Raw genomic sequence first — 72,089 nt, 5'->3', positions numbered from 1 at the left:
TAATGTTGTTCCAGAGGTCTCTAAGACTGTCCTCAATTGTTTTCAATCTTTTTTCTTTATTCTGCTCTGAAGTAGTTTTTTCCACTATTTTATCTTCCAGGTCACTTATCCTGGAAGTGCCTCTGTTATTCTCAGTCACTGCCTCAGTTTTCTGCCTTTGATTCCTTCTGGAGAATTTTAAATTTCATTTATTGTGTTTTTCATCATTGTTTGCATTTTAGATTTTCTAGGTCCTTGTTAAACGTTTCTTGTATTTTCTCCATTCTATTTCCACGATTTTGAATCATCTTTACTATCATTACACTGAATTCTTTTTCAGGTATACTGCCTATTTCCTCTTCATTTGTTTGGTCTGGTGGATTTTTACCTTGCTTCTTCATCTGCTATGTGTTTCTCTGTCTTCTCATTTTGCTTAGCTTATTGTGTTTGGGGTCTCCTTTTTGCAGGCTATAGGTTCGTAGTTCCCATTGTTTTTGGTGTCTGCCCTCAATGGCTAAGGTTGATTCAGTGGGTTGTGTAGGCTTCCTGGTGGAGGAGACTAGTGCCTGTGTTCTGGTGGATGAGGCTGGATCTTGGCTTTCTGGTGGGCAGGTCCACGTCCGGTGGTGTGTTTTGGGGTGTCTGTGACCTTATTATGATTTTAGGCAGCCTTCCTGCTAGTGGGTGGGATTGTGTTCCTGTCTTGCTATTTGTTTGGCATGGGGCATCCAGCACTGGAGCTTGCTTGCCATTGGGTGGAGCTGGTTCTTAGCATTGAGACGGAGATCTCTAGGATAGTTCTCGCCAACTGATATTATGTGGGGCCTGGAGGTCTCTGGTGGTCCAGTGTCCTGAACTCGGCTCTCCCACGTCAGAGGCTCAGACCTTACACCAGGTCGGAGCACCAAGACCCTTGTCAGCCACACAGCTCAGAAGAAAATGGAGAAAAAAGAAAGGATAAAGGAATAAAAAATGAAATAGTTAAAATTAAAAACTTTTTGAAATTATTAAAATAAAAAAATTAAAAAGTAATAAATATAACAGAAGAGAGCAGCCAAACCAATAAACAAATCCATCAGTGATAATAAGCACTAAAAACTATACTAAGATAAATATAAAAATCGGAAACAAGTTAGTCGCAGACAGCACACCCCAAGTCTACAGTAGTTCCCAAAGTCCACCACCTCAGTTTTGGGTTGATTCATTGTCTATTCAGGTATTCCACAGATGCAGGGTACCTCAAGTTGATTGTGGGGATTTAATCCACTGCTCCTGAGGCTTTTTGGAGAAAGTTCCCTTTCTCTTGTTTGTTTGCACAGCCCTTGGGTTTCTGCTGTGGTTTTGGCCCCACCTCTGCATGTAGGTCACCCTCAGGCATCTGTTCCCCACCCAGACAAGAGGGGGTTAAAGCAGCGGTTGATTAAAGGGCTCTTGCTCATTCAGGCGTGGGGGAGAGAGGGGTACGGTAATTATAATTGAAATGCGATGTGAGCCTGTGGCGGCAGAGGCCAGCGTGACTTAGCAACTGCTTGAGGCACGCCATGTGTTCTCCTGGGGAAGTTGTACCTGGATCACAGGACCCCGACAGTGGTGGGCTGCACAGGCTCCCGGGAGGGGAGGTGTGGAGAGTGACTTGTGCTTGCACACAGGATTTTTGGTGGCTGCAGCAGCAGTCTTAGCGTCTCATGCCTGTCTCTGCTGTCTGTGCTGATAGCCGTGGCTCACGCCGTCTTTGGAGCTCGTTTAAGGGGTGCTCTGAATCCCCTCTCCTTGCGCTCCCCGAAATAATGGTCTTTGCCTCTTAGGCAGGTCCAGACTTTTTCCCAGACTTCCCCACAGCTAGCTGTGGCATACTAGCCCCCTTCAGGCTGTGTTCATGCAGCCAACCCCAGTCCTCTCCCTGGGATCTGACCTCTGAAGCCGGAGCCTTAGCTCCCAGCCCCCACCTGCCCCGGCGGGTGAGCAGACAAGCCTCTCGGGCTGGTGAGTGCTGGTCGGCACTGATCCTCTGTGCGGGAATCTCTCTACTTTGCCTCTGCACCCCTGTTGCTGCGCTCTCCTCTGTGTCTCTGAAGCTTCCCCCCTGTCCACCCCCTGTCTCTGCCAGTGAAGGGGCTTCCTAGTGTGTGGAAACTTTTCCCCCTTCACAACTCCCTCCCAGAGGTGCAGGTCCTGTCCCTATTCTTTTTTCTCTGTTTTTTCTTTTTTCTTTTGCCCTACCCAGGTATGTGGGGAGTTTCTTGCCTTTTGGGAAGTCTGAGGTCTTCTGCCAGCATTCAGTAGGTGTTCTGTAGGAGTTGTTCCACATGTAGATGTATTTTTGATATATTCGTGGGGAGGAAGGTGATCTCCACATCTTAATCCTCCGTCATCTTCTGGACTCTCCAGGATTCTTATTTCTGCTTTTAGAAAGCCATAACAATGAAAAGTCATCCTGTGTGTGTGTAATACATCAAATAGTAAGACTGAGGTCTAAAATCCCACAGTCCAGGGTTGTTGATTCTGGCTGTACCTGGGTCGCTTCATCAGGTAGCTTGTTAAACACACACATACCTGGGACTTATGTCTAGGAAATTCTGATATGCATCTGGGGTTGAGCCACACTGTCGAGGTTAGGTGAGGAAGCCTGTCCGAAAGCCACCCAAGAGTATATTGATTTTTTTTTTTTGAAATAAAAGAGGAGCCTTGATATTCTACACATCTCTAATTGGTGGTAATTCACTTACAATGGAAAAATGCTTTGAATATATTTCAGCCTGTGTGTATGTGAGAGAAGAGAGGAATAGCTTGGTATGGTGAAAGTATAATAGGATTTGAACTAGAAGTCCTGAGTTTAAGACTCTGATCTCCTTCTACCTAGCTAAGGAACTTTGGGCCACTCTGAGCTCAGTTTTTTCTTTTGTAAAGTGAAAATATTAGCACCTCAGTTACAGAGTTTGACGATCAGATGGGATGGTGGTCATACGTGGAACTGCATTGACACCTGAAAAGAACTCTGCTAATGCACAGAGAAGAAGACCATGTGGAGACAGAGGCAGAGACTGCATTGATGCTGCCACAAGCCAAGGAATACTAGGAACCACCAACAGCTAGAAGAGGCAAGGGGTGGATTCTCCCATAGAGCTTTCTTCTTTAGAGTGTGGCTCTGGAAAGCCTTGATTTGAAGCTTCTGGCATCCAGAACTGTGAGAGAATAAATTTCTGTTAAAGCTACCTGGTTTATGGTCATTTGTTATAGTGGCCCTAGGAAATGAACACAGTTTACTAAGAGAGGCTTTGGGAGGGATAGTGTCATTGGAGGCTGACCATCCCTGAAGGGCAGGCTGCTTTGGGGTCTGACTACTTACTTCTTCCAGTTTCTTCTTTTCTTCTCCATGGGAGCAGGAGCTGGAGCTCTTGTGTTGCTGGTGTTGGCAGTGAGTGCATTATGACAGAAGGGGGCATAGGCACAATGTGTGGGGTTCATTTGTGAGTCAGAAATCACTTGAAATGTAGAGGAATTTAAAGAAACACAGGCATAACAACTAGCCAGTTGTGGTGATGGTTATTCCCTGCTTAATTGTAAAAGTAAATAAGGCCTGTTTGCCAATGGGAGTATCATTTGCACACAAAGAATGAATGAATGTCTTAAAAAGTGTCTTATAATCATGTTTGCACTATTGATTTGCTTAGTAAATTATTTTGTAGAGATGGTACAAACGTTAGTCCCAACCTGCCTAATTTATGAGTCTAGTTTAGTTCATTCTAAATTATCGACACTGTATTGTACACAAATGCAAATCACATATTTGCTTTTATGTTTGCACTCAACTTTATTGTAGCTCATATAAATAGAATAAATTAAGAGACAATATCTTGGGACAAATAATGATATGCTTAGATACACTGATGTGTGCCTAGCCTAAAGAGTCATTTTTGCTAACCTGAAGTATTTTAATCCTTCTCTATCTTTATGGGAAATGTATACCTCTAGTTACTAATTAGAATGCTCATTTTAAGAAATGTTGAATTATTCTATTTTAGATGTGTTCCATATGATCAGTGATTACATTCTTTTAAAAAGCAGACATAATCCTAATAAATAAAAGTGATCAGAGCATCCCTGGAACACTGCAGACTTCTTTCTGTCTCACTGTGGCGTTCTGTGAACAGCTATAAACAGTTAGGGGCTATCCCTAAAGTAAACATGGTGCCTTGGTTTCATATGGGGCAGTAGCTCCTTTCAGCTGTAGAAGAGGGAATTCTGAAGCTCTTTCCTCTGTTTATACAGAACTTTTAATACCTCTTTGCGAGGCGAAAAGTCCAAATGAGTTTCTAATGGCTTTATTATTATTATTACCTTTAAAATATATTATGGCAATTCTTTGCTCTCTATAGTAAGGTAATTTTTGTCATCTTTCTTCTTGCTTTTATTCTTTTATTTTATTGTCCTTGGTATTCCATTTGTTTTTTTGACACATGACAGTATTTTTAGTTTGGTCCTGCTTTTACCACTGCTGAATTTAAAACTGAATTCTATGAATTAAGATTATTGTTCGTGAAGTAGGTAATAAATAGATGATAGATAGATAGGGTTGGAGAGATGAGAGATAGATAAAGATACATGGGGTAGAGTCTCTTTTTTGATAGTTTAAGGCCTTTTTTTCACTTAATTAGGTAATATAGTCTCTATGATAAAGGTTGCTTATTAGCTACTCTGTTCACTTTATTGATTAAATTTATTTACTTGGTAAGACAAAGATGATAAAATGCGGTACTACCTCATTGAATGTGCCTTATAAACCATGAGCTGTGCTGTAGCATGTTGGTCAAGATCCATTAATCAATCTGGAAAATATTGATTAAGCCTCTGACTTCTCACTTTTAAAAATCAACAATACAAAATAAGGCTTAGATATGCAGAGAAGGTCTGGTGTTGGTGAGAGATTGTGAGACAGGTGTCTTGTGTCATTTGAAGTCAGAATCATCAGAGAACCAGGGAGTGACATAGTAGACTAAAGACTGGCACTAGCTGGGGGAGAATTAGAAAATTTGATTTCTACAGATCTTTGGAAACAAGATTTTAAATAGTTGTGAAAGAAAGTTGTGCTCACTTTTATAGCTGCATTATAAATGTAAGAATTCTTGAAAGGTCTTATAAAGCAATGAGACACTTGAGTACCTTAAAGAAAACTTCTTTTTGCAGAGAGATCTGTAGATTCAGTTGACCTTAATAAGCAACTCTGTAGAAACAAGTTGTAGGAATATTGGAGGTAAGGGAGTGACTCCTGTTGGATATTTGCTTAAGGCTTCTACCTTAGGTGGATGGGCAGATGTCTCTCATTCTTCCAGATGCTGAGGCTGTGCTTGGTGGCAGGTGGATCAAAGCAAGGAGAATGCTCCAGGTTGCACTGAGGTAGATCGCCTTCAGAGGAGAAAGTCAGAGTAGCTTAATAACTATATTTATATTCCGGACAGGCCAGACTCCTTATGTTGATTCCATTATCTGTGGTATTGCTCATTCTCCTTTCCTAATCTTCAGAGATCCATACTAGTGGTTCCCAAAGCATGGTTGCTAGGTCTGCAGCACGAGCTTAATTTGGGAATTGTTAAACATGCAGCTTCTTGGACCTCACCTCTTATCTACTGAATTCAAAACTCTGGGTGGACCCAGCGGTCTGTGTTTTAACAAGCCCTCTAGGTGATTTTGATCCACGCTAGAGTTTGAGAACCATGGATCTCTCCTATTCTCTTTGCCTGATTAATTTTTTTCCTTTTCTTGGAAGCGTCCCACATATATTATATAGCACCTAAGAAAATACCTAATGCATAAGAAGTACTTGATAAATAGTTGCCCTATGAATGTTCAAAACTCTCGTAGAGATTTTGAAGGAAAGGAGAATGTCTTAATCTTACTTTCTAGCACCTTTCCAGCCATGGTACTTCTGATTGCCTCTGCCCATCAGTAGAAGTACTGTTGTGTTTTATGTCATACAAGATTACAGGTGTTCCACAAGTAGTAGTAAAACATAGAACCTGCCCTCAGGGAGCCACAAGTGGAGTGTGGCAACCATACAAAAGCAAATACACTACAGTGTCCAGGTGATGTGTTTATGATGAGCATTCTTCAAAAATTTCTTACGATGGGATCGTAATAATTATTTTATATCCTTTTCCTCATAAATAACTGTTTCTCTCTGATTACATGTTTCACATTTTGGTTCAGAAAATACAATGATTATGGTCATAATGAAGCTAATGAAAGAAGGGAAATAGGTATGTAGAGAAATAAGGATTTTAATAGAATCAAATCCTTAAACTCAAGACAAGACACTCAGACCATTCAGGTATTTTGGCTTGGGTTGGAGAGAGGGCAGTAGATTTAGAGTTTGGCGGGCTATGGGATCCTTTCAATTTAATATAATTACTTAAGATAAAGTGAAGTGTGCTGGAATGGTAAAAGAGTATGGGTTGCAATCCCAACTCTACATGTATTTGCTGTATAAACTTCAAGTTAATTTCTCTGAGCCACCTATAAAATGAAAACATTAATATTCAAGTCAGACTCTGTGAGTTTTCCAATATTTCACCTTTGTGACCCACAGAAACAGAAATTTCACATGATTCAAACCAATATCTACCTCAAAGAATTGTTCCGGGGATTTAGTGAAGTCAGTATGTAGGATGCCTGATACATAGTGTGTGCTCAATAAATATTAGACCTAGTCTCCTCATAGGAAAGCAACTGGCACATAGTGTTCAATAGATGTGTTTGAATAAAATAATCACAGGAGGCAATCATTTTCACTATCTAAAAGTAGGCCCAGTCCTTGATATTCTCACTTTAACAGCTCCTTCCATGCCAAGTAACTGTCTCCATCCTGACTACTAAATAATTTTCCAGAATATTCATAGTGTGGAGGGGCCCTTGTTTTTTTGTTTTTTGTTTTTCCTGGATCCTGTATTTACTACTTATGTGGACATAAAAATGTAACATCTTATATGCATGTTTTTATTATTTAAAGTATTCACAGTTTAGTGTTGGTACTTGTCTTGAAATGAATTTTGAATTGCATAGAACACTCACACCTATTGTGCTTTGGTTTGCGCAGGGAGAAAAACAACTTATGGCAGTCAGCCTTTGGTATATTAAAAAACATTACTCATGTTTTCGTTTAGGCTCTCCTGCATAACACAAAGCCCGAGCAGTGAGTGTAGAATGGCTTTAAACCCTCAGCAACAGCTTTGTTTCTGCTATGGAGCATCTCTGCTAGACAGGGGCCTGTCACATCTGTGTCAGTGCCATACATTCCACACTGATTGAAATTCGGTCCCCAAATACCACTTAATGGTAAAGAGTAGTCAGTTTTCGAGGAGGAGGCAAGAATCAGTGATAATGTTTTATAGAAAACAGTGTCAAAATCTATGACTAGCTGCATGTTTAGAAAAGAAGGCAGAAAGAGGACTGGGCATGTTGCATGTTTTTATTCACTAAGAGAGTAGGCCTTGTGGCATTATTATCCTTGGGTGTTGGCATTGAACAGGGCTGCTGGCAAAGCTTGTCTGCATCTTGAATCTTTATTTTGGAGTCAGGGTTGTGTTAGACTTTCCATAGCTCAGCAACAACATCCAGTTCCAGGTTGAAAACTCACAGAACGTCTTATGGTTGACAGAAAAAAACCATCTAGAGTGTGTCATGCCTGCCATTTGCTCAGGCAGTAGTTTGTTAATACCGGTTCTGTCTTCATTTCTTTTCTTTCTCAGCCAGCATTTTAAAACTTGTTGTTGAAAGAGGAAGATATGTAGTGTCCTCATGCCTATCTCTCTTCTGAATCATCTTTCTTCCCTAGATGGGAGTTGCAAAAAAAGTCTCAGTGATTGGAAAACATGGCATTTTGGAATCTCAACTCTTTCTTTTTTGAAAATGTTGGTTTGCTTCCAACCAGAAGGTAGAAGGTGTAGGTGTGGTGGAAAGAGCATAGAATCAGGTGGCCTCACTGATTCCTATTGATTTCATTGGTAAAATAAGGGGGTTTGGATTATATTATGAATATATGAGTAAAGGTTTCATAAAGTCCTTGCTGACACCAACAGCTCATATTACAATCTAACTCTTATTTTATCTTAAAGGAAAGAGAAACATTGCTCTTCTCAGTAGCTTTCTTGCTGTGACTCTGGAGACATCACTGTTTCTTTTAGCAGCTAAGGATGCCCTTACTATAAAAACATTTACAGCTTGACTCTAAGTAGAAACAAATAGAAAGAGCATGAGATTTTATGTTCCTTCTGAGTCCTCATTACCTGACACATAAAAATGTACCTGTTAAATTTTTTGCTGAATAAGTCAGATGGGAAGTTAGAAAGTCTGGGTTATCTGTGTAACCTCAGCCAGGTCACTAGAGTCACCTGGGCTTGTGGTGGGGAGGCTGTCCCAGGTGACCACCAAGATCTTTCCTAGCTTAAAAATTCTATGAACTTGGATTCCAAAACGAATTGCTTTTTGAAAGCTCTGTTTACAACTTTCATAGGCACTCACATTTTGAACATTTATGAAATGGAACACAGTTATGTTTTAGTATGAAAGTTTAAAGTGGTTGTGATAAGAGCCCCGTAAGTGTTAATTAGATTAACCAACTCTCACCTGGAATCTCACAGGATGGAAACACTGGTACTTTAGTTCGTTTCCTTTTTGAGGAGCAGAGCTGATGCAGGGGAGGGAAAAGGAAGCTAGGGGGAAGAAGGGGTAAAATGTAGTGGTGTTGAGGATGGGGCAGTCGGAGCACTAAGAAGTGTGAAGACAGATGCTGGCAGGGTGGGAGGAGAGGTTGAAGAGAAGAGCAGGATACCTCATGATGGTTTTGGCCAAGTTACAGTCAGGCAGAGGCCTGGTGCTGTGCGCCACACGTGCACATGGCTGCTTACTCGTCCTTGTGGGTTTGTGGTCACTAATTCTTAGCAGTCACGGTCTAGTTGTGTGTACTTTCTAGATTTGAGCCCCAGCAATTTGGGTGCATTCTTAACCTCATTGTGCTTCAATGTCTTCATCTTTAAATTGGGGATAATGGGATTACGAGACAGTACGTGCAAAATGCTTAGATCAGTGTGCCATGAATGTTAGCTCAATATTAATAAACATCAAAACATTGGCTATTATTATTTTTATTATTACTACTACTATCACTCATTCATTAGAAGAAATAGACCAGCTCATTGCTTAAATGGAAAGCAAGAAGAGTGCTGACAAGATTGTTCCTGCTTTCACCACAGAAAACTCCCCAAACATCTTTCCCCCTGAAAAAAAACTTTCCTTTCACGTGACTTTAATTCAGTTTATGGCAACATCATTCTCTTGGGCAAAATATCGCCCTCTTACTGTGGTCCTCTTTCAAAATGGAAATATTCACTGAGAGCAGCATATTAAGTTCCTAAGATATGATTATGAAATAATATTTAGAATCTCTTTTCTGTATGATGAGAGAGAGACAGAGAGAGAGAGAATGAATTTGAGTGAATTGAGAGGTGAGAGTGAATTAAATCTATAAAGGGAAAAGGATTATATCCTTAAAGGACAAAGGGAAAGTGGAGGTGAGTAGGAAGACTAAAAGGAAAACAGGCGTCACGAAGGACAAGTGTCCCCTACTTCAGAATTCTGTTCAGCAAAATGGTTGAAAATAGTAGGCTACAATTTTGTGAAAATTTAGATACAAAAGATCATTTCTGGTTCCCACAGTGATAGCCTTGGGGTTTAGGATTTTTATATCTTAAATTGAATCTTCATCTATATGTGCAAGAAAAATCTGCAGACTCTCTTCCTTTGGATATTTTGTTGATATCTCCAGTTTTCTGCCATTTTTGTGTATTTAACAGAGACACAATGGGGCTTGCTCAGTATGGATCTGAGAGTAAAACAAGCTGGAAAAGATAAAAAAGATGGAGACCAAAACATCACCCAGGGAACTCTGTAGGAAGAGCATATGATTATAGGATCCTGCAGAGTTAGAGAACTCTTGAGGCTGATTAGTTCTAGTCATAGGAATTACAGAAATATGGATATTGGCAAAGACAGAAGCTATGTAGAATATCTAAAAGGTGATATCAGGATGGAAAGTCTTTACATGAGAAATTGACTTAAAATCTGATTATTTAAAGTCAGGGCATTCTGGAGTTATGTACAACCACGAGTAATTTAAAAGCTAGCCTTTGGTGAAGAGAAGGGTCATCAGTCTTTCCCCTCCTCTAACATCACCTTTACATCCCAGAAAGCATGTGCTGCTCCTTTCGTCAGACCTGTTACCGTTCCCTCTTATACAGTGCTAAGTCCGTTTCCTCCATGAGACTTCCCTTCATACTTCTAAACAGGGACATTTTTCTTACTTCCTCTCTATCTGGACCTCTCCATGGACACTCTCTAAATTTGCACCTGTTATTCTTGTATATTATTTATCTCCACATCTAGATTATAAAGTCTTTGAGAAAAAGAATTACATCTGTGTATCCCATACAGTGTATTGGTGATGTGTGCATAATAAATACTCAAGAAATATTTGTGGCTGAGTAAAAATTCAGGTTTTATAGGGAAAAATTTAAGATTATCAATCCAATTTAAAAGAAATATGTCTATCTGGAGTTGGTGATTTGAAAATAAAGAATGCCATCATATTGACTAAGCAATTGCTAGTGATAAACCAAAGGTCAAGTATGTCAATCAAAAATTTCATTTTAAAGCAAAGCCAGTAAGACAATATTTGAGTCCATTGCTTCATGCATCATAATTATACTTGCATAGTGTATTCTGTTTTCTTTGAACTAAAAGAATTCTGCTGAGGTCAAAGTATTGGAATTTCCAATGTACTAGAATGATTTTTTTTTTAATCAGTAGACATGGACATGCTTATTTATCTTTAAGGGATATTTTATTTTATTTATTTTTTACTTTTTAAATTTTTTTGGGGGGGAAATGGCTACCTTTAATAGGAAATGCATACTTTATTTTTTTGACAGGTGTTTAATCATTTTTATTCATTCAATAAATATTTACATCAAGCACCTCTTATATGGGAGTTCAGCCACAAACATGACCCATATGGTCCCTGTTTTTGACTGAGATGGTGCATTGTTCATCAAGCTTCTCTATGGCTAGAGTGAAATATCACTCAAATATCTCTGCCCAATGTTAAGCCCACCAAAAATGTTTTGTTTTTTTTATTGGAGTATAAAATTGCTTTACAATGTTGTGTTAGTTTCTGCTGTACAATGAAGTGAATCAGCTATATGTACACCTATATCCTCTCCCTCTTTGACCTCCTTCTCACCACCGCCCCCATCCAACCCATCTAGGTCGTCACAGAGCACCGAGCTGAGCTCCCTGTGGTATACAGCAGGTTCCCACTAGCTATGTATTTTACACATGGTAGCGTATTTATGGCAAACCTAATCTCCCAATTCATCCCACCCCCTTACGCCCTTATGTCCACATGTCCGTTCTCTGTGTCTACATTTCTATTCCTGCCCTACGAACAGCTTCATCTGTACCACTTTTCTAGATTCCACATATATCCGTTAATATATGATATTTGTTTTTCTCTTTCTGGCTTACTTCACTCTGTATGACAGACTCTAGGTCCATCCACATCTCTACAAATGACCCAATTTCATCCCTTTTTATGACTAATATTCCATTGTATATATGTACCACGTCTTCTTTATCCATTCATCTGTTGTTGAACATTTGGATTGTTTCCATGTCCTGGCTATTGTAAATAGTCCTGCAATTTATTTCTAAAAATTCTCAGAATGCTAAACAAATGCTTTTAGATTTGACACATAGTCTATGCCTCTTTCTCTTAAAACTTTATTTCCTTTCTCACAATCCAGTGATGTTTTCTGAAAATATATTGTAGGTTAGTGTCCAATATTTCCCTCAATGTCCTAGAACTTGAGGGCTGATTTTAAACAAATACAGTAAGTCCCAGGGAAGTCATTTTGCAGCCAGGAGAAGGAGCACCACGTTAGAGGGACTGAATCGTGTCCAGAGTCTGGGCCATTCTTCACAGACAGTGGCTGCCCAGGGCCCTGAAGTGGTTTCTCTTTGCTCCATTTCTAAATGAAACTTAGTCAAACCCAAGAGTATCTGAGGTCTGTAGTAAAGAAGTCTTACCTCACGTGGGTGGACTTAACATATTGGCCTGGGACAGAGGGGAGAACATAGGCCTCACCTATTCCCAGGAGCACAGCTGGGAGATCAGGTTTGGCTTTATACACATAAGTGCCCGCATGGGGTGGGGCAACATGGACACTTTCTCTCCCTGACTGCACCACTTAGTTTTTTTTAAAGAACTTATGAGATACAAGATTCTTGGGTAGCAACACCTGCAAGAGTAAAAATGTAGTAGGGGAGGGACACAGAATACATGAATTTGTAACAGTAGGTTTTCTTTTCTTTCCTTTTTCTATTTTGATAGAGATTTTGCTTTGGACTATCTAGAACAAATTCTATGGTGATTTATATTTTTCAATGTATAAAACTTACTTCACATACCTTTGGACATCCTATAAATGTTTTCTACAGCATTATTTTCCTGTGATGACATCTCAATCAAATCCAGCCCTAAGTTCGTTGTGAGCTTGAATTAATCACACTACTGCTCCCTCTGCCCATATGTATTTATGCCATAGGTGTCCTTCCCCTATGAGAGCATCTATCTCAACCTTTCAAAACACCCAGATCAGGGTAGGGGAAGTTCTGTGTCCTGAAGTCTCTTAGTCTCTAGAACTTTTTTTTCCCCCAGTTTTATTGAGATATATAAATGACATATAACATTGTGTAACTTTAAGATGTACAGCTTAGTAATTGGATACATGCATATATTGTGAAATGATTACCACAATAGGGCTAGTGATTGCAGCATTATTCACAATAGCCAAGATATAGAAAGAGCCTAAGTGTCTGTCTAGGAATGAATGGATAAAGATGTGTGTGTGTGTGTGTGTGTGTGTGTGTGTGTGTGTGTATACACACAAATACACACACACACACACAATGGAATATTACTCAGCCATAACAAAGAATGAAATCTTGCCATTTGTGACAATATGGGTGGACCTAGAGGGCATTATGTTAAGTGAAATTAGTCAGACAGAGAAAGACAAATACTGTATGATCTCACTTATATGTGGAATCTAAAAAACCAAATTCAACCTGCAGCATTTCTTTAGTCTCTTAGGAACGCAAATTATTGCCCTTCATGCCTCTCTGCCCTCCCTGCCTCAGTCTCTCAGGGCAGATACCCATACATCTGCCAGCATGCCTTGCTTCTACCTCCAAAGAGAGCAGAATGATGCCCTTTGTATATTTTTAAGCTATTGATTTGTACCTAATATTTAGTATTTTTGTTGACATTCAAATCTTCTCTAAGTAATTTGAAAGAATGTATTTGAAACAGAAATATGCTGTTTGGAACTCTGTATATAATGTTTAAATTTTGTTTAGAATTCTTATTTATTTGTATGCTATGTTGTTGAATTTAAGAAATAAAAAATCAGGACAAATAAGGTAATATATAGGAAAGCACTTAAAACCATTTGGAAAAGTGAGACACCACATAAGTCCAAGGTATATTAATAAGAAGCTGGCAGCCCACCATGAATGTAAATATTTCTTTCTGTAGAAATCTCCTATGATGCATTTAAAAGACAAAATTAAAAGACAAAATTGATTAAAATAGCCATATAAAATGTGACACTAATTAGTGTCATTAAATAAGTAAGTCTCCCAATAAATAAACATTTATTCAGTATTTGCTATGTGCCTGGGTACTGTTTTAGAACTAGGGATATTTAAAGAGTAATCATTCTCAAGAGCTAACTGTCTAGCTGGGGACGTCACGAGGATAGAATTGACCATTTTGGGGTAACAGCATAGGAATTCTAAAAAGACTCTTACTTATAAAACTTTGGGAATGCTTTATATTGAGACCCGCTCTTTACAAAGCCAAGATGTTTAACTTGAGCAGAAGTGGTTTGATACCCAGATTTAGAGACGGGTTGAATAAGAAGTCACCAGGTTTTTCTCCCTTGTTCTTCCTGCTGAGCCTACATAGAACTGAAATCCCAAATAGCCCACTGGGATTAAACTTTTTAATTTAATATCAAACGGAAAGGTAAAAGCCATCCTGCACTGCAGGTGAGGGCCTACAGCCTGTAAATGAGCTGAAATTCAAATTTAACTGGATGTCCTGTGTTTTATCTGGCAACTCTATTCCAATCCAATACATGACAGATGGTGGTAAGTACTGTGGAGAAGATGAAGCAGAAGAGGAGGATGAGGAGTGCTAGGAAGGTGGGGAGAAGAGGTTGCTATTTCCAACAGAGTGGACAAGGAAGGCTCACTGAGGCAGTATTTGAGCAAAGACCTACAGGAAGTGAGTCAGTGAGCCCTGTTGCTATGTGGGGGAAGAGCATTCCAGGCAGAAGGAACAGCAAGTGCAAAGGATGCTGAGGTATGTGTGTGTCTGGTACTTTCAAAGGATAGCAAGTAGGCTGGGAAGGCTGGAGTGGAATGAGCAAGGGGAAGAATAGCAGCATACGAAGTCAGAGGAGTAATAGAAGCCAGATGGCGTAGAACATTGTAGGCCATTACAAAAACCGTATTTTTAACTCAGATGCGAAGCCACAGGAGTATTTTGAAAAGAGTAGTGACATGATTTGAATTTATATTTAAAAAGTATCACTTTGTCTGTGTGTTAAGAACAGACTGAAGGGGGAATTTGGGAGACTCTAATTAAAACCACTGCAGTAATCCAGTAAGTGGTGGTGGTGTCTTGGTAAGACGGTGGCAGTAGACGTGGTGATGATAAATGGTTATGTATCACCTGTCTATATCCAAATATATTAGGGAAGTTGAGAGAGAGAAGGGAAGCTCTCCTGAAGCCCTCATTATTAAATGAGATGATGGCGGGAGGAGAACGTGAATAAGACTGGGGACACCTTACCTACCTGGGGACAGGTAGGTTTCTAGATGGAGGTGACAAGTTGAGCCATGGAAGCTGACTGAAGGTTGTAGTTGTGGAAAAGAGAGGGAGCCTGTCCATTCTGCTTCTTTCTCTTATTCCTACTGGTGAAGGACCCCTCCTTCTATCTAAAGTCATTCTTGTTCCCAGTGTTCTTTAGTTCGTTCCTCTCATCTTCCCAAGGAACTATTGATGACTTGTGCTCTTCCATATGCAAGGTTCTGCCTCTAAAGAATAATAGTGTTTAAATAATATTTATTATAGATAATATTAAAATAATACTATGTGTCCCGTTTGTTTATAAACATCTTAGCAGTGATTCTCAGTTTTTCCTTCTTATTAGCAGTGTGTGAACTTCATACTTCCCATTACATGTTTTTTTGATGTTATCCCTATTTAGCAGGATAGTATCCTAGAGCTGCTACAACTTCTGTACACCATTATACATATGAGAAAATAGTTCTAGAAAATAAAGCCATTTATAACCTTACTTCCTGCCTCTTATAGGTAATAGAAGTTTATGTCACGCATTTTAGTTTTGAATTGTTCTGAAGTCAGTTGCTCCGTGAACAGCCTTTTTTTAAAATTTAATTTTCTCCTGTATACTTTTGGGGCATGAAAAATCTAAAGAAGAATATATTTCACAATGAGAGATTAGCTGTGACTTAATATTGTCTCCGAAATACACTTTTGATCCCGTAGACACTAGTTCACTCCTTTCCTGGTGAGGGAGGAGTTTCTCTCCATCCTAACCCATTTTGCTGCTGCTCTGCCATGTTCATTTTATTCCCTCTAGGCACAGGTGAAAGTGACACTGAAGTTTACTTTTTTTTTTTTTTAACAAATGTGAAACAGATGTGGATAAGCTCGCAACTCAAATTTTCTTTGAAGGAGGAAATACATTTTTCCCTGCCAGAAGATGTTATTGAGAGATTAAATAAATTCAAAAAGCATATTTCTTTTAATAAAAAAGTCCTATTTAGTTTCTAAAAGAAATGTATGCATATGTGTTATGCATTATAAAAGATAAGTGGTACAGCTAACTCTGGGGGATGGATATTTGATCACTCTTCTCCAGCTATATAAAACTCCACAAATGAGTGACAAGCAGATGGTGTCTCATTATCTCCAACGGAGAGCTTTGAGTGTAGCCTGTAAGCCTTTGAATAGCCTGTTTTGTCTAAGGGAAAAACTTTCGAGCTTAGCCTTTTTTCCTTTCTTTTTTTTTTTTTTTTTTTTTTGCATAGACACATTACTAGGCTGTATTAACTCTGAAGATCAAATTGATTCTTATCTCTGTACTTGGAAAATTGCTCACTTTGAGAATGACGATATAGATTTCACACTGTGGATTTGAAGTCAAAATGAACAGCATAGGAGTGGGAATTAGAAAAATGAAGTCAACAATAAATATGTCTAAAAATAATAAATGTCTATAATAGACACAGGCAAATTAATTAAGTAGAAGCTTATTCAGGTGGGTATTTTATGGGTTTTTGGATGGCAAGGATTAGGCCCATTAAGGGTGGAGCCCATGCCTTACTCATCACCTGATTTTGTACTCCCCCCTGCCGCTCTCTTGCACACACACACCACCTAGCACCATGCCTATCTAGAAGCAATTTCATTAAATTCATTGAATTATTGAAAATAATTTGTTTTAGTTAAATTGATACTACATTTGAACTTTTGCTGCATTGGATTCTTATGGTTAATCTCAATGCATCATGAAACATGCTTATGCTTAAATTTATGATGACTGCACAGCTTAAAATTTCTAAAGAGAATTCTGTTTTGATGTAGTCTTTTAATAAAAGTGTCAATTATAGGCATTTCTAAGTATAGTTCAGATTTCATAATTCTGTAAGCCTTTATATGTAAATAAATGAGCAAATAAAATAATTCCTGACCTACTCCAGTGCTAGTGGAAGACCCAGAATATTAAAAATTTACCATGATACTCAGATCAGTAGCATTGGATCTATTCCACACTGTATTAGTCAGCTCAGGCTGCTATAACAAAATACTATAGACTGGGTGGTTTAAACCAGGGGTTCCCAACCCCCTGGGCCGCAGACTGCTTACCAGTCCACAGCCTGTTAGGAACCGGGCCGCACAGCAGGAGGTGAGCAGCCTGCAAGCGAGCGAAGCTTCATCTGCCGTTCCCCATCGCTAGCATTACTGCCTGAACCAACCCCCCTCACACACACACACCGGTCTGTGGAAGAATTGTCTTCCGGGAAACTGGTCCCTCGTGCCAAAAAGGTTGGAGACTGCTGGTTTAAACAACAGAAATTTATTTCTCACAGTTCTGGAAGCTGGGAAGTCCAAGATCAAGGTGCTGGCCAATTCAGTTCCTGGTGAGGGCTCTCTTCCCGCTTTTCAGATGGCTGCCTTCTCTCTGTGTTCTCACATGACCTTTTCTCAGTGTATGCACACACACACACACACACACACACACACACACAGAGCTTTCACTGCTCTTTGGTGTCTCATAAGAGCACTAATCGCATCAAGAAGGCTCCACCTTCATGGCCTCTTCCATCCTAATTACCTCCCAAAGACCTCATTTCTGAGTATCATCCCATTGGGGGCATCAGCGTGTAAATTCTGGGGGGCTGGGGCACAAATACTCAGTCCATAACACAGGCAGAACTCATTTTTTATATATCTATAGCCACTCTCCCAACTTCTTCAAGTCAGCTTCTTTTGCCTTTGACATTCATGCTGACCCATAAAATGAGCTAAGAGAAAAAAAGAAAATAATTGGTGAATGAGGAGAATGAAATGAAAGTACAGTGGTGGAACAACGTTAAGTTAAATGATGGTTGGGAGTAGAACCAATGAAGAGGCCAGATGTTATTAACCAATGAAAAAATTTTAAAGTAAAATCCAAAAGCATATGAGGCTTAGTCAGACAAAGAATGACAATCGGTGTACTGAAGTGGTATTGAGATGCTTGCCAAGGGACTTCTGGAACAGCCTGTCAGATGCCACCAAGGCAGATACCAGCCCCAGGGATGGACGGTCAGGGGTACCCACGGCGCTTCTCTGGGAATATATCAGATATGTGTGGGGTCTGGGTGCTAGGAGGTGTTTTCCCCTCTTCCCTGGGATCATCTGACACTGAAGGATCCCAAGTCCATGTCTGTGTGGTTGTTCACTAGTTATGGTAGCCATGATACCCCAGCAGTTGCTTTGTTTCAATAGTTCAGGCAAATGCAGCCTGAGGAGCATCTTCTTAAACCCCTGAGGTTACTCTCTCCAGGGTGTGAAGACAGCTCATTAGCTAAGATTTTTTTACCCTGGCTCTGTAGTGATGACATGGACATTGAGATTCTGAGTGTGGCTGCAGGGATGTGTAGCCTCTGTCAGTGAGAACATAGTACACAATATTTTAACATGATAATATAGTTAGTGCAGCGATGTTTCCACTAGATAAAACTTCTGGAAATCTTTCTCAGTCCTAATAGTTCCTCTAGACCTAATAGGACACCAGAATATTATTTCTAATGTGATTTGTCCAGCAAGATTTGAGTTTCCTTCCTTAACAATATCATTGGTGCAAGCTACCATACCAGAGAAAGGCCAACCACAGGACAAGGATCAAAGAATTAAGTTAGTGAATCCTACCCTTGGAATTCTTCCTGGAGCTAGTCTTTTTCTACTTGATTACTCGGTTTCTGGAATTAAAAAGACTGCAGTTGCGGTTAGGAAAAGCTACTGATGATTTATTTAGTTACTGTGCTATTATCTACACTTATAATTACCTCTGTTAATGGGAGATTCTTTAGGTTAGGAATCATGTGTTATTCACCAGTGTATCTTAAGCATTTAGCATTTTAATGAATGGAATAATCGTGAATGAACTACATTTTTCTGAAAACAGAGGCAAGATTAGGTATCAAGAGAAAAGTTACAGTATTCATAATGTATTCCTGACTCTGAGGCAAGTGAAAAAACCCATCATTTCAAAACTGGGATCAGTGGCACGCCAGGTTCACATCAAAGGTTGTTTTCCTCCTTTCATTTCCTTTCAGTTTCCTGAAATGGGATGATTCTAATAATAGTAACAGATATCATATGGTTCATGCTTATTAGAGCTTAAGAACTGTGATATACACTTTAAATTACACTAAAGATAATAGTACTAGCAATAGCTAACAGTTACTGAGCACTTGCTATGTGCCAGGCACTAAGTGGTTTATATATAATAACTACTTAAACTGTATCAGTCCCATATTGCAGACAAGGAAACTAAGGCACAGAGAAGAGGGCATGGGCCAGTCAGCTGGTATGGAGTCAGATATTGAACTTAGCCTCTGTGCTGGCTCTTTACCCTTTTGCAATGCTGTCTCCTATGAGCTATGCTACCTCCAAGGCTGTCACTGGCCTTTTTGGTCCTTTTGTGCAAATTAGAAAGAAGTGTGTCTTCCTCAGTTATAAGAAATATTATAAACATAAAGCCATTCTTTAGGAATTATGTAAATTGAATGATTAAATATAAAGTGATAGATGTTTTGAATTTTTAAAACATTTATTTTATTTATTTATTTTTGGCTGCATTGTGTCTTCGTTGCTTTCTCTAGTTGCGGCGAGCAGGGGCTACTGTTCGGTGTGGTGTGCGGCTTCTCTTGTTGTGGAGCACGGGGTCTAGGCACAAGGGCTTCAGTGGTTGTGGCGTGTGGGCTTCAGAAGTCATGGCGCGTGGGCTTCAGAAGTTGTGGCGCACGGGCTTATTTGCTCCGTGGCATGTGGGATCTTCCCAGACCAGGACTCGAACCCGTGTCTCCTGCACTGGCAGGTGGATTCTTAACCACTCTGCCACCAGGGAAGCCCAGTGTTTTGAATTTTTAATCAAACTTTGGAAAAATAGCCACTGGGATATAAAAATTTGTTTCAAAATATATATCTTGCTTTAATGGAAATTAAATTACTTATGACAGATTGAATGCTTAGTTTCTCCAATTTCTCTTTTTCAATAGAAATGGTTCCTAGACTTGTGTGACATCTCTTTTGTGACCTGTTAGGCCTTAAGGAGTTTATACATTTTAATTTTATTTTTCCACTGGTGACTAACACTGGAAAAGTTAAATGTGTCCTGAGAGTTATAAAAGTATTTGGATATATGTCTGGTAAATTACTGCTGAAAGTATATTGTCATATATATATATGTATATATATATATTTTCAAGATATTTATTCTTCTGTACATAATAGCTTTTGAAGAAAAATGTGCCCATACTATACATGCTGTTATAGAATTTTTTGAAAATTATGGTAAATGAAATCTACCCTCTTAACAAAATTTTAAGTGTACAATACAGTACTGTTCAGGATAGGCACAATGTGGTACAGCAGATCTCTAGAACTTAATCACCTTGTATAACTAAAACTTTAAACCTATTTCCCCTTCCATTAGTCCCTGGCAACCACCACTCTACTTTCTGCTTCTATGTATCTGACTACTTTGGATACCTCATATATGTGGGATCATCAGTATTTGTCCTTCTGTGACTGGCTTATTTCTCATAACAATGTCCTCAGGGTTTATCCATATTGTCTCAAGTGGCAGGATTTCCTTCTTTTTTAAGGCTGAATGATATTCTATTGTATGCATACCACATTTTTTTAATCCATTCATCCATTGATAGACATTTAGGTGTTTCCACATCTTGGCTATTGTAAATAAAGCTACAATGAACAAGTATTTCCTCTAGATCAAGATTTCAATTCCTTTTTTGGGATAAATACTCAAAAGTGGGATTGCTGGATATGTGGTAGTTCTATTTTTAATTTCTTGAGAAATCTTCAAACTCTTTTTCATAGCGGCCACACCATTTTGCATTCCTGCCAACAAGGAATGTACAAGGGTTCCAATGTCTCTACATCCTTGCCAACACTTACCTTTTGTTGTTTTGATAATAGCCATCTCGACAGATATGAAGTGGTATCTAATTGTGGTTTTTGATTTTCCCTGATGACTACTGATGTTGACATGAAAAGATATACAGCATCACTAATCAATCACCAGAGAAATGTCATATTTTAATGAGTGCTATAAGTGATTTTTCAAAAACAACTTAAAGTTACTGATTTCGCAACAATATTATATTCTTTACTATGGTCATTAGTTAATATAAATTGTAAATTTTTACAAAGTTGCAGTAATTCACACTTATCATAATTTTCAAATTATATATGTCATCTGAACAGTACTTCTCAAACTGTAGTGTGCATTCAGCTCACCTGGAGATCATGTTAAAATGTAGTTTCTAATTCAGTGGGTCTGGTGGGGCCTGAGTTTCTGTAATTCTAACAATCTTCCAGTTAAAAGTGATGTTGCTGGTCCATGAACTATATTAGCAAATATCTAGAACTATGAAGAGACTATGATATTCTTCATTTTCATAAGCCTTTCTTTTAAAGACAATATTGCCATATCCAGTACAAGAAAAAATTGCTTTTGAAACAGTTTTGGATCATAGCTAGGCTGATAGTGAGATTTATAGGTGAATTAAATCTTTTTCCTCCTTTTCCTGGTAATTCAATGTTAGAGAAGCTGGTGTCAGCATCAAGAAGGTCTGCAACTGGTTCAACATCAATGATATAATTTTAGTAAACAGCATCGCTTCATGTTTCTCCAAAGAATTTCTTATTCCCTTTGATTCTTTGAAGGGTATTACTGATTAAATTTTGGTTCCTGCACATTTTGCATATAGCATTAAATAATATTGATGTTGCAAGAGGCTAAAATATTTTAATGGCAGTTAATTTTTGTACTGCCAGAATTTCCATAACAAAAAATAATCAATGGCCATATTAAGTCAGTGACAACACAGTAATATCCAATTTATGCCTAAGTAATATTTACTTTGTGTATTATTGATGGGAAACGAATATTTGTTGTTAGGTAATAATTTATGTCATCATGAAAGTATTTGTAGATTTAAGTTAAGCACTCAGAAATATTATTTTGATTCAGTAAGCAAATAGCAGATGATATGAACTGCACCATACAGCATCACATTTAACCTGTGCACTAATACCAATAGAGAACTTTTTGGCTCACATTTTCAGATACTTACCTATCAGTACACTAGTCAGAAGTGTAATTTCTTGTGTAAAAACACAGGTTATTTTAGATGTTTGACCAGCGAGGCCTTTTGATTATCAATTATGTTTGTTGTTGTCAGGCAATGTTTGCAATATTCTGATTCTGTTAGGAGGCAGTGCTGCTATCTGCTAGAAAATTGTCAGTTAATAGGCAAATCACCCATATTTTGAGTCAATAAAGTTAAATAAAAGTGTGACAAAATTGTCTATGGTGTGAGTGATGCCTCTGGAATACGGAGCCCCTGGAAAGTGCATAAATGAACAACCCTGTGTGGCAGCCCTGGCTGCCTCCTCAGCCTCTTTCACCCCAGGGCTGTTTTCTCACGGTGTCCCATATTAAGGCTGCGCTTGTACTGGTTGCATCACTCCTGGCATCTCCACTCTCCAAATTAACCTCAAGAATTCAGTCTGGTTCTCAGTAGAGAACCAGATAGGACACTTGAAGTCTTTCCACAAGTAGCAGTGATAAATCTGTCTAGGTTTTTATATGGAGGCCTCTTGGAGAGGGAGCTGCTGTTGGTAGGTTTTCCACCCATGGAGTCTGTAGGTCAGCTGTTGAGCAGAAAGAAGGGGAATTCATGCAGGTCTTTGCACAGCCATCTTTGCATTTAACAGCCCTTTTGTAGTAGCAGTTAGGGGCATATGTCTCAGGCTCTATAAATTTATCCAATGACAGAGCAGATCCTACCACCACCCATTACTCCATGCAAAGGAAGTCTGAGGTGGAGTTCTTCCTTGCCCGAGGGCCACATCCCCGCAACATTTGGGCCCCATTACATCTTAATTTTCATGTTACCTTGACTAGAAATGCCAGTTCGTGGTACCCGTATCATGTCTGGAAGGAACCTGTGGAATCACCTAGCCCAACCTCCTCTCCAGCGCAGGAATCCCCTTTCCAGCTTCCTTGAGTACCTCCCTTTTAGCTGAGGGTTTCCAGTGATGGGCTGCTCAATAGTCCCTTTCATTTCAGTGCATTCCAGAGGCCCAGATCTATTTACTAGAAATACTGACCATATCTTAGGTTCTCTTATTTATCAGTTAATTAATTATTAGTTTCCTTGTAACTTTATTTATTCAAATTGTTTTTTTTTCTAAAACAGTAAAGCTTTGATCCTCTTCAAACATACTTATCAAAGGTGAATTTCAAGTCCACACGTAGCTATAAAGAAATATATAGAAGTAGAATATAGGATTATAGAACTTCAGAATTGGAAGAAATTACATAATGATTTATATTTGATTTTCTTCATTTACCCCCTTCCCCCACAGATGTTTAAATATAGTATTCCCCTTGTGTACCAACTTTAAGTATCAAAAGAAAATCTCTTCTAGAGTGTAAGAGCTGAACTGCTATCAGAATACCACTGAAAGTAAATGCTCTGTGGAATGTAACTGTATAGAAATGTTCAAGGTCATTTAGTCTTATTAGCAATAAAGTCAATCAATATACACTGAATGCAGTGGATGCTCATGGAAATAATTAAGCTAATTGTCTTTGGGGAATCCGTGTTGCAGATTTCTTTTCCAGTTTGCTATGCTCTAAGGCTGCCTTTTCCCCTTCTCTTTCTGGTTCTTTTAATGTTTTCACTTGAGGTCCATAAAGATCCAGTCAGAATTTAAATTGGAAGGATTCTCATGGGAACTCTTAACTCTATCCTTTCTTCTTCCCTTTTAACCAGGCCCATTTTTTTTTTTTTCATGAAAGATTTGGGCTGAGTTTGAATAAATCATAATCATTGTGGTTCTCTTAGCTGTTAACAAGAACAAAATGAGGGTGCATGCTTTCTGGACAGTTTTGATTGCAGGCTGCATGTGGATGGGCTTTGCTGCTGAGGAAGGCTGTATGCTTGGTAGCTGTCTGACAAATGTGGGCCCACCCTTCCCCTCAATTATCCTTGGTGGGGAGGATTATTGACAGAGTGTAAAAAAAGGACAGTGCACCCTGTAATGGCCAATCCCAACATGATCTTGGGTCTATGGATGTGTTTAATGCACTATTTCCAGAGGGCACACAGAGATATCCAGGCTTGAGGTGTTACTCATAGCTTTTCCCCCAAAGTTTTACTTACCCTTCAATTGCATAATCTAGAATCATTCTCAAGACATTTAGTAGGAAAGCTGGAATCATAGTGAAAAGAAATCCTCATGGTTCTACTTTTTCTTTGATTATTGCTTCTTTCAACTGTCTGCACCTGTATATAGAAACAAAATCAACAAATATTAAGTAAATGCCTGTGGAGGATTCTTGTAGGAAAATGATCAAGCTAAGAGAAAATCCCTACCTTCTATTAATTTATAATCTAATTGGAGGAGAAAAGATGAGAGAATCGTGTGTGAAAAGTTATTCAGGCTCAGTATGTTTTTCTGAAAAGACAAAAAAAAGGAGGGGGGCGGTTTACAGCAAAGAAAGTTTTATGTGCATTATAACAATGTACTTTGAATAGTGCCAGTTTATAATATTGTGTCCCATTAACTCCATAGATTATCTAAATATTCTGATGGTGCCACTTTTTTTTTTAACCTCCAAATTCTATTTTTCAGATGATCTTTCTCCTAAAAGTGATGACAAAACCTAGTCAGATTGTATGTTCTCGTTTATATTTCAGAAGTTTTGGTCACTATTTTAGTTTTAGATTTTCTGCTAACTTGAGCGTGACCCTAGACAGTCCTCTTCAGTTCTATATTTCTTGGATTCCCAGTCAGTAAAATGAACTGCATGATCTAGTTTATCCCTGAATTACATTGGGGTTCTAAAATGCAATGATTTTGATACTTACATATAATAGGGTAAACCTTTTTGGCCTTTAGAGGTTTCTTCATGGTGTCTATCTCAGATGTTGCCAAATCTTGGCCGTGAATTTTTTTTTAAATGTCTTTTTAATTAGAAAAGTAGTTTATGCTAGTCATAAAAAATAAAGAAAATACAAATGAGAGAAAAAGGCCCAGCCACCAGAATAACTGAATAATCGTATATGCTTCCCTTTCCACTTGTGCCCTGTCCTAATTCAGCCCAGGTGACGGTCATAGTAATTGTGATGTGACAGCACACCTGAGGGGTTACCACACACTTTTCATCATCCTGAGGACTGGATGTTGCCTGACCAGTGAGTGATCCAATTCCATTATCACATCCTGAAGGGCCTGCTTTCTAAAACCATTTAAAAAATTTTTATTAATTTCTTCTCTTTATAATTTATTGATGTGAACACTTATATCATGAATTCTAGATCTTCTTTTCTAATGTAAGCACTTATTTTTCCCTCTAAGCAATTTGTTAGATGCATCCCACAAATTTTGATATGTTGTAGTTTTAAATTTTTCATTCAGTTCAAAATATATTCTAGTTTTCTTTGTGGTGCTTCTTTGACCCATGGCTAATTTATAAATGCATTGTTTAATATCCAAATACTTGGAGATTTCTGGAAATATTTCTTATTATAATTTCTAGTTTAATTCCATTGTAGTCTGATAAATACTTTGTATGGTTTTAATCTTCTTCTGTTTATTAAGACTTTATGGTAAAGAATATTGTTTATCTTTGTGAATGACTTGTCTGCACTTAAACGGAATGTTAATCTGTTGTTTGGGGGCATAGTTTTCTATAAATGTCAATTAAGTCAAGTTGGTTTATAGCTGCATTCAAGTCTTCTGTATCCGTACCCATTTGCTGTCTACTTATCCTACTATAGTTGAGAAACGAATACTGACGTCTCCAACTATAAATTTGGATTTATTTCTTTCTCCTTGTAGCACTATCCATTTTTGCTTCATGAGTTTTGAAGCTCTGCATAAGCATTTAACACTGGTCTATCCTCTTATTGAATTGAGTTCTTTATCATGATGAAAGGCACCTCTTTATCCTTGGCAATATTTTTTTTTCCAGAAATCTATTTTTTCTGATATTAGTATAGTCGTGCCACTTTCCTTATGATTAATTTTTGCATGATATATTTTCCCCGTCATTTAAATTTTAACCTATTAGTCTTTTTATATTTAAAGTGGGTTTCTTATGCATATTATATAGTTGGGTCTTCACGTTCTTGACAGTTTTTGCATTTCAACTGAGTATTTAGACTATTTATGTTTAATATAAGTAGTGATATGGCAGGATTCAAACAGCTTGCGACTTGTTTTCTATTTGTCTCTTCTGTTCTTTGTTCCTTTTTTCTTCTTTTTATGCTTTCCTTTGGTTTAGTTGAGTTTTTGAAAATTCCATTTTATTTTAAATAACAGTTTTTAACTATATCTGTTTTATTTTTATATTTTAGTGGTTGCTCTAGGGATAATTATACAGCTTTAATTTACCACAGTCTACTTTCAAATACGATCATAACACTTTCCCTTTACTGTAAAACCCTTACAAAAATATACATCCATTTATTCCCTCCCATCCTTTGTACTATTATAGTTAGCCATTGTACTTTTCACTGGCTGTAAACCATACAATCCAGTGTTATTATTTTTGCTTTAAAGTGCCAATGATCTTTTATAGAGATTTAAAAATAAGATGAAATATATTTTTGTGTACTCACATGTTTACCATTTAGCAGTCTTTATTCCTTTGTGTAGAGTCAGATTTTCCTCTGGTATCATTTTCCTTCTGCTTAAAGAATTTTCTTTAACATTTCTAGCAGGGCAGGAGCTAGGGATAAATTCTCTTAACTTTTATTTTTCTGAAAAAATCTTTATTTGTCCTTATTTTTGTAAGATATTTTTCTGGCTGACTGAAGAATTCTGTGACAAGGTTTTTTCTTTCAGTGTTTTAATGTCTTTTTATTATATTCTGGCTTGAATATTTTTTGATAAGTATGCTGTCATTTAAATCCTTGTTCCTTTATACATAATGTGTCTTTTTTCTTTCTGGCCGTTTTTAAGAATTTATCAATGGATGTTTAACAATTTGATTCTGATATGCCTTGGCATTTTTTTTCTTTATAGTTCTTCTGATTGGCATTTATTGAGCTTGAATCTGTGGTTTTATATAATTTTTCATCAAATTTCAAAGAAGTCACTGTTTATTCAAAATTTTTTTTTTCTGTTCATGTCCCTCTTCTCTACCAATTACATGTATGTTAGAATGCTGATGTTCTGGGCTTTCTAATTTTCTAAAGTTTTTTTCCCCTTTATGTTCATTTTGGATGGTTTCTATGGCTGTGTCTTCAAATCTGCTGATCTTTTCTTTTGCAGTATCTAGTAAGCTGTTAATTCCATCTAGTGTATCGTAAATTTCAAATTCATTTTTCATCTCTAAAAGTTTGGTTTGGTTGTTTGTTTTTACCTTTCATTTCTGTTCTCAGCATGCTCATGTTTTCTCTCCCTTCTTGAAATATGAAGCATTTTTAACATCCTTGTCCACTAGTTCTATCATCTCTGTTTCTGTGTCTGTTTCTATTGGTTGATATTTCCTGTTATAAGTTATAGTTTCCTGCTTGTTGCATGGCAATTTTTTTATTAGATGATAGATGTAAATTGTACATTTCTGGTGCTAGATTTTGTTTTCCTTTTAATACTATTGAATTTTATTTTCGTGTGCAGTGAATTTACTTTGTATCAGTTGGAATATTTTGAGGTTTGCTTTTAATTTTCTTAGGCCATTAATCTATAGCTAATGTAGTCTCACTATTTAGGCAATATACTTTTGAAGATTTTACTTGATTTCTCATCTACTATAAGATCTTTCCACTCTTTCTGATGGGAACACAAGCTGTTCCCAGCTCTGTGTCCTTAGGAAATTGCCCAGATCTGTGTTGACCCTCTCCCACTCAGCTCCTCACAGCAGCCTGGTAACTGTCTCCCAGGGCATAAGCTTGGTCAATAGTAGGGCTCATCTTGCTTGTTTCTCTTCTTTAGTGGATCACAGTGGATCACATCTTGCTTTTTGTCCAGTGTCTGAAAATTGTCATTTCATATATTTTATCTGATTTTCTAGTTGTTTAAAGTAGGAAGGTAAATATGGTCCATGTTATTCCATCTTGGTTACTAGCAAAATATGTTTTTTCTTTTTAGAAATATACAGTTTCTGATTAAAGTATGCTGATTAGAGAATACACTCAGTATAACTTCAGTCTTGAAATTGTTGATGCTTGTTTTAGGGCCTTTATGGTTTTTGTCTCTTTGCTTTATCAGTTATTGAAAAGATGTGTTATGATTCACAGCATGATTATGAATTTGTCTATTTCTCCTTATCATCCTTTAACATTTTGCTTTTTATACTTACAGATTATGTTATTAGTTATTACAATTACATTATTCAATTATGTTAAATTTAATAACACTCTATCTTCCTAGTATATTGAACCTTTTGAAGTGTGAGTGACCATCTTTACATTTAGTAATGCTTTTTGCCTTAAAAGCCTATTTTTTTCTGGTATCAATATATCTGTTTTCATAGTGTATCTTTTTTTTATTCTTTTACCTTCAACCTTGCACTGTATGTTTTAAATAACTATTTTATATATTTTATATAAATATATATCTGATTTGGTAATTTTTTCCTTTTAATTGGAGCATTTAGGCCATTTATATTAAATGTAATTACTGACATATTCATGTTAAATCTAGTGTCTCATGTAATTTCTGTTTGTTCTGCTTGTTCTCTATTCTTTTCCCTCTTTTTTGGACTTTTATTTTTAATGTACTAATTATTTTATAAAATATTACATAAAATAAAAATGAATACAAATGCAAAGTATATCAATCAATGTAAATTTAAATAGAGCCAAACAAGATATTAATATTTTTAAATGAAAAAGTAAAACAGGAAAACTTTTCACCTTGTATAAAATTATTCATATTTTAGATGTATGTTGCTTGAATTGTCATTTTTTTCTTAGGATTAAAATAATGCTCTCCATTAAATTTAATTAGGCCATGAATGATTAAATATTATTTGAAAAATCACAAATGCAAACATATTCTAAAACTTAAGAATTTACAAATAATCACAACTGATTATTGAACTCTTTTCCATGTTTAAAAACTCTAAAAATCTAGAATATGAATTCTGTATGGAAATAACTAGCCAAACACCATGTATCTTAAGCAAGACTCAGCTTCTAAGACGGTATATAAAGCATAAATAGAATTTGAAATAAAAAGAAGTTTTTGTGAACAAATGAGTTTTGTCAATTACTTTTAAAAATAAAGAAGCTGCAGTTCCTCAGATTCTTCTTAGTCAATGCTAGAACTTAAAAGGACTTTTTAACACCATCAAGGACAAAAAAAATCCCCAAAACTCCTTTTTTATTCTAAATTTTATTTATTTACTTTTTATACAGCATGTTCTTATTAGTTACCTATTTTATACATATTAGTGTATATATGTCAATCGCAATCTCCCAATTCACCCCACAACCACCAACACCTCCGCCTGCTTTCCCCCCTTGGTGTCCATATATTTGTTCTCTACATGTGTCTCTATTTCTGCCCTGCAAACCGCTTCATCTCTACCATTTTTCTACATTCCACATATATGCATTAATATACAATATTTATTTTTCTCTTTCTGACTTCACTCTGTATGACAGTCTGTAGGTCCATCCACGTCTCTACAAATGACCCAATTTTGTTCTTTTTTATGGTTGAGTAATATTCCATGGTATATATGTACCACATCTTCTTTATCCATTTATCTGTCGATGGGCATTGAGGTTGCTTCCATGACCTGGCTATTGTAAGTAGTGCTGCAATGAACATTGGGGTGCATGTCTCTTTTTGAATTATGGTTTTCTCTTGGTATATGCCCAGTAGGGGAATTGCTGGGTCATATGGTAATTCTATTTTTAGCTTTTAAAGGAACATCCATACTGTTCTCCACAGTGGCTGTATCAATTTACATTCCCACCAACAGTGCAAGAGGGTTCCCTTTTCTCCACACCCTCTCCAGCATTTGTTGTTTGTAGATTTTCTGATAATGCCTATTCTAACTGGTGTGAGGTGATACCTCATTGTAGTTTTGATCTGCGTTTCTCTAATAATTAGTGATGTTGAACAGCTTTTAATGTGCCTCCGGGCCCCATGTATGTCTTTGGAGAAATGTCTATTTAGGTCTTCTGCCCATTTTTTGGTTGGGTTGTTTGTTTTTTTAATATTGAGCTGCAGGAGCTGTTTATATATTTTGGAGATTAATTCTTTGTCCATTGATTCACTTGCAAATATTTTCTCCCGTTCTGGGGTTGCCTCTTAGTCTTGTTTATAGTTTCCTTTGATGTGCTTTTAAGCTTTTAAGTTTCATTAGGACCCATTTGTTTATTTTTGTTTTTATTTTCATTACTCTAGGAGGTGGGTCAAAAAAGATCTTGCTGTGATTTATGTCAAAGAGTGTTCTTCCTATGTTTTCCTCTAAGAGTTTTATAGTGTCCGCTCTAACATTAAGGTCTCTAATCCATTTTGAGTTTATTTTTGTATATGGTGTTAAAGAGTGTTCCAATTTCATTCTTTTAGATGTAGCTGTCCAGTTTTCCCAGCACCACTTATTGAAGAGACTGTCTTTTTCTCCATTGTATATCCTTCCCTCCTTTGTCATAGATTAGTTGACCATAGGTGTGTGGGTTTATCTCTGGGCTTTCTATCCTGTTCCATTGATCTATATTTCTGTTTTTGTGCCAGTACCATATTGTCTTGATTAGTGTAGCTTAGTAGTATAGTCTGAAGTTAGGGAGTCTGATTCCTCCAGCTCCATTTTTGTCCCTCAAGATTGCTTTGGCTATTCGGGGTCTTTTGTGTCTCCATAAAAATTTTAAGTTTTTTTTGTTCTAGTTCTTTATAAAATGCCATTGGTAATTTGATAGGGATTGCTTTGAATCAGTAGATGGCTTTGGGGTAGTATAGTCATTTTCACAATATTGATTCTTCCAATCCAAGAACATGGTATATCTCTCCATCTGTTTATGTCATGTTTGATTTCTTTCATCAGTGTCTTATAGTTTTCTGAGTACAGGTCTTTTACCTCCTTAGGTAGGTTTATTCCTAGGTATTTTATTCTTTTTGTTGCAGTGGAGAATGGGATTGTTTCTTAATTTCTCTTTCTGATCTTTCATTGTTAGTGTATAGGAATGCAAGAGATTTTGGTGCATTAATTTTGTATCCTGCAATTTTACCAAATTCATTGATTAGCTCTAGTAGTTTTCTGGTGGCATCTTTAGGATTTTCTACGTAGAGTGGCATGTCATCTGCAAACAGTGACAGTGTTACTTCTTCTTTTCCAGTTTGGATTCCTTTTATTTCTTTTTCTTCTCTGATTGCTGTGGCTAGGACTTCCAAAACTACATTGAATAATTGTGGTGAGAGTGGACATCCTTTTCTTGTTCCTGATTTTTGAGGAAGTGCTTTCAGTTTTTCACCATTGAGAATGATGTTTGCTGTGGGTTTGTCATATATGGCCTTTATTATGTTGAGGTAGTTTCCTTTTAACCTCACTTTCTGGAGAGATTGTATCATAAATGGATGTTGAATTTTGTCAAAATCTTTTTCTGCATCTATTGAGATGATCATATGCTTTTTTTCTTCAATTTGTTAATATGGTGATTCACATTGATTGATTTGCATAGATTGAAGAATCCTTGCATCCATGGGATAAATCCCACTTGGTCATGGTGTATGATCCTTTTAATGTCTTGTTGGATTCTGTTTGCTAGTATTTTTTGAGGATTTTTTCATCTATGTTTATCAGTGCTGTTGGTCTGTAATTTTCTTTTTTTGTAGTATCTTTGTTTGGTTTTGGTATCAGGGTGATGGTGGCCTCGTAGAATGAGTTTGGGAGTGTTCCTTCCTCTGCAATTTTTGGGAAGAGTTTGAGAAGGATGGGTGTTAGCTCTTTTCTAAATGTTTGATAGAATTTGCCCGTGGAGCCATCTGGTCCTGGGCTTTTGTATATTGGAAGATTTTTTTATCACAGTTTCAATTTCAGTGCTTGTGATTGGTCTGTTCATATTTTCTATTTCTTCCTGTTTCAGTCTTGGAAGGTTATACCTTTCTAAGAATTTGTCCATTTCTTCCAGGTTGTCCATTTTATTGGCATAGAGTTGCTTGTAGTAGTCTCTCATGATGCTTTGTATTTCTGTGGTGTCCACTGTAACTTCTACTTTTTCATTTCTAATTTTATTGATTTGAGTCCTCTCCCTCTTTTTCTTGATGAGTCTGGCTAAAGTTTTATCAATTTTGTTTATCTTCTCAAAGAACCAGCTTTTAGTTTTATTCATCTTTGCTATTGTTTTCTTTGTTTCTACTTCATTTATTTCTGCTGTGATCTTTATGATTTCTTTCTTTCTACTAAATTTAGGTTTTGTTTGTTCTTCTTTCTCTAGTTTCTTTAGGTGAAAGGTTAGATTGTTTATTTGAGATTTTTCTTGTTTCTTGAGGTATGATTGTGTTGCTATAAACTTCCCCTTTAGAACTGCTTTTGCTGCATCCCATAGGTTTTGGTTTGTTGTGTTTTTGTTGTCATCTGTCTCTAGGTATTTTTTGATTTCCTTTTTGTTTTCTTCTTTAGTAGCGTATTGTTCAGCCTCCATGTGTTTGTGTTTTTTACATTTTTTCCCCTGTAATTGATTTCTAATCTCATAGTGTTGTGGTCAGAAAAGATGCTTGATATGATTTCAGTTTTCTTAAATTTACCGAGGCTTGATTTTTGACCCAAGATATAATCTATCCTGGAGAATGTTGCATGTGCACTTGAGAAGAAGGTGTGATCTGTTGTCTTGGATCAAATGTCCTATAAATATCAATTAAATCTATCTGCTCTAGTGTGTCATTTAAACCTTGTGTTTCCTTATTAATTTATTTAATTTTTTGTCTGGATGATCTGTGCATTGGTGTAAGTGAGGTATTAAAGTCCCCCTCTATTATTGTGTTACTGTTGATTTCCTCTTTTATAGCTGTTCACATTTGCCTTATGTATTGAGGTGCTCCTATTTTGGGTGCATATATATTTATAATTGTTATATCTTCTTCTTGGATTGATCCCATGATCATTATTTAGTGTCCTTCATTGTCTCTTGTAATATTCTTTATTTTAAAGTCTATTTTATCTGATATGAGTATTGCTACTCCAGCTCTCTTTTGATTCCCATTTACATGGAATATCTTTTTCCATCCCCTCACTTTCAGTCTGTACGTGTCCCTGGGTCTGAAGTGGGTCTCTTTTGGACAGCATATATATGGGTCTTGTTTTTGTATCCATTCAGCAAGCCTGTGTCTTTTGGTTGGAGCATTTAATCCATTCATATTTAAGGTGATTATCGATATGTATGTTCCTATTACCATATTCTTAATTGTTTTAGGTTTGTTTTTGTAGGTGTTTTTCTTCTCGTGTGTTTCCCACTTAGAGAAGTTCCTTTAGCATTTGTTGTAAAGCTGGTTTGATGGTGCTGAATTGTCTTAGCTTTTTCTTGTCTGTAAAGCTTTTGATTTCTCCATCATATCTGAAGGAGATCCTTGCCAGGTAGAGTAATCTTGGTTGTCGGTTCTTCCCTTTCATCACTTTAAATATATTGTGCCACTCCCTTCTGGCTTGTAGAGTTTCTGGTGAGAAATCAGCTGTTAACCTAATGGGAGTTCCCTTATAAGTTATTTGTTGTTTTTCCCTTGTTGCTTTTAATAATTTTTCTTTGTCTTTAATTTTTGTCAGTTTTATTACTATGTGTCTCAGCATGTTTCTCCTTGGGTTATCCTGTATGGGACTTGGTGCGCTTCCTGGACTTGGGTGGGTATTTCCTTTCCCATGTTAGGGAACTTTTCGACTATAATCTCTTCAAATATTTTCTCTGGTCCTTTCTCTCTCTCTCTTCTCTTTCTGGGACTCCTATGATGTGAATGTTGGTACGTTTAATGTTGTCCCAGAGGTCTTTTAGCCTGTCTTCATTTCTTTTCTTTCTTTTTTCTTTATTCTGTTCTGCAGCAGTGAATTCCACCATTCTGTCTTGCAGGTCACTTATCCGTTCTTCTGCCTCAGTTATTCTGCTATTGATTCCTTCTAGTGTGTTTTTCATTTCAGTTATTGTATTATTCATCTCTTTTTTTGTTCTTTAATTCTTCTAGGTGTTTGTTCTTTAATTTTTCTAGGTCTTTTTTAAACATTTCTTGCATCTTCTTGATCTTGGCCTCTATTCTTTTTCTGAGGTCCTGGATCATCTTCACTATCTTTATTCTGAATTCTTTTTTTGGAAGGTTGCCTATCTCCAGTTCATTTAGTTATTTTTCTGGGGTTTTATCTTGTTCCTTCATCTGGTACATAGTCCTCTGCCTTTTCATTTTGTCCATCTTTCTGTGAATGTGGTTTTCATTCCATGAGCTGCAGGACTGTAGTTCTTCTTGCTTCTGCTCTCTGCCCTCTGGTGGATGAGGCTATCTAAGAGGCTTGTGCATGCTTCCTGATGGGAGGGACTGGTGGTGGGTAGAGCTGGGTGTTGCTCTGGTGGGCAGAGCTCATTAAAACTTTAATCTGCTTGTCTGCTGATGGGTGGGACTGAGTTCCCTCCCTGTTAGTTGTTTGGCCTGACGTGACCCAGCACTGGAACCTACAGGCTCTTTGGTGTGGCTAATGGCAGATTCCAGGAGGGCTCATGCCAAGGAGTACTTCCCAGAACTTCTGCTGCCAGTGTCTTTTTTCCTGTGGTGAGCCACAGCCACCCCCCGCCTCTTCAGGAGACCCTCCAATACTAGCTGGTAGGTCTGGTTCAGTCTCCTGTGCGGTCACTGTTCCTCCCCCCGTGTCCTGTCCTGATAATGCACACTACTTTGTGTGTGCCCTCCAAGGGTGGAGTCTTTGTTTCCCCCAGTCCTGTTGAAGTCCTGCAATCAAATCCCGCCAGCGTTCACAGTCTAATTCTCTGGGAATTCCTCCTCCCATTGCCAGACCCCCAGGTTGGGAAGCCTGACGTGGGGCTCAGAACCTTCACTGCTGTGGGTGGACTTCTGTGGTATAATTGTTCTCCAGTTTGTGAGTCACCCACCTAGCGGTTGTGGGATTTGATTTTATTGTGATTGTGACCCTCCTACCATCTTATTTTGGCTTCGCCTTTGTCTTTGGAAGTGGAGTGTCTTTTTTGGTGAGTTCCAGTATCTTCCTGCTGATGATTGTTCAGCAGTTAGTTGTGATTCCTGTGCTCTTTCAAGAGGGAGTGAGCACACGTCCTTCTACTCCGCCATCTTGAACCAATCATCCACAAAACTTGTTCTAACGTTAAAATTACAAAGAATTTCTTTTATGAACTTATAGAAATTTACATTCCAAAGCTTCTAGAGAAGAGTCTCTAATATTTATACATTTGTGTTCATTGAAATGTAAATAATTATAAATAATTGTATCTGAGGATTACTATTAACTGCTAAAATTAAGTCTCTGAGAAATTCCCAAAAGAACTCAGGCTTTAGCTTTTACAAAGAAGCTCTTAAAACCATTGTTCTGAAGAAAAATTTCCCCTGCTAGACTACTGTTACTCACTTTCCTTGCTCATTCAAAGTGCAGTTTTGTAGTCACTCAGCAATGAACAATTTTAATTTGGTCACATTGTCTAAACATATAAAGATGGCAGACAAGGGAATAAATGTTTGTATCTAAATAGTGTCAGATTAGTGAATTAGGGTTTTATTTATTTAACTTGTTAAAGTTAACAGTTGACAATGTATTCATTGTTTTTCTAAAATTGTATTCAAATTTCACACACCTGTCTTTTCACAAAAGGGAGTTCAGTTTGACCTACGTGCATTAAAACTATAGTTAAGCCCCAAACCTCACTTTGACAAGTAATCATCCTATTAAAGTAATGACACATTTGCTATTTCTTCTCCATTTCTGGTAAAAAATTAGTCAGGAAACAGAAAAAATATATGTAATACATAGAATGACTTTCTTTAAAAAATCACTCTCTAAGAAGTACACAAAAAGTGTGGCTTTGGAAATATTTCTTATAAGAATCTAGCTACATTAAAAATAATGGTGTATATTATTATATCATTTCTTGTCACTTTCTTATGCAATTCCTCTATTACAATTTCAACTGATAACCTGAGACCTGGAAAGAATAAGTACTTTATCATTACTCAGTCACTTTTAGTTTCTTCTACTTTGCTTTCACAAAAGAGGCAGTGAAATTTTAAAGGCCATCTCACATGTAGCGGCAATAGAGCAAAATTGCAGAATATTGATACACACAGAAACAGACATAACAAATTTCAAGGAGCTTTTGATGACAGAAGCAGGTAGTCCTGTAGTCAACATAAAGTGGTGGTGAAAGATTGAGATCTTTGATCATGATTACAAAGGAAAACCTAGAATAAATGTGGCAGAATAGAAAATATCTGAGGCACTTAATAGGACTCTATTTCTCTGTAATGTTGGAAGATGCTCAAATCAGAGTCTGAATCCTTGATTTCATTCGCTGGTTTCCTTTAACTTCCTTGAGTCCTCTATGAATGTAACAAAGCACTTAGGTGAACAGTCCTGCCACCAGATTTTCTGCATGTTGCCTCTTTACATCACTCTTTGTCATTAAATCTTTAATCTCCAGGAATAAGCTAATTTGCTGCCGCTACTAGCTCGTATTTTCCATCTTTACCTTTTGAGGAATGAAAATCAGGAGGAGTATTGCCAGGGTCTCCCTAAAATAGTCTCCATATCTGCCATTCTTTTCCAGGATATAAGAAGTGACTGTCTTGAATGTGATATGCTTATCATAGCAAGTTTGTTGAAATGATTCTGAATAACTGGGATACTCCCCATGTCATCATAGCACCTATGTATTGAAAAAAGTAAACAGGAATTTCTGAATGCTTGCTTTCCCCAACAAATTGATTTGGTATCTACTCTAATAGCTGGAGACCCTGGTGTCCTCAGATCCTTAATAGAAAATCTGAGACCCAGCAGATATCCTCAAGTCCTATGGAGTCTGGCCTTCTTGACTTCCAATTGATTTTTTTTAATCATTGATTTTTTTTTGCTATCTTTTAGTTGTATTATGTTCTTTCCCTATACTTTTAGTGTTCATCCTAGAAATTACAAAATGTGTCATTGACTTATCAATGTCTAATATTAATGGATAATTTTACTCTCTTCCTGGGTAATACAAGCTGCTTAGGACACTTAACTTCATTTACGTAGTTCCTTATGTACATGTTATTATTTTTCAATGGATCACTGTTTATTGAGATTTACTCACGTTTACAACTTTCTTTTCTTTTTATTCTTTTTGTATTTTTGAGCCCCTTGATTTCCAGCCATCATTTCCCTTTTCTCTGGAAGAAGTCAGTGAGAATTTAACAACATATTGGACAGTCAAAGAGACAGTTAGTGAACTGAAAACATACTTTGCAGATTCCTTTGGATGCAGATTTCCTAATGGTGAACTCTTTCAATTTTTTATTCATCTGAAAATGACTTTATTTTTGCTAGTTACAAATTCTAGGTTAGCAGTTTCTTTCTGACTTCCACTGATGCTGTTCAGAAGTCACCTGCCAGTCTACTGTTATTCTCTTGAAGGTGAGTTGCTCTGGCTGCACTGAAGTTTTTTTTGGTTTTATCCAATTTCACTATGATATGTTTAGGTATGGCTTTCCTTTTATTTATTCTGTTTGGGATTTATTTGGATTCCTAAATTGGAAGACAGATATTTTTCATGAGTTTTGGAAAATTCTAGGCTAAAATCTCCGCAAAAATGACCAGTGCCCATTCTTATTTTTCTAGATGCCAGAACTTAAGGATTTCTCATGGAATTCTGAGTCTTTTACATTCTCTTCCATGTTTTCCACCTTTTTGTTGTATGCTGCATGCTGGGGAGTGTCTTCTGACCTATTTTCAGTTCACTAACTGTCTCTTCCGCTGTCCAATATATTGTTAAATTCCCATTGAATTCTTAATTTTTTAAACGGATTTTTCCAATGTAGAATTTCAATTTGTTTCTTTTTTAAAACTGCTAAGTCACTTTTTATAGTTGTTAGTTCCTTCCCTGCTGAAATTTTCACAGCTTATTTTTCTTCTCCTTGAAAACATTAAGCATAGTTTTACTGTATATGATAATGCCTGACAATTTTGGTTATTTTTATCACTGTTGGTTCTTGCTCATTGTATCTTTTCTCTTCATGCTTTGGTGTATGTTGGGCATTGTGTTTGAAAAAGTATTTGTTGAAATAATTTGAGACTTAGGATGGTATTCTCATCCTAAGGATGGTATTCTCTTCCTCCAAAGAGGGGTACCGACAATCTAGAGTGTTCTCAGGCAGTCTCACAGCCTGAGATTTCATGGCCTATTGATATTTTAAAAAGAAGTGAGTCTACCGTCTGCACAAGGTTGAGTTATTTTTGTTTTATCACTATTCTCAGGGTGTAGCCCCTTGGGGGCCCCAATTCCCAGTATTGGGTGAGCCCTGAACTCTGACTTTTCCCCTTAGCTCTAAGAGGCTATCAAAGCACATATCACCTACCTCTTCCAGGTCAGCCAGTGATCACAGGGCAAACCTTTTCCCAAGTGTTGGATTTTTGTCCTGTAATTCCTTATTATCTTGATATATCTTTGATGCTTTTAAGAAGATTTTTAAATAATATATTTAATCAAGCTTTTGTGTATTTTTTTTCCCAGAGTGTGGTTAGATTTCGTTAAACTACTCAGTCTTTCATTACCTAAAGCAGAAATCTCCTCATACCTTTCATTCCATATTCTTGGCTTCCCTTTCCCTTTCTTTCTTCCTCCCTCCCTCCCCTCTCTTCCTCCTTCCTTCCTTCCTTCCTCTTTTAAAATATGGCTGGAGTACTTTTTTCAAAAGAGTACATGGCAGGTAAACCTTCAGAGTTCTTGCATGTCATTTTTTTGCTTTCATATTTGATTAGTAGTTTGATTATGTATAGAATTGTTGATATAAAGTCATTTTTTTTCAGAATTTTACAGGCTTTATTTCACTATTTTCAGCATTTATTCTTGCTAATGAGACTAATATAATACCATCCTGTTTTTGGTTCCTTTCTATCTATAGGAAGTCTCCTGTTTCTTGGGAAAATAGCACCAGAAAAGTCCTCTTAATATAAATCTATTTAAATTGGATTGTTTGGGGGGTACTATTTTCTGATAAAAATAGATGGTAGAATGATATGATATCTTCCAAGTTCATATTTCACTTTCCTGCACAATCATAAAGATAGTAATTTCTGCAAAAATATTTCAAGACTTCCCTACAAGGGCCTGTCTTAAATTCTTTGATTTTTAAGTGAGTCTCCCTTGAAGACCCTTTCTTACCATTCTCCTGGTTGGTTTTCTCCTCATCCATCCTAAACTGATCTAACTCTGCTAATTCTCATTTAGCAGTAGCTTTGTTGGTGACTCAAGTCACCAACACTTTTATCAACTCTATGAAATCTAACATCTTTTCAAGATTTGCAATTTTACTTTAAAGTCAATTTATGCTATATATTTATTATACATTTATTAAATATTTATGGCTTACATATTTTAATCATATATTTATTAAAAAGTCAATGAAATTGACCAAAATAGACTCTGATGTGATTGCTGAGGACAGATGTTAGTGTGATATGGGATGAGTATTTGAATCAGGACTAATTTTACAAGTGGCCAGTTGATTAATGAATATTTTTGAGCCATGACTGCTTCCCTATGCAATCTCATGGCTGTAAGAACTCAGATAATGAATACATCAAACAATAGGGAACTTCCATTACCCTTTCCTGGAAGTTTCTGGCATATCCTCTTTATCTTTGGTGTGTTATGAAATTTCATGGCGCTATTTCTAGGTTTTGATCTTTCTCTTCATTCTGCTCAGCATTCACTTTTTTCAGAGTGAAGCCAGGTGTCTTCAGTGCTGGAACATTTGCTTCTTTGCTTTTGTTTCATCTGACAATATGATTCGTCTACTTGCCATTTTCTAAAGATTTTAATAAATCTCTGGTCTGCTGATGGCTCTCTTTCCCCTTTTTAGTGCTGCTTTGTGCTTGCTAGCTTCTGTATTTCTTGATTGTAATTTTTACAGGCATTTTTGAGGAAGAGAAGGTAAATATCTATGTAAATAGTCTATTATATATTATATAGAACTAGAAGCATCAGGATTATTTATGTTAGATACAGAGTGCTTTACTGAATGGAAATCTCTTTCTCTATATCGATATCTATATCTATATCTACACAGATATCCCCATACCAAATCCCTATTACTGGATATTTAGGTTGTTTATAATTCCTTAAAATTATTTTCAAAATGCTTCCCATTAATTTTTGAGATTTCTGATTTTAAAATCTCCCTTTTCTCTGGATGCACATAAAAATTTCTACAAGCAAAATATTATTTTAACTAGAATAAATTTATGTTGTATATTAAACAAATATTCCATTCTTTCTGAATGGGATAACCATTTGAGCACTAATTAGAAGAGACTGTCTTCTTTGGGGCCAAATAAGAAGATTGCACGTGAAGGGCTTTTGACAGCCAATCTGAAGAGGCATGAATACTCAGAGGCCTCTGTTTTCCAATACAGTGCACACTCAGCCTAAAGGAGAGAATGGTGTAACTGCTGACACTGAAAGGCTTACATGCTAAAGGCAACCAAGTTTTCCCTTTGCCTTAGGGTTTAGCAGTCATCCTCAGGAACAGTTGAAAAGGGAGCAAAGAGAGACATTCTGTATTAGGGAGAGTTGAAACCAAATGTCAGTAGTAGGGGTTTTTGGCTGCCTATTAGGAAAGAGACATATTTTAAGATATTATGTATGGATAAAATAAATGTTTTGAATATGAGCCCCAAATCAGTTATACTAAACAATATAACATTGGTTCAGTTTCTGAAGTTTTTCGTCATTGATTTGCACAACAGAAAAATGAGCCTGAAAGTAAATGTTGTTCTAATGATAAGGTCTTGTTGATGTTAATGACTAAGCTGCTGAAATCTTTATTAATGGAGTGACATTCAGAGCTCAGATATTTTAAAAATAGCACCAGGGCCTATAGAAGGGCTTCTCAATGTAATGTGGAACATTAATCCATAGCATCTGTTCTTTAATTGCTCCACTGCTCCAAATTAATCAGAAGAGTGAATGTACTGAACTATAAGTTGTAGCTGAGCTCTTTCTCCCAGGAGGAGCTGTAGATGTTGTGTTCCAGGACGAAGAGTGGCCAAGATTTATTCCTTTGTGTCCACAGATAGTCAAAACTCAAAAATGGTATATAAAGAAGGTTTTGTTAAAAGGTCAAAATTACTATCACTCTAAATTAATAATTTAAATTATTGAAATTGAGCACAACTCCAGCTTTAATTTTCATTTTCATTTTTTCTTCAACTTTATTTATTAATAGCTCATGGTTCTCCTGACTAACGGCAGATAATTCTGCTTATCTGTTAAGAGGTACCGCTTTTGAAGTCTAGTGTCTTATCCTGGAACAAGTGCTATGATTCCCAGAGATGTTCTAACTGTGAGCTGACTCAGGAGTAGAAAGATCTCTAAAGCTACTCTCAGTCAGCTGGCATGAGGTGCAGTGCAAGAAGCTTGGGCTAGCAGTCAAAAGCTCTACCTCTAATGTTGACTTTAGCCACATTCCATCTCATCTGTAAAATGGGATTAATAATGCTAGCTCTGCCTAACTACAAGATTGTGAAGAATAAATAGGACTATGCATATAAACAGTGTGTGAAAGCAAGATATTAATATTTTAATATACACTGGGGAATTTCTGGGATCCCACTTGGAGAAAGAGGAAGAAAATGTCTTTTCGTCCTCTCCTCCGTTGATAAGTTCCTGGGTGTATTAGTTGGCTGAGGATGCTATAAAAAAGTACTATAGACTGAGTGGCTTAAACAGCAGAAATTTATTTTCTCACAGTTCTGGTTCCTAGAAGTCCAAGATCAAGGTTCTGGCAATTCAGTTTCTGGTGTGATCCCTCTTTCTCACTTGCAGATGGCCGCCTTCTCGTTACGTCTTCATGTCGCCTTTCATTTTCCATGATTTTTAGTGTCTCTTCTTAGAAGGGCACTAATCCTATCAGATCAGGGCCTCACCCTTATGACCTCATTTAACCTTACTTTACTCCAAATACAGCTACACTAGTGGTTTGGGCTTCGACATATGAATTTAGGGGCAGAGGGACACAAACATTGAGTCCATAACTTTAGGAAAGATTGTTTTGATCCAGAACCTATAGAGCCCTCAGCCATGGACTCATAAATGTCACTGGCTCAGCTGAGCCATCAACAGAGAAAAAATGACCATGTGCTACAGATTTGTTTTCCAGAACCTCTCAATTAGATTGTTCATGAAGACTCTTCCATTCTTGGCTAGTACTTGAAAAAAGAACAGAATACTTAAATTTTGAGATACCACTGCCAAATATTTTCATACAACTTTGGATGTTGTCAAAACCTTTTGAGAAATATTGGATTCAGAACATCTGTACTAGAGTCATTGCACTTAATTGTTTTTATTGTTCCATTGCAAATTTCTTAAATAAGATCAATTACCTACTTTATGTTTGTGGAACCTATGCTCTAAGGACAGAGAAGAAAATGATGTAATTTTAATTTTATTCAAAATAAGGCAGTTACTCTATGTCAGCCATGAAAACACTAGAGAAAAATTTATTCTTTAAAAGTAAAAGGATAAAGGAGGAAATACTGTAAACAATGCATTTTTAGAAAGATGCATGCTTTTAGCCCAGTTAGCTCCATTTGGCATTTATGCCGATACCTTGCATGCTTTAGGATCCTGGAGTGGGGCAGGGGCTGTGATTGAAGTGGCAGTGGACCTGTGTCCTGTCCTAGGGTAAGGGTACAAATAACAGGGAGCTCATTCTGAGATGGTGGAGTCCCTAAGAAGACAGTGGTTCCAGGAGTATGGGGTATTCATGAATCACAGGTGCTTACTTTTGAGCAGTCTTCTAACAGGCACCGGCATCCTCATGCTTGGCTTAAATTCAGAGCGGGTCCTTGTCTTTGGGAGGAGGATTGTCCTGGGTGAACCTGTCTACTAGTCAGGTTAACAAGGTAAGGAACGGGGCAAAGAGAACAATGTAGAAGCTTAGTGATCAGAACTGGGGCATAAGGTCAGGCTCGATATGAGTAACTTGCTTCTGAGATTGGGAAGGTGAGAGTTTTAATTCCTCCTGGAGAGGTAGAGCATGATGTCAGGAATTTGGGTTTATTCAAAGGCAGTTCTCCTGCTGCTCTCTGGCTAATTTTTAGTTTTTTGCCTTTTTGGGCTAAGAAGATTGATGTATATTAGCCTCAAATGACAGGGCTATATTTTCTTGGAGAGACTTTTCAACAAACTTTAAATAATTTTATAGTTTCGTATAATTTTAGGTGAAGACACTGAGGACTAATGATTTACTCAGGTTCATAAAGCATTTCTAGGAGCAGAGTGAGAATTAGAAGACAAATCCATTTTCCTTAATAGAAAATATTAGAAAACAACCATATAGAGACAGACAGTGTTTGCTGTGCTATGCATTATTCAGTCTGGTGAGCATCCGTCTTTATATTTCTGAAACAGAATGTTAAATGACACTCTGTCTGGGTTTTGGCTGAAGCCTCAAAGACTGAGAACAAAACAATATTTGCTGAACATCCCCATTCAAAGTGAGGTGCCGGGGCACTTATGTTAGACATGCCAAGGATGTGGTCATGTAGGTATGTGGATGAAGCACAAGTGCTGGGGTCTGAGGTACCCTGCTCCCTTCCCCCCTCGTGGAGGAGGATGGCCAGGTGCTTCCTGCTCACCTCAAGCTTGTGGGAGGCAGAGCTTGACAGTGGAGAATTGGGGCCCAATGGACACATGTCTTCCTCAGGTTTCAGAGCTCTGAGGGTGAGCTGTGTTGGGGGAAGACTGCACTTCCACCAATGGCAGGGTGGTGGCATTTCCTCTGAAGGCCATGCAGAGGAAGGAAACGTCAATTAGAGCCTAGAGATGGTCATACCGCGTGAAGTGTCAGACACAGAAAGGCAAATATCTATGATATCGCTTATATGTGGAATCTAAAAGAAAGGGTACATATGAACGTATTTACAAAAACAGAAGTAGAGTCACATGTAGAAAACAAACTTATGGTTTACCAGGGGATGGGGGGGAATAAATTGGGAGGTTGGGATTGACATATACACACTACTGTATATAAAATAGAAGACAAGTAAGAACCTGCTGTATTGAACAGAGAACTCTACTCAATACTCTGTAATGGCCAAATGGGAAAAGAATCTAAAAGAAAAAAAAAAGAGTGGACAAAAAAAAAGAGCAAGTCTTCAAAGGGGCTGCAGATCATGGTGGTGGAGGCTGGCTTTTGAAAGGATTTCGCCAAGAGTCTGTGTGGGGTGGGTCACCGAATGTTGGGGCTGACAGAGGTCGGGGAGAGGCAGTGGAATTATAGGTACCACATCTGTCCTGGGACGTGCAACGAGAGGCTTCCAGTGGGGGATTCTGAATTTCTGAGAAATCCACGGAAGCGCCTTGTGAGTGTAAACATCCACCGAGTCTGGAGAACAGCCCTCCCCTCACTCCCAGGGGCTCAGAAGCCATAGAGTGAGAGGGAGGAGTAGAAGGCCAGGCAAGGAGTTGAAGCAGGTGGTAGCGACCGTGCTTGCCTCCCTCACTGCAGGCTTCCTGAGCTGCAGCAGGCTCGAGCTGGGGACAATTTAACTTTGAAGGATGTGCAGGGTTTGCTCCAAATTACACTTTTCAGATACTGAAAAAGAAAGTTCTTTTGGCTAAAAGTGACCTGAGGACTTTTTAGTATTTGAGAGTAGTCAGAAAAAAGTTATGAGATTTTACTGAGATTTCATCCTTCGGCAGAGGTAGAACTAGCCAAAAGAGCAATTTAAAGGAGTGTGTGTGTGTGTGTGTGTGTGTGTGTAAATGGAGGCAGGGGACAAAGGATAGTAGTGGTACAAATCTATTTGTACCATATGAGGTGATACTTAGTTAAGTAAATGATTATACTTCTGTAGCACCCTAGATAAAATCCATCCAATACCTATCAAGATATCTTGTTCTTATAGGTAAAATAACCTCGCTGTCACTATAAAGTAAGCATTCTGAGAATCAGTTCGATGCCTTTTTCTCTAATATGTAATACAATGTCATAAAATAGGTGCTCAATAAATATTTGTTGGACAAGCAGCTATTTGAAGGTAGTATCACTTAGGACTTAAGAGCTTAGGTTCTGGTTTTAGAGAAATGTGGGTTCAAATCCCAGTTCCACCATTTGCTAGCCCTGCCCTTTTAGACAATTTTTGTATCTTTCGCTGTGCCTCAGATTCATGTATTTAATGTAGATATAATAGTAGCTCTACCTCGCTGGTCTTTTTCAGAATTACATGAGGTAATGTGATATAAGCACATGGCTTGACATGTTAGGTGCTCTCAATATGTAAATAGACATAGCTTATCATATTTTGTAAACTGTTGGCTGCGTTTCAGACTTCTTCCATAAAGAACTTACACTCTGCACAGATATTATTGGTTTGAGTTAAATTTTAGCAAAACTAAATATGTTGCTTTTAAGAGCCAATTAAAATCCTTCCTTCCTTCCTCCCTCCCTCCCTTTCTTCCTTCTCCCTTCCTTCCTCTCTCCCTCCTTCTCTCCCTCCCTTATTTTTCACCATATTACCTTGGGTGAGGTATGGTGAGGCCAAAACAGATCAACAGAGAGAAGGCAGAAAGGGTTTTGTAGTTTGTTGGACTCCCAGTTCCCTGGGGAGAACACAGCACACCGTGCAGGGACAGTCAGGGAAGAACTAGGGTCAGCCACAAGGCGGAGGGAGAGAGGAGAACAGTGCGCAAGTGCCTTTACTGCACTTTCTGAGGGAAAGAATGGGCAAGCACGTTTAGGATTGGCTAATGTGAGCAGTGTCAGTAGACCCTGGGGCATAGGGGCTGTCCCTGGTTGTCTGGTACCTGGCCCTGGGGCAATTAGAGCAGGTGTATAGGGGCCCAAGAGTGTGAGAGCTGATATTGGAGGTGGTTCAGGGTGTGGGCTTAATCGACTGCTCAAGAAGCAGAAATGACCAGCCTCTAGCCAGGGCCTCAAAACTGGGTCAGGACAGCATTTAAAAACCTATATCACACTACATAGGGTCAAATGTTAGCAGGAACTGAGGCTGAGGTTTTTGCTAGGTAGGAGAATTCATCCTGTGCACATTGTAAATACTGAGTACTGCAGATGCACTCCATCAAGTCAAGGCTTGAGCAGCCTAATGACATGATCCTCAATTCTCTTTTAATGTGTGAAAATTTCCGCCTAAGGCGTGAGCAAAAGGATTATTGTTACTTAATGTTTGCTTAGCACAGCACATTTGGGAAATGTTTCAGAATATTTTATGAATGAATTCTGAGGTACCTAGAATTTGCAAGTGTGTCTAAAATATACATAGTTATTGAATATTTTTCCACTAAAACTGTTGAGTTTGGGTAAGCCATAGATTGGCTCATAAATATGGAGGCTTTCAGTTTTTCAAGTCAGAATCTTCTCTCTGTTGTCCTGCTAGAGTATATGTCACCGAGCAAAGGGGGCATTGAGGAAACATGGAGAGACTATTTTATGCTGTTTTGCTTTTGTTTGTTTCTTTGTTTTGTTTTTTTGGAAAAATGAGAGAACAAGAGGAGGTGGAGATGGGGAGTGAAAAATTCAGTACAGTGTGTAGATTTGTAATATTTACCAATTACAGCTGAAAGCATAAGTCCTCTTGCCTGTTATTTAAAAATAGATCTTCAGGACTTCCCTGGTGGTCCAGTGGCTCCACGCTTCCAATGCAAGGGGCACGGGTTCTATCCCTGGTTGGGGAACTAAGATCCCGCGTGCCGTGTGGTGCAACCAAAAAAATTAAATAAAAATAGATCTCTGAATGTGTCTCCCACATTCCTATGATAAATAACAGCCACTCTAGTGTTCCAAAGAAAATCCTGGTCATTGGATTTCTGTAGTGAAGCATTGTTTCAAAAGACCTTACCTTGCTTTTAAAGACTATTTGCAATCTTGATACATTTTCATATTACTGGCACTAAATTCTTTTTAGTTCAACTGGCCACAATCCACGATAAACCTAGATTCTGTTTTGAATATACATTCTATATAAACACTTACGTATATACCCAGTCCAAAGATATGGTCTACGGTTTTTTACATAAACTGTAGTAAGAAGGAAATTCAAATATTATGAGACCTATTTTATAAGCTTCCTGTTACCAGACAGATATGTCAAACTCATTCATATGAAAAATGTATTTCATTTCAAAACTTGAAGTAACTGAGTAAATACTGTTAACAGTATGCAAATAATTTAGACAAAACTTATACACTTACCAATATTCTTACCTACCAAGTGAAAACTTAGAATGAGCTGCAGGAATAGTTGTAATAACACATATAGTCTGTATGTTCACAGAAAACATTTTATTCTTAAGGTCTGAAACACTCAAAGAACCATGTAGTATAAAAAGAGTACTGCCAGCAGCCCTTTCCTAGTCATTACCAATGATGTGACCTTGGGCAGATCTACCTCTCTGGAGGTCAATTTCCTCTTCTGAAAAAGAGGGAAATATATTAAATAATCTCTAAGGTTTCTTTTGTTATAAATTGTCATGATTTTCTTTTTATAAGTTATTTCTCATTTAGGAAAAAAGCAGGTAAAATATATGGTATAAAATATGAATTTCATTGTATAACAGGAAATCATAAACTTTGTCATGGCATGAACTTTTTTTTTTCAAATAAAGTGTACAGTTGGAAAAGTTCTGACATTTGTATGCAGCTGTGAAATCATCACCATAGATTTCCTCATGCCTTTTGTATAGTCCCTCTCTTTCTCTCCTCCTTGTCCTTCTCCTGCCCCATATCCAGGCAACCATTGATCTACTTTCTATTGCTATAGTTTAGTTAGCATTTTATAGAATTTTATAATGAGATCATACAGTATGTGCACTTTTTTTTTGGTCTGGCAGTTCTGTTACTCAGCATAATTATTTTGAGATTCATTTGTATTTTTGCATGTGTCAGTAGTTTAATTATTTATATTGCTGAATATTATCACATTGTAAAAATGTCACAGTTTATTCACCTTGTTGATAGATATCTTCATTGTTTCCAGTTTTTATCTGTAACAAGCTGCTATGAATATTCCTGTATGTCTTTGTATGGACATATGCTTTCTCCTAGGTAAATATCTAGATGGGAATGGCTAGCTCATATGGCAGATGTCTATTAAGAAACCACAAAACCCTTTTGCAAAGTGATTGTACCATTTTACATCCCCACCAGTAGTGATGAGAGTTCCAGTTCTTCCACATCCTCACCAACAACTGGTATGGTCAGTCATTTACCTTTTAGCCGTCCTAGTGGATGTGAGGTAGTATCACATGGTGGTTTTAATTTGCATTTCCCTATTGATATATGATATTGAATATCTTTTCATGTGCTTATTTGGCCTCTGTATATCTTCTTTCTTGAAGTGTCTGTTCAGATTTTTTTTCCTATTTTTAATTGGATTGTTTGGTCTCTTATTGAGTTTTGAGAATACATGATTCTTTATATACTGTGGATGTTGTTACTTTTAAGACTTGTTAGGTGTGACCATAGCAGTGCTCAGTCTGGGGCTAATTATCACCCAATATTGAGGTAAGACCCTTCTATGTTCTCTACCAAATGCCCTGTGAATCATAAGGTTCCCCAGTCTGGTTGGTGGGAACAGGCACTAGTCCCAGACCTGTGTGGAAACCAGGCATTGTTACTTCTAATTTTTTGGAGTAGTTCTTTCTGTGGCCTTGAGTACTTTCCTTAAGAACATGCATTGATCAGTAATCAGCTGAACACTTGAGAGGAACTATCTGCATTTCTCTGGAGTTCCCTTTCTATGCAGTTTTCTCCTCTCTGGTACTCTATCCTGAGATTTCTAGCTGCTTTGATCCTCTCAACTCAGGGAGTCTGCTGGCACCTCTTGATTTCCCCCTCCCTGCTGCACTGTTGGAAACTCAAGACAGTAAACTGGTGCAATTTGTGAGTTCACCTTGTTTGATTCCTGTCTCTTAGGGATCACTGTCCTTTGTTATCTGATGTCCAGTGCCTCAAAAATGTTTTTTTTTAACATGTTTTTGTTGTTTTCTTTTCTTTTCTTTTCTTTTTTGCTGCTCCAAGCAGGAGGGTGAATTTGGTCCCTTTTACTACATTTTGGCCTGGAGTGATTTTTAGTTGTTTTTTTTCTTTGAAGTTTGTGTGTATATATATATATATATATATATATATATATTAGTAGCAACCAATATTTATTAAGCAGTCACTCGTATCAACAATTGTCCTGAGAATGTGAAGTTTGCTTAAACTCTTAAGGTGAGCCACTGGCCATGCTCGCAATCTCACTATCATTAACATTTTGGTGTATATTCCTCCAGTTCTCTCTCTCTCTCTTTGTATTTTTCTTAAACAGGTTTATTGAAATATAATTCACATACTAAATAATTAACCAATTTAAATCATACAGTTCAATTTAAATCATACAGTTCAATTTAAATCATACAGTTCAATGATTTTAAATATAGTCACAGATATGTGCAACCATCACCACAATTAATTTTAGAATATTTTTATCACTGTAACAAGAAACTATTTATCACCCTTTCATCCCCTACTTCCCTTACAGCCTAGTGCCCTGGCACTAAGCAACCACTTATCCACTTTCCATCTCTATAGATTTACCTATTCCAGACATTTTTTTTTTTTTTGGCCTTGCTGTGCGGCATGTGGGATCTTGTTTCCCCGACCAGGGATCGAACCCATGCCTGCTGCATTGGAAGCACAGAGTCTTAACCACTGGACCGCCAGGGAAGTCCCTGGATATTTTATATAAGTAGAATAATATAATATTTAAGCTTTTGTGACTGACTTCTTTCACTTAGCATAATGTTTTCAAGGTTCATGCATGTTCTTGCATGTATCAGTACTTCATTCTTTTTTTTTATAACCAAATAATGTTCTATTTTATGGATATATCAACTTTTGTTTATCCAGTCATCTGTTGACAGATGACATTTGGGTTGCTTCTTTTAGCTGTTGTGAATAGTGCTAGAGTGAACATTCATGCACACATATTTGAGTACCTATTTTTAATTATTTATAGCATATGTCTATGAGTGGAATTGCTGGATTGTATGGAAATTCTATGTTTAACTTTTTAGTAATTGCCAAACTGGTTTCCATACTGGCTGCATCATTTTACATTCACACCAGCAACGTACAGGTGTTCCAGTTTCTCCATATTCTTGTAAATACTTTATTATTTTCCATGTTACAAAAATATAGCCATCCTAGTTGGTGTGAAATGGTATCTCATTGTGGTTTTGATTAACATTTTCCTAATTACTAATGATGTTGAACATCTTTTCATATGCTTGTTGGTCATTAGGTTATCATTTTTGGAAAAATGTCATTTAAGTACCTTACCCATGTTTTAATCAGGTTGTTTGTTGAGTTACAAGAGCTCTTTATGTATTCTGGCTACTAAACCCTTATTCCGTATATGTTTTGAAAAAATTTCCTCCCATTCTATGGATGTCTTTTCACTTTCTTAGTAGTATCCTTTGATGCACAAAAGTTTTTAAAATTTTGATGAAATTCAACTTATCTATTTGTTCTTTTATTGCTTATGCTTTTGGTGTCATATCTAAGAAACCATTGTCAAATCCAAGGTGATGAAGCTTTACCCCTATGTTTTCTTCTAATAGTTTTAGTGCTTAAATTTAGGTCTTTGATCCATCTTGAGTTAATTTCTGGAAGTGGTATGAGGTAAGGATCCAACCTTATTCTGTTGCATGTGGCTATCCAGTTGTACCAAAACCATTTGTTGAAAAGACTTTTTTTTCCCATTGAATGATTTTGGTACCTTTGTTGAAAATCAGTTGACTATAGACATGTGGATTTATTTCTGGACTCTAAATTCTATTCCATTGGTCTATATGTCTATCCTTATGCCAGAGCACACTGTTTTGATTAGTGTAACTTTGTACTAAGATTTCAAATTGAGAAGTGTGAGTCTTCCTACTTTGTTCTTTTTCAAGCTTGTTTTAGCTATTCTGGTTCTCTGGCAACTTCATCTGAATATTAGAATCAGCTGAAATTCTAGTAAAGATTGCATTGAATCTGTAGGTCAAGTTGAAGAATATTGCTGTCTTAATAATATTGTCTTCTAATTCATGAACATGGGATGATTTTCATCTTTAATTTCTTTTGATAATGTTTATAGTTTTCAGAGCATAAGTTTTACACTTTGCTAAATTTATTCCTAAGCATTTTATTCTTTTTTGATGCTATTATACATGAAGTTTTAAAAATTTCATTTTTAGATTGCTCATTGCAGGTATATAGAAATATAATTGATTTTTGTATATTGATTTTATATCTTGCAAACTTGCTGAACTCATTAGTTTTGATAGTTTTTTGGTGGATTCCTTAGGATTATCCACAGGCAAGATTATGTTATCTGTGAATAGAGGTGGTTTTACTTCTTCTCTTCCAATCTGGACAAGTTTTATTTCTTTTTCTTCCCTAATTGCTTTCTTTAGAACTTCTAATATGATGTTGAATGGAAGTAGCAAGAGCAGACACTCTTATCTTATTCCTGATCTTAGAGGGAAAGCATGCAGTTTTTCATCATTAAGTATTATGTTAGCTTTGGGGTTTTTGTACTTGACCTTTATCAGGTTGTGGAAGTTCCCTTTGATTTATAGTTTGTTTAGTGTTTCTATTATGAAAGGGTGTTGGTCAAATTCTTTTTCTATTTCTGTTGAGATGACCATGCGTTTTTTGTTTTTTTCTGTCCAAAGAGGGTATTACGTTAATTGCTTTTCAGATGTTAAATTACCCTAGGAATAAATTCCACTTGATCATGGTATATAATTCTTTTTATATTTTGCTAGAATCAGTTTGCTAGTATTTTGTTGAGGGTTTTTATATCCATATTTATAAAAGATATTGGTCTGTAGTTCTTTTTCCTTATGATGTCTGTGTCTGGTTTTGGTACCAGGGTAATACTGGTCTGATAGAATGAGTTGGGAAGTAGTCTCTCCTCTTCTAATTTTTGGAAGAGTTTGTGAAAAATTGGTATTCATTCTTCTTTAAATGTTTAGTAGAATTCAGCAGTAAAGCCATCTAGGCCTGAGTTTTGCTTTGTGGGTAAGTTTTTCTTTTTTATTTATTTATTTATTTTTTTATTTATGGCTGTGTTGGGTCTTCGTTTCTGTGCCAGGGCTTTCTCTAGTTGCGGCGAGCGGGGGCCACTCTTCACCGCGGTGCACGGGCCTCTCACCATCGCGGCCTCTCCTGTTGCGGAGCACAGGCTCCAGACGCGCAGGCTCAGCAACTGTGGCTCACGGCCCTAGCTGCTCCGCGGCACGTGGGATCTTCCCAGACCAGGGCTGGAACCCGCGTCCCCTGCATTGGCAGGCAGATTCTCAACCACTGCGCCACCAGGGAAGCCCAGTTTTTCTTTTTTTTAATGAATGCACTTTTCCAAACTGTAATTTATTTCATAATTGCAAGAAAAGATCTTTAAAAAAAAAGAGAGAATTGACATTGGAAACAGAAAGTGTTCTCTTTTATGCCTCAAACATAGATCAGTGGATTCCTAAAGGCTAATTTAAGGTATGGTCAAAAGAGGATGTGGGTAACTTTTTGATTACTAATTCAATCTTTTTATTTGTTATAGGTCTGTTCAGATTGTCTGTTTTTCTTGAGTTGGTTTCAGTAGTTTGAAATGTCACTTAAATATACATTATATTTTTACATATACTTTGGATTACTTCTAGGCTTTCTATTCTTTTGTGTAATCATCAGTCTACCAATTCTTAAGACAAATACCACACTGCTTTTATTTCTTATTATTTTAGCATTTTGAAAACCTATAGTAACTAGAAAAGAAACTTCCCTCTTGTTACTCCTTAAACATTTTTGGTTGGTTACTTCTGTCAGTTTATATTCCAGCTGATCATTAGAATCACCCTGTCGTAACACCTATGTTTCCTCTGCATGCCTCTTCCCAAATTTCCTTTTGGAGTTTATTTGATCTGAGATAAATTCATATACTATCTGAGAAGGATTGACAGTTTTCAGTATTGACTGGACACGTTGTAGGTACTCTCCTACCCTTTATTTTTAGTGTTGTTGGCCACTAGCCTCCTGAGCTTCTTGAAGTGTAAGTATGTAATGACTCTTGACTCTTTCCTTATTGCAGTATTTCTCTAGCTCTTCTCTTTCTTCTTCCCATCCTCCTACACTAGAGCTTTATCTCTAAACAATCTCTTGCCAATCTGTCTCCTTCCCCTTCAAGCTTCTCGTAGAGAAATTATTTTTGTCTGTTTCCATTTTAGAAGCATGGCGACTACCAATTGCTTAAGTCAATCAAATAGACCTTTGCTCTGATTCCAAAGATCTTCAGCTGTCATCTAGGATCTCTGTCTCACTCCCGCCCTACGCCCACATACTACTCCACTTCCCCCACAACTCAAAATTTGTATCCCTCTCCTACTACCTATTGGTTTATAATTTCTACTTTAGCAAAACAATCTATTCACATTTCTTTATTTTAGCAAAGCAAAATTCACCAGTGTTTACCTACAGAAGATCATACTATCCTGCAGTATTTGTTACTTAATCTCTTCCATAAAAATACATATCCTGTCCAAGAACAAGGTATTTCTCTCCATCTGTTTGTGTCATCTTTGATTTCTTTCATCAGTGTCTTATAGTTTTCTGAGTACAGGTCTTTTACCTCCTTAAGTAGGTTTATTCCTAGGTATTTTATTCTTTTTGTTGCAGTGGTGAATGGGATTGTTTCCTTAATTTCTCTTTCTGATTTTTCATTGTTAGTGTATAGGAATGCAAGAGATTTCTGTGCCTTAATTTTGTATCCTGCAACTTTATGAAATTCATTGATTAGCTCTAGTAGTTTTCTGGTGGCATCTTTAGGATTTTCTACGTATAGTATCATGTCATCTGCAAACAGTGACAGTTTTACTTCTTTTCCAGTTTGGATTCCTTTTATTTCTTTTTCTTCTCTGATTGCCATGGCTAGGACTTCCAAAACTATGTTAAATAATAGTGGTGAGAGTGGACATCCTTGTCTTGTTCCTGATCTTAGAGGAAATACTTTCAGTTTTTCACCATTGAGAATGTTGTTGGCTGTGGGTTTGTCGTATATGGCCTTTATTATGTTGAGGTAGGTTCCCTCTAAGCCCACCTTCTGGAGAGTTTTTATCATAAATGGGTGTTGAATTTGTCAAAAGCTTTTTCTGTATCTATTGAGATGGTCATATGGTTTTTATTCTTCAATTTGTTAATATGGTGTATCACATTGATTGATTTGCATATATTGAAGAATCCTTGCACTCCTGGGTTAAACCCCACTTGATCATGGTGTGTGATCCTTTTAATGTGTTGTTGGATTCTGTTTGCTAGTAATTTTTTGAGGATTTTTTCATCTATATTCATCAGTGATATTGGTCTGTAATTTTCTTTTTTTGTAGTATCTTTGTCTGGTTTTGGTATCAGGGTGATGGTGGCCTTGTAGAATGAGTTTGGGAGTGTTCCTTCCTCTGCAATTTTTTGGAAGAGTTTGAGAAGGATGGGTGTTAGCTCTTCTCTAAATGCTTGATAGAATTTGCCTGTGAAGCCATCTGGTCCTGGGCTTTTGTTTGTTGGAAGATGTTTAATCACAGGTTCAATTTCATTACTTGTGATTGGTCTGTTCGTATTTTCTACTTCTTCCTGGTTCAATCTTAGAAGGTTATACCTTTCTAAGAATTTGTCCATTTCTTTCAGGTTGTCCATTTTATTGGCATGGGGTTGCTTGTAGTAGTCTCTCATGATGCTTTGTATTTCTGTGGTGTCCATTGTAACTTCTCCTTTTTCATTTCTAATTTTATTGATTTGAGTCCTCTCCCTCTTTTTCTTCATGAGTCTGGCTAAAGGTTTATCAATTTTGTTTATCTTCTCAAAGGACCAGCTTTTAGTTTTATTGACCTTGCTATGCTATTTATTGATCTTTGACTATACTATGCAAAGCAATCTACAGATTCAATGCAATCCCTATCAAATTACCAATGACATTTTTCACAGAGTTAGAACAAAAAATTTTACAATTTGTATGGAAACACAAAAGACCCCAAATAGCCAAAGGAATCTTGAGAAGGAAGTACAAAGCTGCAGATATCACGTGTCCTGATTTCAAACTATACCCAGAGAAAACCATAATTCAAAAAGATACATGCGCCCCAGTGTTCTTTGCCACACTATTTACAATAGCCAGGAGGACATGGAAACAACCTAAATGTCCATCGACAGAGGAATGGATCAAGAAGATATGGTACATGTATACAATGGAATGTTACTCAGCCGTAAGAAGGAATGAAATCGGGTCATTTGTAGAGACATGGATGGACTTAGAGACTATCATGTAGAGTGAAGTAAGTCAGAAAGAGAAAAACAAATACCGTATATTAACACATATGTGTGGAATCTAGAATTGGTACAGATGAACCTATTTGCAGGGCAGGAATAGAGATGCAGATGTAGAGAATGGACATGTGGACACAGGGTGGGTGGGAGGAGGTGTGGGATGAATTGGGAGATTGGGATTGACATATATATACTACCACGTGTAAAACAGATAGCTAGCCCAAACCTGCTGTATAGTGCAGGGAGCTCAGCTCGGAGCTCTGCGGTGCCCTAGATGGATGGGATGGGGGTGGGGTGGGAGAGAGGTCCAAGAGGGAGGGCATATATGTATACATCCAGCTGATTCACTTCATTGTACAGCAGAAACTAACACAACATTGTAAAGCAACTATACCCCAATTAAAAAAAAAATGCATATCCTCTCCATCTTCCAACCCCTGCTCAAAACACACTTGGGACAGGAAGTATGTTCATTTTAAGTCTACTCTAGTCATTCTAACAGTTTTTTGTGATGATATTTATCTAGGTGTAATTGACTGTACAGAGATGCCTTATTTATGAAAATACAATGTACAAGAATGTATAATATATATGATTAAGATTGCTTTTATAAATATGATCCACCACTGGATTCATTTAAATGTTAGCTTATATTTTCTGGAAGCTATAAAAATTTAAAAAGGGAACTCTAGGGAACTCTTGTTTCCAAGAGTGTGAAATCTCTATGTACTTATAAATCAATACTTACAAATAAATAAAAAGAATTGCTTCAAAGACATGGAAGAATATAAACCTTAGTATAATTTTAAATGTATAAAAATTTGTTATTTAGTGCTCTGGTATTATATCTTCTTTATAAAGCTATTCTTGGGTATTCATATTTGTAAAACAGCTACTGTGGGTATAGTCTTTTTAAAAAATCTCTCTGTAAATTCAGTCCGTGAGGGATAATGGATTAAGATCACTGTGCCATTAGAGAAGTTTCTCACCTAAATTCACCCCGTGTGGGTATTAACACAGAGATTGCAGAGGACGATACAAACAGAGAGGGATCTGATTTATCCTATGGGAATCAGAAAAGACTTCCAATAGGTGACACTTACTCTGAGTCTTGAAGGAGAAATAGAAGTTAGCTAGATGGTGGGATGGGAGACGTGAGCGTTCCAGAAATAGCCAGGGATGTGTGTGTGTGCACAGACCTGAGAGAATGTGACAACTGTGAGAAACTGCTAAGAACTAGTACTGCTGGAACAAACACTACATATGAGATCATAGGGGAGATATGGCCAGAAAGCCAAGCTGGGGCCATGTCATAAAGAGGTTCGTAAACTATACCGAGGAGTTTGGCCTTTATTCTCCAGGCAATGGGAACTTGCTTGCAGTGTAGTTTCTGTTGGTATATTATGAAGGAAAAAACTAAAATTCTGCTTCTTATATAATGGGCAAGGCAACCTTTAAAAAAAAAAGCACAGGCCTCCTCTTACGGGAAGAGCGTCAGCAAATCAGGTTCACAATTGACTTCAATTTTTCTGAGTTCCTTAGACTTTGTTCCTTTGCAAAGTACTTTTATCTTTTTTCAAAAGATCCAAGTATAGAATTGTTTACTTGTTTCTAGAGCTATTTTTTTCCTTCACAGATTGTCTCTGTCTTTGAATGTGCCTTTAGAAATGGTGTTTTCCAATTTGATTCTCAGGAGTAAGGCCCCGAGCATGAAATACATGAATTTTTTTCATAGAAGCAAGTGAGCTTTCTTTCTTTCCTGATGCACACAGATGGTTTCAGGATGTATCAATGCTGAGAGCCATTTACAGTCAAAAATTTTTTTTGACCTTTGGCAAGCCCTAGAGGGAAGATGAGATTAATGTTACGTGTCATTCCCAGCATCAGACTGGAGGAAGGATTTGTAACTATGATGTTGTTTTAGTTTCAAATTTAAGAGAAACTTAACACCTCTGGCTACATTTGTGCAGTGAGACCATGATGACTGAGAAAGCCTACAAGGCCTCAAGGAGGGGCTGGGAGGGGCACTGCTTGCTGTGTGATGCTGTGGGAAAGAAGTAGTGAGTGTTCCCGAATTTTTTTAATTTATGAAACTTTTAAAAGTTATTTTGTATAATTGTAGAGTTATTTCCTGAGGGTTTGCTTGTTTGTTTGTTTTTGTTTTTGGCGCAAATTCAAGAAGACTGATAATGAAGTTCTGAGGAAGTAGCTCCAACCACTGGGGAGTGAGGGATGGAGACTCAAGCTCCTGTACCTTCACTGTTAAGGATGCACTCTTAGTAGAGCATGAAGGTTGCACTGCACATGAAATCCCCTAGCTCTTCATTTCCTCAGAAGGTCTGAGTGACTAACACTCCTGCTCCACAGTGTGACTTGGAAGAAAGGTGACAAAGAGGGTAATAGGAAGAAGGGTTAAACCTAAGAGTTCAAATGTTGATTTTGTGCTTCAAACAGGTATGGAATGGAGTAGGCCTAGGTGAGGTATAAGTGAATGAATTAAGTAGTTCAGGAGAGGAAATATACACTTTGTAAAGTGGGCCATGCCTTTTGATTTTTTTGATTGTTTCTTTTAATTTTTACATAAAGACCTTTTCAAAATATCAGCTTAAAATGTCTAAAAGAAGATAAGGAAAAGATACTGTGTTTGAATTGAAATCTGGGCCAGAATTTAAAAAGGAGAATGGTGTATCCTTAGGGTCCTAGCAAAATAATTGTCATGGAAAGCACAGTGAGAAAGTTCTGGAAAGTGAAGTTTTGGAAGTAGGAAAGTTCACTTGTACAGTTATCCTTTCACCCGGAGATTCTCCCCTGAGCTCTTCTCAGCTCAAAACTGGAAGGGATTTGTATTAATATGGGAGGCTATTTCCTTGGAAAAGCCTCTTAGACCTTAAGAAATGTGCAAGAGACTGTTTTGACAAGGTTCATGAAAATGGTGTCAGGAAAAGGAAATTACTTGCTTTAATAACTCTGACATTATTGGTGTTGAGTGTCTTGCATTCTGTTTGGTGACTTGCATACAGATGGGGCCATGTGGACTCAGAGCTATGTTCCTTTGTGTTTCTTTCCATTTCTACCACTACAAGAAAATGAGTCAGATATGCAGATCAAGTTGCCCTAAAAGAGCCAGTGATTTTAATTAGTTTTGAGAGAGAAGTTAACCTAAATACAGCATTGGGATTAGAGTTGGAAGGATAGTGTTCTGCTTTACTCTTTATCCTGGCCTAGCAAAAATTTATGTTGCCATAGGATTTTAGAGCTCATGGAGCTTAGAAATCATGTAGTCCAAGTGGATCAGGACTTCAATATTCTGACTTTGAGTTACCTTTTTCCACTATGTTGGACTTTCTTTCTTTACAATGTGTAAAACACAGTGGCTATCAGTTAAGTTTAGGGAACTTAAAAAGTAGATGACCATGGCAAAAGAGACTCATCCCTGCCAATTTAGAATACTTCAGTTCTTCTATGAATGTTGCAGTTAATTTGTGTGTTACTATCTGAATGTAGAAATTGTTGCACTGGACATCTCTGAACCTGTCATTGTAGACTTGAGGGCCCTTGAATCTTTGAAGCCTTTAGGAACACATTTTAACATTTCAAACATGCAGATACAGAACCTTACCAATGTTAACGTTTCTGAGTCTCAAACTTCTCTCTGTAAAATGGAATATTAAAAATTGTCCTTTTCTCTTTTAAGAGTCTGAGCTTTTTGTTCATCATTCCACCTGTGTAGAATGCTCTCTGCTTCTTTTCTTCACCTTTCCTTACTTGAAAACTCAGCTCAAATCCCACTTCCTCAAAGTTTACTGATTTCCTCAGCTTCATTTATATTACTATTCAATTCTTGTTTTTTGTAATTTCATATTTTTATAGATTATACTCCATACAAAGTTATTATAAAATATTGACTGTATTCCCTGTGCTGTACATTATATCCCCGTGACTTATTTATTTTATACCTAGTAGTTTGTACCTCTTAATCCCCTTTATCTATTTCACCCCTGTCTCCACCACTCTTCCCTCTGATAACCACTAGTTTGTTCTCTGTATCTGTGAGTCTGTTTCTGTTTTGTTATATTTGTTGGTTTGTTTTGTTTTTAGTCTCCACATATAAGAGAAAACCTACAGTATTCGTCTTTCTCTGTCTGACTTATTTCACTAAGCAGAGTACCTTCCAGGTCCATTCATGTTGTATTCAATTCTTTTTACAGGTAATGTCACTACATGGTTTTGTTGTTGTGGTTTTTTTTTTGCACTGTGGTTATTTACTGTTAGGTAACTTTTAACATTTTAATACCTTATTTAAGCTCCAAATTGCAGGCTTTCAGAGAGTGGAAACTATGACCTCTCCAACTTTGCATTTAATTTAATGTATCTCAGAGTGCTTAGTGTATACTATATTTTTAGTAAATAATTGTAATTTTGATTTTATAAGGTCATAGGATTTTTTTTTTTACAAAAACACTTTAATAAAAGCTTAGAAAATGGTGGTATACATTAAGACATTTATTTTCAAAGTACAGCACATTATTTTCTTAACTGGATCTCTTTTATTTCTTAGTCTGAAAGTATATCTATAATATACATCTACAAAATTAATATATTTAATATTAATTTACCTTATGCTTTAAATAAACTTAGCATTATAAAAATATAGTTTATTTTTGGTGACAGTTTCTAAGTTTAAAATTTTAAAGCATCTTGAATCTGTGTTCAAATATGGTAATTTTGATACTAAAATTAAAATTCTGCAGACAATAAAATGTAAATGCCTATATAAGCAGGAAATAAGGTAAATATATTTTTATTGAAGAGACTCTAGAGAACAAGTCACTTCAAAAGAGATCAAAATAAGAGAATGTTTGTTCTATACCTACTAGATAAAATAATAAGTACTACAATTAATACCAAGGTAGCTAGTGTCCATTAAGACTTAGAATCACCTGAAACTTTATGAGGTGATGGACCCTGAATTTTTACAGGATTTATCTCCCAACCTCTGGTTCACATATGTTTCATTAAGGCATCTAAATTACTTGCTATTTTTTGCTGATCAGATTCAGTCAGCATAATGTCATCAGTGTAATGGACCAGTATATTCCTTTCCTATTGCTTCTGTAACAAATTACTACAAACTTAGTGTACTCAAACCATACAAATCTATTATCTTACAATTTTAGTGGTCAGAAGTCCTAAAATCAAGGTGTTGGCAGGGCTACATTCCTTCTGGAGGCTTTAAGAGGAAATCCACTTCCTTGTTTTTCCCAGCTTCTCTAGGACACCTGCATTCCTTCACTTTGTGTCCCCTTCCTCCATCTTCAAAACCAACAGAACAGCATTTTCAAGTCTCTTTCTCTTTCTCCCTCTCCCTCCTTCTCAATCTCTTTCTCTCTGACTTTTGATTCCATCATCATATCTCCTTCACTCTCTTTCTGACTCTGACCCTCCTGCCTCCTCTTATAATGACCTTGTGATTATACTGAGTCCACTTGGTTAATGCTGGATAAACTCCCTTAATATCCTTAATCACATCTGCAAAACCTCTTCTGTCATGTAGGTAAAATATTCACAGGTTTTGGGGATTAGGATGTAGGTATCTTTGTGGTATCATTATTCTGCTAACACAACCAGTATGATATTGCATGGAATACCAAGATGATAAGATCTCTGTGGAACATATTATGGCAGTGAATAGAGTTGAAGTAGTTCTGAGGTATACTGGTGGTCCACCTAAGTAAAGCAAACTTTCTTTCATGATTCTTAATTGGTATGGAGAAAAAAAGCATTTACTAGGTCAATAGGTACCTACCAGGTACCATAGTTGCTGTAATTTGATCCAATATAAATATTATATTTGGAATAACAGCTACAATGGAGTTAACACCTGATTAAGTTTATGATATTCCATGTTAATTCTCCAAAATGTATCTACCTTCTGTCCCAGCCAGACTAAATTAAATGAGGATGCCCCCCCTTCCCATGCAGAGATCTTACTCTAGGTATGGGTCTAGTAGCAATGAGGGGTTGTTGGGATAATTGGCATCGGGCAGCTATTCTAGGTGATGTTATTACAATTTTATGCAAAAGAAGGCTACTCTCCCCAAACATAGGAGAGCAAGCTTCTTTCACTAGCAAAAGATAGTCAAGGTGACTTGAGTTTTCAAAATTCTCAGTTTCATCCATGTCCAAACAGATGTCACTATTCCTCCTCTGAGCTCCAGCATCATATTTAAAGACCCAGGCTTTTCACTTTCTTTCTTTAAGCAAGTCAGTGCACTCAGGAGAATTGAGCCTACATCACTGTCCTGGTTATTGTCTCTATTGACATCATGCTCAAATGCAGCAACCACTGGGACCCGCCAAGGAACTCCATCACAATTATCCAGAGGTGATAATTTGATTAACTATAATGCCACTACATGTCTTGGATTATTCACATCTCATTTTCCTTTGGCTAGGAACTCAGTATTACATTCAAGTCTAAAGACAAGATCCATACTGAATCCAAGACCAGAAGCCCCGGTATTGCTTGGGAACTTGTTAGAAAGGCAAATTCTCAGGCCCTGTCCCAAACATGCTGAATCAGAATTTCTGGTAGGAGGGCCCAGGGATCTGTGATTTATAAGCTCTCCAGGTGATTCTGAGGCATGCTAAAGTTTGAGGAGCAGGAACCACCCCTAGGTTTGCTGAAAGAGCAAAGGGAAGAGGTTGTAATTATTAGAACTTAGAATCTTAGGGTGTGAGACCTCACTGAGCTGAAATTCAGACCTTTGAGGAGGAGGTGCTGCTTGGTGATGTTGGAATCTCTGAATTCAGAGGACGTTCTCCATGGACTTGGAATCTAGACCTCTCTGGATGGTGCTGATAAGTCCATGGATAGGGGAGATAATGGGGCTGGTTCTACACATTCCAGAAAAACTGCAGTATGATTCAGCTGCTGCTACAGGAAGGAGCTACCACTGCTGAGGTGAAGAAGCATGGCTGGGATGATGTTCACAGAAACTGCAAGCCAACAAGTCGCTTCCTCCTCCTCTGGACTTTCATTCTCTCTCTAGTGCCTGTGTTAGAATTGCCTAATGTGGATTCAACCTGCAATGCGGAAATATGGTTTGCAGAGTCCCAGCTCAGAATCATTAAGCAGACTATAGAAGGGTAGGTTTGAAACTGAGAGACAATAACTTAATAACTGATAGAGTTGATTGGTGCTTCCTGTCTAATTTATTTACAGGAAGAAATACATGAAGCTTTTAGACATTAACAGAAAATCAATGTTGAAAACATAATTTCCCACTAATATTCTTTCAACCAATGGAGCCATATAATAAATATATGAATAATTATTTTTGGAGTTGTGTGTGAGAGCCTGTGCTGTGGATTCAGCATCCCATAAGACAGAAATGGCCCTGCCCTCAAGAGAATACATTCTACTGGAGAGGCATTTTAGTTAATGAGTATCATGTTACTGCGCCCCAAATTCTTATCACCTGTACTAGTCATATGTGTGAATTGTGATTTTAAAACATTTTTTGTAGCTAAATACAACTCAAAAATACCTTGGAAGCAGAAGCTGATAAAATACTGTAACTGATTTCTTGATTTCAACTGCTTGTGATTATCAGAAGGGTTTCATTGTTCTTATTGATTTTAATAAGTAAATGGCATAAATGTATACATATGAATAAATTTAATAGTAAAGTACTAAGAATACAGCAGATGGATGCTCTATAGAGTACATCTAGCTACGTGACTTCACTGGTGATTGCCTGGTACACATACTACTTAAGTTCTTACATAAATCCTTTAGTGAAAACCAAAAACAGACTTGGAAATAAAGATCTCAGCACTCACAGTCCCTTCATGAGGAAGCCGAAGAGCTAGTAAAATAGTTTTATTCCTGTGGCCAGTTCCCCAGTGAGGAAGACCAGGTTGGCTAAGGGCATCACTGGGGGCGGGAGGTGATTTCATAGGCTTTGTTTATAAGTGGCTCCAAAGATTTGCCTTGAATTTACAGTATATGTTTATTTGAAGCCCTCAGAGACAGGTGTATATGAACATTTTTCTATCATCTTCTAACGAAGGGGGAAATGAACTACAGATTTTCTGATTTCTTTGCTAGTGGTAATAACTACTCCGGCAACATGAACACAGATGCAAGGAATCATTCCATCTAAACCTCTTGAAAAAGGAGGGGATATGGGGATATATGTATACGTATAGCTGATTCACTTTGTTGTACAGCAGAAACTAACACAACATTGTAAAGCAATTATACTCCAATAAAGATGTTAAAAAAATAAATAAATAAAAAATAAGCCTCTTGAAAAGTTCATGGATATTTTCCCTTGAGATGACTAGTTCTGGTGCTCAGTTTGGGTTTAAAGTAAGCTATTTTTATATCTATTTCAAGACAGTGGACTTGTTTTAAGAGTAAAGCCATCATGAGTAATAAAAAATGTACTTTAACATTCAGCTACAATAAACTATAATACTGTTACCTTGAAATGATAAATCACTGGGATATTCAAAGCACATTTTCATGCATTAACTTTTTTTGGTTATTAAGACAATCCTATAAGATAGAAAGTGCACCATTATCACCATCATCTTACAGATGAAGAAACCGAGACCTCAACAGGTTAAGTGATTGCCTAAGGACATAAACTGATAAATGGTGGATTTAAATCTGGGGCACAGAGATAAATTTTCAGATACAATTTCTGATTCATAAGTACTTTGCATGTATTTAATAAAAAATAAGAAAAACTGAATATGTTCTTTCCTCAACATAGGATAGAATCAAGGCAAGAACACTGAACCAGAGACTGGGATCTAGTCCTAGTTTTGCCACTGACCAATTGATTTTGGGCAAGCTGCTGTTCTTTCAGGGCCTCAGTTTTATCACCTGTACAAAGAGAGTGTTGAATTAAGTTGTCTCTAGTGTCTCTTTTAGACCTAACATTGTATGAAATAATTGCTGTTAAACTATCTAAGTCTGAGATTTTTCTGACTGATTACATAATTTCCCTCCACCATCCCCTCTCTACTTATACTTCCTGCCCCATACACTCTCCCTAACTGAGGAGGTAATTTCAGACACATGAATTGTGCAGAACTCAGAAGTCCAGCTACCAATCATACGTTCCCCACCAGCTTACCTCTGTGCTCCTGTCTTATCTAACTTGGCCTGAGTTTTCTCTAAGTAGAGCAACCTATAAAGTTAGCAGATACTGTGTATTAGTTTGCTAGGGCTGCTATAACAGAATACCACAGACTAGGTGGCTTATTATATAGCAGACACTACATCCACATGCAGTTACGTTCTGAGGTACCAGGGGTTAGTTCTTCAACATATGAGCTTTGGGGGGACACAGTTCAGCCTACAACATACTTCCTCTAGAAAGACTTCCTTAAAACATTTTTTAGGAGTCGGGGAAGAAAGCCATAGGGTAAACTAACAAAGTGGGGAGTGAATATAATTGGGGAAAACGGTATGAAATATGAAACAGAGAGTTGCTGATGAAGTGGATTAGGGGCCCCCAGAATACCCTTTGCTAAAAGTAGGTCTTGCCCACTGCAGTCCTTATAGATGTGATTACTTGGATGAAATGAACTTGTCTTGTTGATGTATCTTAAAAATAATTACTCTCCTGTGTCAATGCTTTTGAGGGGCCTGTCAGAAAAAGGAGGCAGTCTTCTGTATTTTCAGCTTACGAATTCACTGTTTTCACTCATCCAAAAGACATGTACTTAAACCATGTTCAGGACCGCAAACAATCTTTCAGCTGAAGATTTCGCTCTGGCAATAAGAGACAGTCTTAAAACTACTAAAATATTTGGCTGCTTTTTGCAATTTTTGGATTATTACTGTATATTTGTTCAGGCTGAATAAAAGATAATTTAGTTGCTTTGAGTAGGTTTATGCAAGTTTTCAGTGTCTCATCCCAAACACCACAGACTTGACATGTATGTCACAACTCACAAAATGTCTAGATGGCACTGTCCAATATGATAGCCACTAGCCACCTACGTTTAAAGTTGAATTAATTAAAATTAAATAAATTTAGTTCCTCAGTTGCACTACACACATTTCAAGTGCTCAATAGTCATGCATGGCTACCATATTGGACAACACAGGTATAGAACATTTCCATTATCACAGAAAGCCTATTGAACAGCATTGATCTATATTGTTTATCAGATGATACCAATTGCTAAAATACCGTCTCATTTAAAGGAACCAAACTGTACTGTAAAATGTTTTGTTCCTGCATCAGTTAGCAATGCATTCAGCTGTAAATAACAAAAACAGGAAGGTTAAACTCAGCCTTCTGTGGCTTAAACATAGAAGGGTTTATTATTGTAGATTCAGCTGCTCAACAATGTCAGGGCCCCATGTCACCATGATTTTCTTGGCCTTTTTCCTTCATGTTTGAAAGGTGGCTACTTTGGCTCCAGTCTTTATATCCATATTTAAGTTAAGAAGGAGAGAGAAAATTGTGGCATCTGTCAGGAAGGCAAAAGTTTCCCCAGAAATCCCTTAGCCAACTTTGGCATGTATCTTAGCCACAGGATTTTCTATTCCCACTCATGGAAGATGGTTAGGAATAATGGATTGGGAATCATGGTTGGGTCAGCCAACCAACAAACAGTGTTTTCTGTAGCTTCCTAATAGAATTTACGAAAAATACTTTCTGACATCAAAGGAATTTTAACAAGAAGCAAGAGATTATATTGCATGATTTCTCTAAAGATGATACATATTTAAGGTCTGGGTTTCATGCCTATTCAACAATCCATATTTCTAATATTGACAAAGTAGGAAAGAGTGACATCTTCTCTCTGAATTACGTATGCTTACTGTGATGACTTTGAGCATACAGAACAGAAATTATATCTGTTACTGAGAAGCAGTTTGATGAAGTGGAGCGTGGATAGATTTTCTTTGGCCTGTGGTTGTAATTAGTTAAGTTGAGCAGGTCACCTATACTAAGTTTGATCATCTGTAGGATGGAGATTGTTGTGAAAATCAAATGAGCCAACACATGTGAAGTGTGTCTGGTATGGAATACCACTTCTGTTTACTACCTCTTTATATATGTTGTGCAGAGTGGTCCCAAACTGAGGTCTCATAAATTATCACAGTGAGTGTCATAAAATGTGAAGTATTAACATGAAGCATTAGCCTGATCATATACTCATACAAATATAAGTTCTTTGTTTAAATATAGTGATGTCAAACTTAGCACAATGTGTTCTTTGTTTCCCTGAAGTTAAAATTTACTAAGAAAGTTAAAGATTTAATTTTTTTCTTAAATTTCTTTTACTTAGTTAACTTGCAGATCTGGACATAATTTACAATAAAGTTGAACTCCGCTCAGTGAGCTTCAGAAACTAATGCCTCAGAGAGGAAGCACATGTGGAATGGGAGGTGACCACAGGAACAAATATGGGGAATTATGACAGGCAGGCTTTTCTGTATCCTGAGCAACTTTAGGAAAGGAAGATAGTTGTCAAAGGAAACCAGCTGGGCCCCAGAAGAAGCCATTCTGGAGAAAAAAGAAAGGGCTGATGGAGATTTACGAAAGAATAAAACTTTCCCTAATATTAACAGCAACAACCTTGAAGCCATACAACCATCTTTAGAGTGAACAGGCAGAGAGAAAAGTGCGTGGTTAGAGCAATCATTTTGAACTGATACTGAATTTTTTCCTTGGGTATAGTGGCCAGCTGGGGCTGCAGTCAGCTTAATTATACCTACATCAAAAGGCGTAGCACAAAGGAAACAGGTGTATCTGAGAAAAATCTACCATAAGTAGTTGCTCTGATGGAGCGGAATCTGAGAATTCTAGGTTTCCCCTGTGAAATTAAGTGGCTTACAAATTCTACTGGCTCTTTCAATGTAGCAAGGATTTTAAAGAAAGTGGACAAAGGAGCTATTTTCTTCTTTGTTGCTATTATTCAAATTGAAGTCTTCCTGAAGCCTGTCTTAGGCACCCTGCTTCTGAGATGAGGCTCTGTACTTGGAACCCTTGGTGCATGTGGACAGCAAGAAAGAATTCACAGAAGGGCAATCAGAATGACTGAATGATGTGACATTAAGAGGAGTGATGAGTAAGTTTGGCTAGACAGCAAGAAAGAGAAGGATAAGCATTTTGTTCTATATTTGGAAAGCAATAAACAGCAAGAGCCAAAGGGAATTATTTGCTGCGTTACTTTGGGCATAATGAAGCATAACGAGGTAAAATGAAAGTAAGGAGAATTTAGTGAGTATTTGAAATGCCTCCTGCCAGGAGCAACTACAGGTTAGCCTTCTTAGAACAGGCCTCATTTAGCACAATGGGCTTTCTCTAGGATTGAATGCCATCCGCCACCCTGTAGAATCCTTTCTTCTAGAGAGGCACCGTGAGCACTTTTATTAGAGATTTAAGATTATTTTAGGCTACCACTAGAAATAATGTTGCAAGAAGCAATTCTCCATTGCTTTGCATATTCAGCAGTTTAAAACTGCTTGCTTTTTCTTCTTCATTAACAAACATTGCTTTGGTTTGGATACTCACAAAACCAGAGGTTGAAACAAGGATTTAGGTGCATATAGTTTATTTGGGAAGTGATTTCAGGAAAGACTCCCTTCAAGAAGAGGAAGGGTGGGAGGAGAGTGAGATGGGAGAAGGAAAAGCCAAAAAAGGCTGTATTATAAATGTTCTCGCCACTGTAGACAGTGGGGGCTTAACTCACAGAAGGCCTCCCAGAATTCTCTCTCTTAGGTATAGGAGGCAGGAGCATTTATCCACTGGCTCCCATTGCCATTGGTTGAGGGTTACCATCCAAGATGTTTACTTCCCAGCACTTCCAGGGGCTGGCTTCCCACAGATTTGGCAAAAGATCTGATCTTTGAAGAAAAACAAAGGTTTCACGTGGTGGGAGGCTGTCAAGGTACATGGAACTGTCCAGCAGAGATGTGGCTAAAATCAGAGGTGGTCCAAGGAGATGGGACTCAAGGCACCAGCAACATCTACTACAACCCAAATTTACATCTGTAAGCACCTAACTCATCAGCTTCAGACTTGGCTAGAAGGAGGGCAGAGCACTTTAATATGGCAACTTTGACTCTGCAGTGTCCGAGATGTTGCCCTTCTTCGAAGCCTACATTTTTTCCATCCTTGCAGCATCTGCATATTCTTTCTTATTATGCCCCCTTGGGACTTCATTAACTGCCAGACCCTTTTTTCAGTTTTATGCAGAAATTATAATTTTCTATGTTGCCATTAACTTTTTCATACTTGTCTCATCCAATGCAATGCTAAACAAGCAGCCACTCCATGATTGTGCAACTGTGTACCTAGTAAAGTGATTTGCATTCAGTTTATATTCAATAAATGTGGGTTGATTTGTTTTTCATTTCTATTAATTTTTTTAAAATGGAAAAGGCAATATGTTGGCATGATAAAAATTCAAGCAGTGCAAAAGTTTATACAGTGAAAGTCCATTCTTCCTCTTACCCTGGACTTCCAAGCTTTCTTCCTTGATACAGTAATTGTTAATAGTTCTGTATTGATTCCAGAAGTTGGATATGCAATCATACTTATATATCCATTAAAAATGCAAATGGGATTATGTTGTATACATGGTCTGTACCTTACTTTTCATTGAATATGTCAAAAATTGTTCAGTAACAGCACATACAGACCTACCTCCTTCATTTTAATGGCTATCTGGTATTCCACTATACAGATGTGCTATTCATCAATCTGATTTTTCTCCTTTCCAAAATATTTCTATCACTGTAATAATCATAACATAGTTAATATTTTTCCCACTTTATTAGCCAGGATAAACTCAGTTATACTGTGATGTATTCGTTTTCTATTATGATAACAAATTACCACAAACTCAGCAGCTTAAAACAAGACAAATTTATTATCTCTCAGTTTCTGTGGGTCAGAATTACGGGTATGGGTTTGGTGGGTCCTGTGTTCAGAGCCTTACAATTCTGAAAATCAAGATGTCTGCTGGGGCTGCAATCTCACCTGGGGCTTGAGGTTCCTTTCCAAGCTCACTGGCTGTTGGCAGAGATCGTTTCCTTGCAGCTGTATGACTGAGATCCTTATTTTCTTGCTAGTTGTCGGCTGGGGACTTCTTTCAGCTCCTAGAAACTGCCCTTGTCCGTAAGCAATTAATAACATGGCTGTTTGCTTCTTCTAGCCAGTAGGAGTGTCTGCTTCTGCTGCTTCTTTTTTAAAGGGCTCACCTGATTAGGTCAGGCTCACCCAGAACAAGTTCCCTTTTGATTAACTCAAAGTCAACTGATAAAGGATCTCAATATCTGCATTTTTTTTTTTTTTTTGCATATCATGAGAGGGATATCCTACCATATTCACAGGTCTTGCCCACACTCAAGGGGATAGGATCACGAAGGCCATTTAAAGAGTCTGCCTATCAAGTGTAGTAAGCCCCTCCAAAATATCATTGGTTTAAAACAGTGAAGGCTTGTTTTGCACTTAAGCTGCATGTCCATCATGGGATCTCAAAGGAGTTTTGCTCATTCATTGTCATCATGCAGGGACCTATACAGATGGCACACTTGCCTTTTGAACATTACTGTCGGCCATTGCAGTGGGAAAAAAGAGATCTGGAGGCTCTTGCCTTGTTCATTGGTCAGAATAACATGACCCCCACCCAACCACATGATGACCAGGAAGTGCAGTACCACGATATGCCTGAGAAACTGAAATATCCTGCCAACCATTTTTATTATTTATATACCTAGGTTGTCACAGATGGACTAATTTGATTCTCAAATAGCTTCCTCAGAAAGGTTCTCTCAAGTATTCACATTTGACAGCCGTTGCACTCCTTTTTGAGACCTCTCATGATTAACTAGTGGTAGATGTCAAAGGGTAGCTATAAGGAAGGTAAAATATTTTGAGTCTTTCTTCAAAGAGTAACCTGTTTGTATATGTGAAAGTGTCATGTTTGAGAAAGTTGTCAGTTGGAGGCTGTATGACAGCTTTGAGTTTCTCAGCAATAGGCTCACTATGTGAGTTCCTGCTATGTAGTAATTGACCTTGACAGCATCCAAATCTCCAGGGAGGAGATAGGTGATCAGAGAGCAAAAGAAGGTAGCAGGTAGGAGACATGATGAGCAGGCAGCAAGAATCTGTCAGTAATAACAGAGGCTGGGTAGGGGTTATCGTCTTCTCTGAATTACTTTACAATATTTTGCTAGCTTCCTTTGCAGAATCAGAATCTTAGAAAGATCCTTAAAGTCCAACATTCTGTTTACTCTGTAATACCCTTTCGAAGTAGACATCTAGTCTCTGTGTGAACGTATCCAAAAACAGGGACCTCAGTACCCCCCGAGGCAATGTATTTCTTCTGTGTAAGTAAATATTTCAATGACCTACAGATGTAGAAAGAACAGCACAAGTAATCTCTGAGTACTCAACATCTAGCTTAAGCAATGATGAATGTTTTGCTATTCTTGTTCCAGCTATCTCCCATCCACATTTTCTTATTTTTCTAATTTAAAACAAATCCTATACATCAATCTATTTAACTCATATATACTCCAGTGAGTGTGTCTAGTATGTAAAGACTTCTTTTACCCATTACTTATCAACCATCTAACTTTTAGGTAACTCTGCTTATGAGAAACTTCTTCCTTGAACATTGTGCTGAAAGTTGGCTTCCTATAAATTTGGCTCATTGATCCTGATTTGTCTTTTTGGAACAATGCAGAATAACCACTCTATCTTTCATAAGACTATCTTGTAATCAGCAAATATTTAAATTCTATTTGTATGGATTACGATACCTGCCTTTCCTCACTGCCCATCCTAAAACTTTTGTCATCAAACATAATATATTTTATTTAACCGTCAGGGCTATGATGAGATTACTATCTTTTAGCAAGGCTTTTCTGAACACATTCCAAATGACCAAGGTCTGTCTTAAAATGAGATAGCAGAACACAAGTCAATCATCTAGAGATGGTCTGACCACTGAAAGGTGTAGTATTGTCTCCCTTGATCTGGATATGCGTGCAGGGTACATTTTTTTAATAGGCGCACTGCTGACTCGTATTAAGCCTTTAGTCATCTGAAACAACTCGGTATTTTTTACATACATTTTTATAAAAGGACTTCTTTTTTATAGGTGTGGAATTGATTTTGCTGAATCTAAATGCAGGCTTAACATTTCTATCCTGTTTGAATTTGATCTTATTAGTTTCCGCTTCTCTCAGTTCTGTCATTCAACAAATTAGCCAGTTCTCTTGGTTGTATGCCGTATATAAACGTAATAAGCCTGACTTCTAGATCTATGCATAGTTGGTAGAGAGGCAGGGGAATGAGGTGGAAATAAGCCTGGGTTGGAGTCAGACAGCCTGGGAAAAATCCTGACTCTATGCACTAGCTGTGTATCTTGGGTGGATGCTCTTACCTTTTTCACCCTCAATTCCTCATCTTTACAATGGAGGATATAATAGTACCTACTTCATAGAGTTTTTGTGAGGAATAAATCATTAACATATAAAGTGCTTAAAATGCCTAACCCTAGCCAAGAGTAAGGTTTAATATATGTTACCTATTATTATTAA

At 37.3% G+C, this 72,089-nt stretch overlaps 1 pseudogene; it reads right to left on the bottom strand.

The window, feature by feature from the left end:
• Window positions 1-36,152: 36,152 nt before the first annotated feature.
• LOC132360143 (general transcription factor IIH subunit 3-like) lies at window positions 36,153-69,675 on the bottom strand (annotated as a pseudogene).
• Between the last annotated feature and the right edge of the window lie 2,414 nt (window positions 69,676-72,089).

This window comes from Balaenoptera ricei, chromosome 2 (assembly GCF_028023285.1).
Source record: "Balaenoptera ricei isolate mBalRic1 chromosome 2, mBalRic1.hap2, whole genome shotgun sequence".
Classification (NCBI taxonomy): domain Eukaryota; kingdom Metazoa; phylum Chordata; class Mammalia; order Artiodactyla; family Balaenopteridae; genus Balaenoptera; species Balaenoptera ricei.
This window is presented reverse-complemented; position numbering and strand designations above follow the sequence as displayed.